We start from the raw sequence: 63,076 nt of genomic DNA, 5'->3' as shown, positions 1-63,076 counted from the left end.
TCATCAATTCAAGTATATTATTTTCCTGTTATTCTCTTTGCCTTTATTTATTTCATTATGCCTAACTAAGTTTTATTTCTTGGTTTGGGCTAAGTCGAGTTGGGTTTGGGTATATAAATCGTAAAGTCAAATGTGGGCATAATAATTGTGCATGCGCGTTCTCGAAGCACTAGGTCTAAATCAAATATATCTTGGTCAAACTTAGAATATTAATCGGCCGGTAATGTTTCGGGCAAGATTGGGTAATAAACAATATGCGGGCAAAAGTGTGGAGATATCATTCCGTATAATATGACTAGTGCGAGCGAGTGGTTGTATGCCTTGGGTATGCTTTTAGCTATTTGGGTCTGCTAAGCGTTAATGCATTCTGGATACCCACACAACTACAGTTTGACATGGGAAACCTACCAGTGCAGATGGGAAAAATAAACAAATTCAACCCAAAATGTAGGGTGCGGATAAGGGCTGGGTGAGTATGTGTTCATGACACCGTGACAATGAGAGGACATCTCATTGATTAAACAGCCTATAACTGTTGGGAACTTAATGAAATACCCTAGTCCTAGTTTTGATGATACCAAAATCCTTAAGTTTTCTTTGTAATAGACTAGAACTTTTTGAACTCAAGTGTTTGAGTTCTTTTTTTAGTTTAGCTAGTGTTCTGAAGACTAAAGACCGGAGGACTGAAGACTGAAGACTGAAGACTGAAGAGCTCGACTAGAGTTGCGTTTAAAGGCAGAGTCAAACACTGATGTTCGACTGATCGAGTTTCTCAACTAAAGGGTCAGTTACGACTGATTCATCAAATGCTGGCTACGTGAAATTAGCGGACTGATACTAAAGTCAAGTATCAGTTGACAATCTTCCTCGGACTGAACCTCCAACGTTTAAAGGAAGTTGCGCACTTCCAAGTACAGCCGCATTAAATGCAGAGATATTAAGGATCGTCATTTTCTCTGCATAGCCTTCCTTTTTGGTGATTACTTTTCAGAGGGACTCTACCTACTACATCTGAGAAGACATTTCTCACCAAATCAAGGAACCTCGAAGATTGAAGCCTCAGCCAAGATTTGAATATCTCACAAAGGATGAATTCTTGAAGACCATCTCCGCCAACAGACATATTCAAGGCCTCTCCTATAAATAGCGCTCGAGGATCACTTCAATCTTCACTGATTCAAAAGCTCAAGCTGAAACACTGCCAAATTTGCATCTCAGTCATTCAAAGCAATTCAACAATTTGAATCGAAGAAGAGAATCAACAAAGCCAAAATTAGAATAATGATTACTCACATTCTCTTAGAACCTTAGGCATATATCTTGTTTCATTCTAAGCCTAAGTTCCGATTACTGAATAGCTTGTTCTTCGTAATCTAGTTGGTACTTCGAACCTCCTTTTCAACTGACCGAAAAGAGTTTTTGAGTAGTGTGGAGATCAGACCAGCGTTCTGACTCCAAGAGATCTTAGTGCCCAGTGCGCGCTAAGTGTGTTTGAGAAATCCAACCCAGTGTGTTGGTGCTGGAACGTGTGTTTTCAGTTCAAGGTTTGCTGTGCACCCGCAAGCACAAGCCCATAGTGTTTGTTAGTGTGATCTACTGACCGTGGACGTAGGAATTGGATTTCGAACCACGTAAAAATTCCTTTGTCGTTTATCGCTTTCAGTTTTATTTTCTTATCTGTGCACAAACGTTCTTAACTTAAATTGACTAATCGCAAAGTGAAACATTAACTTGACAACGTGTTTTTAAAAGGCTTTTTCAAAAGATAAAGTTTTTCGCTGCATGTATTATTAGTCTAACTGATAATTCTTCGGATAGTCAGTAAGATTCATAACACTTCTTTGTTCCATCCAAGACTAAAGCTCTACGATTGTATCAATTAAAGTCTTGACTGTAACTGATATCTTTACTGAAGTTTTTTTCAGTATCAGTCTTCAACCTTTCGTTAACTGGTTCATCAGTCATACTTTTCAGTATCAGTTAACTGTTAAAGGTTGTATTGTGTTTGATTTTGAAAAACAGCCTTTAGGTGTATTCCCCCTCCCCATACACCTATTCTAGACCTTCTAAGACCCAACAATAACCAATGATGCGTGGGCACGACAAATATTCTTTAACCAATGACTGAAAATATAAACCATACCTAATAAGACTATGCCCAGACCAGGTCCCTTTTATTATTGATATTTTCTGTGTTTTATTTCAACTATTTACATACAGTCGCAGTCTACATTCTGTTCCGACCAGAGTCCTAGCTCTTAGACTAAAGTGCAACCCACTTATAATTGTGACACTGTGACACCGAGTACCAAGATACACTGACTCTCTGTGGGATCGATTATATACTTTCTATTAGCAGAACCTGATAGTGGGCATAGGATAATTTACAAATTCATTTACTCGAAGTCTTGACGACGAGCTTCAGCACATGTGCACTTTCATTCTTAGTTAAATCTATCATTATGGTTCAAAGACATGCAAGGGACTTCCTATGCAAGGTAACTTACTTGACCAACTACTCACTAGTACGCCTCAGTAAGTGTAATTAATCAACCAATTGAGTGCTTGACAGACCTGATATTAACTCAGGCAGACCGTAGTACTTCAATCTCTTGTGTCCACAATACTCTTGAGACGCAAAGTGATTACACACACTCTCTAGCCTTGATTTATTGGTGATCTAAGTCTACTAAGTTAATTAGTGACCGGTTAACTAATCAAAATGTATAAGACCATATTTGAATCAAGTAAGCACTTCGGAAACAAAGACATATAGATTTTCACGCCCAAGACAACCTCACGATTTTAAGAGTTTATATTCATACCATCACGCCCAACTCATGTTTACTAACATAGCTATACGTAAAGTAAATAGCAAACATCAAAATAAATTAAGACATTAAGGTTGTGTTTGGTAGCTTAGATAATTCTAAATAGCAAATATATATTGGATTATTTAGGTGTATGGTATCCTAGTTTAGTTAATTAGAAGGCCCGGTATTAGCCAAGGCCCATGTTAAATTTATTGTTCCTCTATAGAAATCACAATCGACCCCAACTCTAAGATACATAATACTGATTTGAACAGTGTTCAATATTATACTAATTGAGTGGACCCAAATACCTCTTACATATAGGGGTGGGACGGTACGGTATACCTTATTAAATCGGCCATACCTTATAGCTTACCTTTACCTCCGGTATGGAAAAAATTCATTCATTTACCTTACCTTTACCTACGGTATACCTTAAGTACGGTATGGAGAATATACAAAACCTTTACCGTACCTTTATTTCGGTATACCTTACCGAATTTCGGTTTACAACTATACTATAATATCAAAATAAATAATTTTATATTATTGTATGACTTATACTATATACTATATTTTATTTATTTTTGTATCATTTGATGATATTTATAAATTCATGTACAATTGTATATATTCACATAATACAGATTATATACATCATTTTATAAATATTTTTCAAAATATAAACATAAAAATATATATTATATATTTTAAAACTATAGATTTTGATACGATATATACCGCGATTTTCGGTATACCAATATATACGGACAACTGCGGTATATCAGAATAAGGTATTGTACCTTATTACCGGTATATACCGAATATTAAGGTATACTATAATAAGGTATGATACCGCATCACCGGTATATACAGTAATATTCGGTATACCAGTAATAAGATATCATACCGTGTTCCGGTATATACCTTTAATACGATATTTATTGATTTTTTCGGTATATACCGCGGTATCGGTATACACCGGTATACCCCGGTATCTGGAAAATCCATACCTTTACCTTGCCGTAAATCTTCGGTACGGTATCATACCTTACCAGAAAAATCGGTATACCTTAAATTCGGTATTTTACGGTACGGAATGACTGGTATACCGAGTTTTCGGTATATTTTTCCAGCCCTACTTACATATCCTCATTTTCTCTTCTGCAACTCGACACAATTGTTGATATTCTTACTGGCCGCCGTCGCCGAAAACCTCCATCCCTCATCCTAGAAACGACGCCGCTCACGATGAAATCAAGAGCCTTCGTCGCGCCGCATCGCCGCATCGAGAGCCTCTATTGCGCCTCCTTAATTTCTCGTGTTAACAAATTCCATCATCTTCACTATATCAGAGATTAAGAATAGATAACTTTTCTTTTTTCTATAAATTTTTCTCTATAATTTCACAACATTTGTAATTTCCCATCATGTTATTTTCCACCGCCTTAATTGCGCCTCCTTTAATTTCACAACATCTGTAATTTTCCATCATCTTTACCGCATCTCTAATTTCACCTTCATCGCATCAATTTCTCTTTCTGTAATTCTTTTCCATTGAATTTCTTGTGGATGAATTTTTTTTTAATTGTAATTTCTTGTGTTATGGAATTTTTTTTTCTCATTCTGTAATTTCTCTGTTTATGTAGTTGAAGATATTTCTTGTGGATTTGATGAAATTTCTCTTTACGTAATGCATCAAATTCTTTTTCTGTAATGGATCGAATTTCTCTATGCTTTTGTAAGTTCTTGTGAATGGAACTATTCTCTTTCTGTAATTTCTATAATTTCTTGTGGATGGAATTTTTTTCCATTGAAGTATATTTTCATTCGTTTTGTAATTTCTACAATTTCTCGTGGATGAATTTTTTTTTTTTCCATTGAAGTGTATTTTTCATTAGATGTTAAAATTGTAAAATAATGTGTTAGTCTTGGTTTTAATCTAGGATACCAAACATCAATTTTATGATATCTAGATTTTATATCTAAAATACCAAACAAAAGAAAATGATAGCAATCACCGCTTATTAATTTAACATATCTTGACTTTATCTATCTAGGTAAATTCTAACTTGGTTATCAAACGAAAGTAAATAAAATGAAAACTTACTATTGAACGAAAATAAAAACACAGCAAAGACCAACGCCGCTGAAAACAAACATACAAATACTAAACTAGCGTCTTGCCTCGCATAGCTTAATAAAAATGAAAAACTATTGCCAAGGGTTTGTGGGCGTTCTCTAAATCTTGTCTTTAATTTGTGCGTATGCAACTGATATTTATAGGAGAGAGTAGAAGTGGGCTGCAAGTCGTGGGCTAACTATTAGGGTTTGATCTTTCTTTTCTTGTAGAACACTTAGTGGTATCTCACTCAGATCCTTCCTGAAACCTTTTCGTAATGGCCTTTGTCAGACATATCCTGCCCCAATCCTTTCCGTATCGGCAACTGATCTTTCCTGATTTTCTTTCTGTTCCAAGGAATGAAATGATTCTCTATTTTCTATGTCCGCGATTTGATAAGATTTGACCACTTTGGCCTGTGCAGTACCATATCCGTTGCAAAATGTAATGCATTTTCATGTACAATATTATGCATTTCTGTATGTAATGTTATGCATTTTTAATTTCTTTGAAAACTTATACATCAAAACATGTGAGCTTCAGAAAATTCAAAAAAAAAGAAAGTTCATGCTCGGATTTTTCCTTGGAAGGCCTTGCATGCCCTCTGCCACGTGTCACAAACTTGGTGCGCCACATGGACAAAATATATGGTCCAGAATTGGTACTTCATACTACCGAAGACTTGGGTACTACAGATGCCTTCCAAGCCAAAGTACATGCAAGGGTAAAATAGGAATAAAATTTTTAAAAATGAAAAAATTAAAATAAAATGTGTATATATATATATATATATATATATATATATATAATTTTAAATTTTGACGGGACCTTGTCAAAAAAATTAATTTTCGACCCAAAAAGTATGATTTTAGTGACACTAAAAGTGTTGCCAAAAAATTGATGACATCTTTAAATGTAAATTTGGCTATATCAACAAATGCATCTAAATAACTTTATTTTATATAAAATATATATAAATAAATTTTTTAACTCACATAAATAATAACTACCCATCATATAATATTACAATTTTATTTAAACATCAAGGCAGTATTAGAATAATTTATGGTAATGTATGAAGTGAATAGGCAACGAATATGTTAAAATAATGCAGATATATAGTTAGTAGTTGGACATATGTAGGTAGCAATAAAGCTGGGAGATGAAGAAAATAATGTAGTATAGTAGTATACGGTTAATTTGCATGCACGAATGCACAAATTAATGTAGAAGAAGTGAGGGGGCGCCATAATTTGATCAATAATTCATCAAATTAAAAGGTACTCACTGTTACACAACTAAATTGCAGGAATGAGTCAAATTAAAGGAGACGCCATTGAATAGGGTTGGAGCTAAGGTATTGAAGAGACAAAAGATAAATGGTGGCAGGTGTGAGAGACGAGTGAGAATTAGTTGGGGAATTGAATTGTAGTGGGGGTGGGGGGGCGGGGGCAAGATGGAATGTGAAGAAATGTAGAAAAGGCGAAGCAAGACATTGAAGTCCCAATGACACACTCCTCATAATCTCATCATTGTCACGTCGCTTTTAAGTATCCATCTCCCAAAAAACCTCCCAGAATTTCACGCCCTCCCTTTTGTTTCCTTTCGATTCAATTCCATTGCCGCTTAGCAATAGCATGGTCAACCTCATTTTCTCTCTCATTAATCTGCAACCTCTCCCTTTGTTTCCTCGTCAAGTCTCCATCTCTCAAGCCCAGAAAACCCTATTTGTCTACATTTCTCGAGCCTAGACAATTCCACTTGCCACTTCAAATTTACCATTATATATATATGCACTTCAATTTGCTGCCGCTACCTAGCTTATAATGTGGATGATGATGGATAGTAATAGCGACGAGTTTAAGGCGGCGGCTGATCCCCTCATAGGGCGGAAGCTCCGGCCGCTGATGCCGCGTCCAATCTATTCAACTCCTTCTTGCTGCTGCCTACGAAACCCTAATATCCTTTCATGGAACCATTCCACAAGTAGGCTCGCGCTTATGATTGATATATATATATATATATATATATATATATAATTTTTGTTTTGGATTAAATTGTTGATGCATGCATGTTGTTGTAGGTGATCATATTCATAAGAGAGAGGCGCCGCTGGTGAGCACGAGGTGGAACCCTACGCCGGAGCAGTTGCAGGCTCTTGAAGAAATGTACAGACGCGGAATCAGAACTCCCACGGCGGAGCAGATTCAGCAGATTGCGGCCAAACTCCGACGCTTCGGCAAGATTGAAGGCAAGAACGTTTTCTACTGGTTTCAAAACCATAAGGCCAGAGAGAGACAGAAGAAACGTCGTCAGCTTGACCAGCTGCTTGCCGCCAAAAATACACCTCGTAATTACTATTTCATTCCACTTTAATTTCAAGCATATCTTATCTTCTCTTTGCCACTGTTACCTTGTTTCATAAACATACCCTAGACATTAGCCTGCAGAGAGATTATCAACTTTTTTATTAGGCGCATGCATTCATTAATTTTCTTGTCTTCTTCTTTCACTACTTTTTTAAACGTGCAGTGGATTAATTAGATATAAATTAAAGAAACAAAATTGATATGGTTTTGCAGGACTGAGCAGGAGATGTTTCGAAAATGAACATCACAGGAAGGTCCCTATGCCCTCGAACTGCAGCACAGCTTCAGAGGTACACATAATTAATTAATTAATTTGTTTTAATAGTACTACAATTAATACTTAATTAAGTAGTTTTGATACAATGTGTGCGGGGTAGGGTAGTGATTGCACGAAACTCAAAAACCTGAGGGCATGGGTCACAACACATAAGCAGAGGCAAAATTATGGGGTAATAATGTGTAGGTCAAAAAATTGAATTTGGTAGGGAAAAGGCTTGTATATAATGGAAAAAAGAATGAAGGTAAAAGCTGCAGTGTATAGTTTCTGTTGGGGGTGTTTGCCACCAAAAGTTGAGAAATCCTCGATTTAGGTGCAAAATTCATTCAGCTTTTCATTAATGTACAAATTTCCAGGATTCTGCATCAATGCATGGCGCAGTGATTGCGGCAGAGTGTGGATGGAATCACAAGGAATTGGGGGTTGCAATTACAACAACACCAACAGCAGCAGGGAATGGATTGGAATTGGAATTGGATTTGGATTTAAACGCAGGAAAAGCTACTGGACAAGAAGAGAACACCAAACCCTATGAAAATCAAACTACTCTTGAGCTCTTCCCCAGCCCTACACCGCCTCCACAACAACTGCCTATTACTTTTACCCCTACCCCTACCCCTACTCACAGCTTCATCGAGTTTCTTCCCATCAAAAACTGAATCTCATTTTCATTCTCGTGTCTTCAACTGTAACATTTGTACTCATTTCTAGCTCTAGATGTACCCATGCATGTTAATTAGCTTTCATTTACTTTGTGTTTGTATCTATCTATCTGCATCACATATTAACATATATATATACCAACTTTAATATGTGTTGTGCAACTTCAAATGTACGTTTCAACTCATAACAGTTAAAACACATATACAATTCTATGAAAAAAGATACGGAAGAGAGAGAGAGATGTAGTAGTAGTAGTACTTAGAGTAGAGTGGTAAGGTGCAGGTGTATCGCAGCCTGCCATGTCTCAACTAGACAAAACGCATGACACCACCTCAAAGACTTGTCCATTTCTTGCACTGCTGCTGCTACTTTTGTTTTTCTTTTTTACCAAATTTGAAATCCTCATCTTTCCTTGTCATGCCCCCTTGTGTGCAGCATTATGTTTGTATTTTGGGTTCACTACTGTTTTCTTTTTTTTCATTGTTTGTGCGTTTTGTGAATGAATAGCGTGCCTAAAATGATCTGATAAAGTCGCCTCGAATGCATTAAAATAGCAACATACTGTATGAAACAAACAAGAAAGTGAGGAACAGGAGATGATGGATAAAACTGGAATAAGTAATGACTATTTGTATTTGAGTGATAAAATCGAATCCAGTAGCAGCACAGTGCAGATGTTACATATATGGATGGAAACTCAACCTATAATAAACCTCTCAGGCAGCATACAGAGGCTCAGCTTCTACCTTTCTTCTTATCCTGGAATTAACAACAAAAAACAGAGTTACAACAAGTAATGGCTAATCACAATAGCTACTTACAAAGTGTTCCGAGCAGCAAACATTATAGAAATCTTTACTCTGTCTTTCTTCTTTAGTAAGAGTTTTTCTAGGCAAAAATGATCAAATCTGATCATTGGTACATGAATGCTAAAGTATTTTGAGACCCACCAATTGTCATCGACCCATTTACATCCATCAGTATCTACCACGTGGAGGCTGTACGCATGTCGAGATGTTGAAGACTTGTTCTCGAAACTGTAAACCAAGCACAAAATATGAGCTACACGACATATTGAAGAAGATAATGAAAAATTATCATTAGGAGTTGGAGGCAGACAATGGACCTCTGATGAATAAGATCCCCATGAATGACTACCAAGGCGCCAGCATTTACTTCAATGGGAACAAAATCTTTCTGGTCATAGGATGGAGAAGGTTTATCAAAGTGAACACCTGCCTCATCCCTAATGAATCTTCTAACAAGGCCAGCTGAGAGAAAGAAACAAGAAAATTTTGATTATTTTACGACAATGTAATGGAGAATTAAGTGAAAGAAGATTACCTTTGTGAGAGCCAGGAATGGCCCAGAGGCACCCATTTGTGACTGTTGCATCTTCTAGAGCAAGCCACAGCCCAGTGCAAGTTGGTGGGTCTGTATATAGAAATGAGTTGTCCTGATGCGGCACTACTTCACCACCAATTCCAGGTTGCTGTGAGCACACAATTCATATACATAGGCTAGTTAGACCATAGATATGTAAAATGCACCAAGAATTGAGATGTCGCGTACAGGAAGGAAGAATCACAAATATGACATGATAACTTACTATATGACATGATAACTTACTAGCCAAGATAGAAATTTTAAGCATTAGAAAGCCCAACGGCAAATATTTCAACAGAGAAGTTGTCAATGTCATAATTGGATTCTTAAGATAATCAGCAACTATAGAGGACATAAGCATATGGAGAACTTGGAAATTTGTAGAAGGAAGCAGCAAATTCACTGTACGAGTTAAAACCAACTTCGAACAAATATATTACAACAAAAGCAAACCTTGAAAATGTACATAGACTGAATGACTACTGGCCTTTTGTAACCTAATGAGCTCAACAAACCCGTTGATTTTTCTGAAGTTGAGAAGCTCTTGAATATAGGATCGATGTCATGTAATGCTGCAAAGGTAAATGGGAACCGAAATAATGCAAGAGATAAAACCAAAAACTCAAACTGTAGAATATTAAGATCTGTTACAAGGAGCAAGACATAAGATTGATGATCAAGCATACCATGCCCAACTTTATTTATAGATAATTGTTTCGGTTGCTTCAAAATCCCATCATCATCAAAAGCTTTTTCTGTCAAAACAAACCGAACAGAACATATTAAGCACAACTACAAAGTTTTAATCAACCAACATGTAATACATCAAGCATAGAATGGTATGCCAAGAACTAGTTGAAACACACAGGATGGGGATTAGACTCAGCTTCTAGTTGTTTCAATTCAAATACTCAGAATGTCGTATAAGATTTTTGAATCTTGGCCAACAGTGACATAAGTCATAGGGGAACCCAAGGTATCAAGCTGAAAGAGATAAAAACAGAGTAACTCAAATCTGCTGACAACAAACACCAACTCAGTAACGCGAGCAACCAACATCAAACCAAACCCAGAAACATAACATCTCTTAAAGCCGTCATTGAGCGTTCGAATACATAAATATAATACTATATGTATAGCACAAATAGATAATCATACTATTAATTCAGAGTCGAAACAGAGACCAACTATAGAACAATTGCCACACATAAGAATTGAGCACAAACCTGTTACTAAATATTTCATCAAGCTAAATAAGAAACAGAAAAGGCTAAACAAAAGTCCTAATGCAACAAAAACCACGAGGGAATTGCTAGAAATCATACCTTCAAAGAAAAAGGAAATCTTCTCAGCACTTTCAAAGAAGTAATCATCGGTCGTCTTTTGCTGAACCAAACGAAAAGAGAAGTAGACTTCATTAAAATAAAATAAGTCAGACTGGTAGAAGACGAATAGAGCAAGATTAAATAAATCTTTACTTGGTTGGTGGTGGAGAAGATGGAAGCTTTGGTGGAACAATCAAATTCATCAAGCAATTGCTCCATTCTTGACCTAAGGGATCTAATCTCATCGGGGCTGGAAAAGGAGTCTAAAACCAGATAACCTTGAGAGTTGAAGAACTCCAGCTGGTTTGGATTCAGGTTTCCGGCAATTCCCATAACTGATTTTGTTTAGGCTCCAATAATTACTGAATTTGTTTTTCTTCGGCGGAGCGTACAAAATTTCAGGTTTTCAACTTATCCAACCAAGAGTATGCGTAATCCCCATCTCCTACGCTGCTAGTGCTACTTTGCAAAGTCACGTTTCCGAAAGAAAAAAAAAAAATCATATGCAAAGTCATCCGCCGTCAGTATCTTGCGTTTTTCCATTATTTTGTTTTTCACCTTCAACTAGGGGCTTGCATTCGATTAATTTTTTGTTAAGATCAAATGAAATCAAATTTATCTTTAGTTTTAAAAAGATTAAATTGAATCAAATGAATTGAATTAATTAAATTTTTAAAATTAAAATCAAATTAAATCGAAGAATCGATTTTTTTTGAAATAATAGAAAAAACAAAAAGACAAAAAAGAAAAACAAAGTTAAATTGTATTTTTAATTATTATCCATATTTTTATTTCAAGAACATGGAATTGTGAAAATGAGCTAAGCTATTAGAATTAGAAAATTAATAATCAACTCTCAAAATTTGCTAAAAACATTTATAATAAAAAAATAGAAGAAATTATTTATAACTAAATTCATTTCCCTTGTATGCTTAAATATTCATATTTCTTATAATTAAATTATCCTTCATAATGTGACATAGTATCAAGGTATTAAATCAAGTGGGAATTATCACATATAGCCATTTTTGTTAAAAACATAAGTTTTATAGCCCTAATTTATACTCCCTCCGTCCCATAAGCTTAGGCTTGTTTTCCTTTTTTGAATGTCCCATTTATATAGGCTTGTTTCCATAAAAAGTAATATTTTTTTGAGGGAAATCTTATTATAGTCATCTTTCATAAAAACATAAGTTTTATAACCTTATTTTATACTCCCTCCGTCCGCCAATATTATGTCACTTTCATGTACAAATTGTACATGAAAGTGACATAATCTTGGCGGACGGAGGGAGTAATAGATAAGTTATATAGCCATTTTAAGTTTAAAAGACTATAACACCCTTTGACATTTTTGTACTCGATGGCACCATCGAGTACTCGATGGCGCCATCGTGTACACCATCGAGTACTCGTGGTGGCATCGTGTACACCATCGAGTACTTCGATTACACGATAGTGTTGTAGAAGATCTTCATTTTTTTCATTACTCGATGGTGTACATGATGGTGCCATCGAGTACACCATCGAGTACTCGAAGTTTCAAAAAAGTCAAAGGGTGTTATAGTCTTTTAAGTCTAAAATGACTATATAACTTATCTATTACTCCCTCCGTCCCATAAGCTTAGGCTGATTGAGATTTTCACAAAGATTAAGAAAAATCATTGGAAATGAAAATATAGAAGTAAATTTCCTAATATGCCCATATTTATTATTTAATGATGTATTAAAGTGGGAGTAAATTGAAAAATTAAATAGGGATATAATAGTAAATGAGTAAAAAAAATAGAGGCAAATCTTTTTATAGTCATGTTTCATAAATATATCAGTTATATAGCCCTACTTTTCAATATACAAGTTACATAACCCTTTTTTGTTTAAAGTACTATTATACCCTTACATATTTTTTCCCATAAAATAGAAATTCAAACAATATATTCCTCTCTCTCTCTCAAAATTGAAATTGCACAGCCATATTAAAAAAAAAATCGCTCGCCCTCTTTGCCGTCCGCCCCGTCGCCGTTGAAGCGCAGCCACGCCCAATCAAAGCTAGCGCAGCCACGAATGCCCAGCCAACCCAGGTCACGCGACCTGTTCTGCCGCCCCCGTCGCCGCCGAACTAGGGCTCAAATCCCAACCCCTAATGTCCAACCCGTCGTCGACCCTTGTCCACCACCGAACTAGGGCTCAAAGCCCAGCCCCTGCTGTTGCAATCCGTCAATCGAGTACTCGATGTAGTATTCGATAGAGTACACCACCAAGTACTTGATCGAGTACTCGCCAGAAATTATTCTCTTGTCTCCTTTTCTCTTCGCTAAATATGTGGTTTGTATTCTTGAGTATAAGGGACAACCAACAAATGGAGCCTGGATTCTTGAGTACAGGTGGTTTGTAGACATGTGATTAAAGTACTCTTTTAGAGGTTTTGTTTGAAAACTAAACTATTTTGATTTTATTTTTAATTGATGTGTGGTTGGCTATAATATTTGATGATTGAATGATAATTTTTAGTTGATTATCATATTTGATGGTTCGATTATAATTCACACAAGCGTATGATTCGTTAATAATTAGATGTAACATAATTATGATTACAAATCTCGAGAAAATAAGCAAAATTGAAAATTGTGCAAGATGTAAACTGAGTACTTGATCATGTACTCGATGGTGTCATCGAGTACATTACCGAGTAATGAAGAATAATACTCCCTCCGTCCTAATATTGTTGGCCACATTCTTTTCGGCACGGAGATTAAGAAATTGAGTGTTATGTTTTAATTGAGTGGTTTATATTTTTAAATGACTTTTTGTTTATCTTAATTGCTTCATTAGCAAATCTCCCAACAACTACCACAAATCTGCCGGCAACTCTTCGGCGGCTGGTGACCGGCGACCGGCGACCGATGAACCACCCCCAAATTCTCCCCCTCACCCAAACCAGACTTCGCCTTCACATCGTCGCATCACCTCTGCCTTCCTCCGCCTTCTTCCTCACCAGAGTTTCGATGCCCAAAAACCAGAAACCCAAAAAAAAAAAAAAACAGAGACAACCCAATCGGAGCCCTAGACCTCCGAATCGCGACCTCCGCCTTCTTCCTCACCAGAGCTTCGACGCCCATCAAAAGCCCTGGCCTCCAAATTCGCCATCCTCCGCCCAGAAACCATAAACCAAAAAACAAAAACCCAATCGGAGCCCTAGACCTCCAAATCGCGACCTCCGCATTCTTCCTCACCAGAGCTTCGACGCCCATCAAAAGCCCTAGCCTCCAAATCCGTCATCCTCCGCCCGAAAACCAGAAACCAAAAAAAAAAAAGAGACAACCAATCGGAGCCCTAGACCTCCAAATCGCGACCTCTGGCGACGGTGACGCTACCAGTAGCGGGTGACGTCTTGCTGAAGCGGGAGGAGATGCCCTGAGGGATGGTGTCGCCGCAGAGGAGCTCGACGCCGGCGAGCCAGACGGCGGCGATGCGGTCGTACTAGAGAGGGGTGGTGATGGTAGGGGGAAGAGGGGCTGAGTGTGTGTGTTTGTGTGTGTGTGTGTTTATTTAGGAGAGTTTACGTTTAGTTAGAAAGTTTAATTAAATTAATCAATTTGACTTAATTAAATTAAACTTTGCCATTTTAGAAAGTAGCCAACAATAGTAGAACAATCCAAAAAGGAAATGTGGCCAACAATATTGGGACGGAGGGACTAATATTTTTTGTAAAAAAAAAATTGGATTAACAAATAAAAATGTTACATCGTTTGTAATCTAAACAACGAAAAAAATCATTATTCGATACGGTACTCGGTAGTCCATCGAGTACATATACTACTCGATGGTGTCATCGAGTACTCTGCGTACTCGATGGTGTACTCGATGGCATTCTCCATCGAGTAGTGAAGAACAATGATTGACGGAACGCTTCATATCATTAAAAATAACGAGAGAAATAACAAAATTGAATATTGTTCTTCACTACTCGTTGGAGTACTCGATCGCGTTCACCATCGAGTACTCGATCGAGTAGTGAAGAACAATGATTGTTTTTTTTTTTTATCAATTATTGTGATTTCAACCCACGTTTCTTATTTGTAACGTCAACGAGAGTATATTTGGCTATTATATAACACGAGGTATGATAATCATTGTCGGTATTACATATTTCAATTGTTCTTCACTACTCGATGGAGTATTCGATGACGTTCACCATCGAGTACTTCATCGAGTAGTGAAGAAGAATGCTGTTTTTTTTTCATGAACCAATCGAGTACACCATCGAGTAATGAAAAACAATAATATTTTGTTTCACGAATCAATAATCATATAACATCGTTTATAATCTAAACCATGAAAAAAAAAATCATCACTATTCTTCATTACTCGATGGTGTACTCAATGACTTTCACCATCGATTGAGTGGATCGAGTACTTGATCAAGTAGTGGTCAAATTTTGTGAAACCACACACCAACAAATTGTTGCTCATAATTCTGAAATAGACTGATTGTTTATTAGGGCCTTGATTATGCCTTGATGACTGGAGGAAAAGTTATGAAGATACATCAATTGTTTGATTGAGCAAAAAAATCCAAGGGTTGTTGCTCTTCATTGATGAAGCAGATGCGTTTTTGTGCGGGTGACTGGAGACAGCGACGCGGACGGCGGCTGGACTTGCGGCGGCGACGCTGCTGCAACGACGTGAACGACCATGGTTGAGTTCGGCGAACGGCGGCGACGCAGACGGACGGCGACTGCTACAATCAACGGTTGTATTCAATGGCGGCGGATGCTGCAATCAACGACGGCTGCATTCACGGCGGCTGGACGACAGCGACGCGGACAGCTGCAATGCGGCACCGACGACGTGAAGATGAAACATGAAGAAAGAAGGTCAAGAAGAAAAGAAATAAGAAAAGAAAGAAATTATAAAATAAAAAATGTGTTATAAATATTAAATAAAAATATATAAAAGTCAAAGGGTATTATAGTCTTTTAAACTTAAAATGGATGTTTAACTTATGTATTATAAAGTGGGGCTATAAAACTCATATTTTTTTTATAAAAAGTTTATGTGATAATTCCCACTAATTTTTTATACCTGTTATAAATCCGCAGTGAACCTTAAATCGAAAATCAATTTTACGAAGGAAAATAAATATATCAACTAAAACAAAATACTAGTCCAATATAAGTTGCTGTAATTATTAGTTAAAAAAAAATTAGGGGGGACACTGGCCCAAGCATAGGTCCGCCGCCATAATAGTAATTAGGTTAAGTGAGTATTTAATTGGAGAATTTATGAATTAAGTTATCTGGCGAGAGTGCTTAGTTAAAAAAGGAAAGAAAAAAATGAGTTTCCACATAAATATAAAAAGGCCGTTCTTTGCTGATGTAGCTCAAGGTAAAAATGATTGTCATTAGTAGAAAGAAACAAACAACAAAAATTTCCTAGAATAGTAAGTGAATAGATAGAAGTATGATGATGTATAGTACTATATCTTTGTTGAAATGAAGTGTTTGTAGGGTATGGTACAGTGAAAGACGAGTAATGTACAATTCAGAAAGCAACAACAAACACGTGAATGGAGCTCAGAATCTAGGTTCAATTTGTGTGTAGTTAGATAGAGGTGTCGACTGGGTAGCTCAAGCCTCGGCTCGGCTGGGTCCTTGCTCAACAACAGGATGCATTTTTCAACCCAGTCCCGCCAAAGAATCCAATCCCTATAGCCACGCCAAAAAATGCCATCCCTCCAAAGACAAGGAAGGAAATCCAAAGAATCGCAATCTCAAATGATAGGACATTGATCAACTATCTGCTTCTGTAGCTCACGTTACTGATGGTGATCTTGCATCTTCGCTCTTGTCTGCTTTGCACATGCAATCTGGACAAGGGAATGAATATATCGAATCACTCGCTCTCTTCAACTGCAACCCTTTTGAGACACTATTTGCTCGCATATTTACCATCTGCTTCTTGAAGTTTTTCCACCTGGGAAAACAACCAACCAAATCTATGAATTTCATCAAATACAGAATAATCAAATATGCAAGGTGGTATACATTTAGACATTCACAAATATAGCAATAAAAGAGAATACACGTTTATATGTTCACAAGTCTAAGACAAGCTTAACAGGAGAAGCAGCCATAACATCAGACACTTGATTACCCGATATTTGGATTGTCAAATAACACTGCCAACTTCCGCTTATCTGGCCTGATTGTCCTGGAATGTCCACCATACAAGTATCTTCGATGCCCGAGCAGTACTTGCAGAAAGTTCCCACCTTGAGTTGGTACAAAAACTTCACTGTGAAGGCACACAGTGTAGTCTATAGCAGCCATTCTGGAAGAGTAATTCTGGAAATATAAGTAATTCGGATTAAGAAACATATATTGATTGAGATTATGACAAGTTCAACAAATGAAGTGATAGCTTTTGAATCAAGACCTTAAATGGAGCTAGTTCCTCAGCAGACGCCAGTGTTTCTTTAGTTTGTAATAATGGAAACATTTCCAGCAGAGGAGCCATATACTTCTCATAGTTATATATCTTCCCGGATGCAAGATAGACAGAAGTGCTTTTCCCAAAGCCCATACCCCTCAGCATAAGACCTACCTGATTCATTAACATCACTAGGAGTCAATGAGCTTTAGACAAAATGCAAAGAACCTTGTTATTCAAAGATAAAGATAAACTTAATGCAGGATGCTCATTACTAAAGCTTACTCACATGGGGGTGGGAGTGGAACTGAAGGGGATTAAAAAAAAATATGTAATACCTCTAAAGGTGTTAAGGGACAACTTCCATTTAATCTGATTGCTCCAGGAATTATGATTCGACCTGGTTTAGTAAATTTTCCTTTCCAACCTCTTTCTCTAGCAGCATCCATGTCTATTTTTTCTTGCTCTCCGCCGTCATATACACAACAAGAGAAAGCGACCATATCCTACAGAAGAAGACGTTCAATACTTCATTTTGAAAGAGTTCAAATACATTGATAGTCCCTGACCCACCTCCTCAAATCGAAGATGCACAGATACATATTTGCCACCATTTTTTGCACTGTGCTTTTTCATTCTTTCCACCAAAATTTTACCAAGAGTTGATATAGGATCTGAAAAATTTAGTGCTTGATAATTTGTCAAGCATCTAAGTCGTTGTACAGCTGGAGGAGCATCAGTGGATAGCCGATTTGCAAAGGGTGACAACCTTATGATCCTGATTAACATGTACAGATGGATTGGGTGCAAATCCAAGAAGTGCAAAAATAAATAACAGATACTGAGGCATAGTCAGGCATGAATGACAAAAAAGAATTGAAGTAACAAGAAAGTATACTAGCAGTGACGCCAGTCTTTAAGCAATAAGAGAGATGCATTTAAAAATGGGAAGATAACAAATTATTCCAAAACAAAAGTTTAAACATTGACATCTAGCCGGTTGTGTGGAGGAGAAACAGAAGTAAACATAACATCAGCATCAGCATCAGCAGCATGGAATTAGATGGATCTAACAATGAATCATGCACCACACATGCCCAGAAATGAATAGGGAAAATCGGAAGATACAAAAACAAATCATATCATTAAAAGTCATAATTGCATTGGACAAATTTAATAACAATGAGAGTGACAGAAATGCCCAGGAAGTTCGGAATGACATTGAGAAACCATTAAGACTCACTTTTCTTCAAGCAGCTTTGGAAGAACTATATCCCTGTAGTAATTTATTGATGACCATGCTTGTATCCTGAAGTTGTATACGTTGCTCAAGTTATGGTCAAACCGCTCCATTATGTATCCTGGAATGGTCTTCACTATTTGAACATCACGTTCCAGCGTCTTTATAAAAAGTTCTTCATCATATATATCATTGAATTTGCTGTGCATTTCGGAACCTGAATCAGTAATCTCTACTTTTTTAAATAAAAACATGTCAAACTAGACTCTTTTTTTTCCGCGAGGCTTAAGTGGAGGCAGCATCTACTTATGTTCTAGTTGGGATAGCTTCACCTAAATATCTCATATTTTGTCTTCTCATATTATGACAATAACTTACAGTACAACAGTATCACAGCCCATATAAAGAGTTTCGTGTTTGTTTCAGTAAACATGCAAATCATTGCTCCTATTTTGTTCACAGATGCAAAACATGGCAGTAGTGATAATATTACTCACCTTGAATCTCTCCAAATACTATGGAAATGGAAATATGGAATTATAAGAGTTGCATTCAGGTAGGCAGCCACAGCCACAGCATTGCATATCTGTAAACACCAGCAACAATGAGAGAGTGATGCTAGCCCAATGAATGTAAAGTATAACAAGACTTTAATCAAAAAACGAAGAATGCTAACAAATAATCTATACCGATGTTCTCTGCTGATTCAAACCACCGTTGGCCTCAACATATATATATCCATTTGACTCGGGTAAGCCTACAAAATAATGTATGTTTCACATTTTTTTAGTGAATGGAGATAACAATGGTATACAAGAGCATATAGAAACATATAAACCCTCTGACTCAGGCTGAAATATATGTCAGTGAAAAACAATCCCGAAGCCGTCTGATCATATGTTGCTAGTCAGCTCTTCTAACAAAATATAGAACAAATCTTTCAAGTTGAAGCCTAAATAGACTAATCACACCTAAAATCTAAAACTTAGAAGAGAACAAATAATTAAGAGCTATGCTTACCTCCTGATGACTTTTTGATGCATGGTCTCCACTCACCGCCTTTATAAGAGTTTTTCCATATGGTGGATATCTACAGGTAAGTTTAAAAAAATCCCATTAATAGCATTGAATAGATGAGGCGTGGTGGAGGGATTTCGACAGATACTTTTTGGAAGCAAGTAAGTTAAAGTATAACAACATCCATTTCAGAAGTAAATAGGGATTCATATTTTTTTCCCAAAGATGCATCTCACCTTGTATCATATGAATTGAGCAAACTCAGCAAAGGGGCACACACATATCGACTACATTTGTACAGCGTACAAACAAAGTAACAGTCTGCTATTCTCTAGAATAAACAGATATGGCCAAGAAAATCAACACATCTTGATTATTTTTGTAAACATCATGGATGAGTAACCAGTTAGCAATCCACTTAAACCACATTTCTGGACTTATTAGATTGGACTAGGAAATGGATGTTACCACGAAACTGTTCCATGTCAATCTAAATACTACAATAGCAAAGCTCATTATTCAAACATCAAGATTCTATGTTCTGTGGTTTCTCATCATTCTTCCATTTCCTAAATCAGGTAACTTGTGTGCTATCAAACTCTTGAGTCTAAGAGTTCTTAAAACGAATTCTTTTTGCAGACTTTCTAGCATATTAGAAGGAGAAGCAAGTGACGCATCCTAGATTCCAAACAGACGCAGAGCACGTAGCTATATATAAAGATAGAAGTAAATGACAGAAAATGGGTGAAATGCTAATAGTGAAACTCGGGAAACGTTATACAACTATAAAAAAACTAATGCTTTTACAATAAATCACAGATCAAAACGACAGTAGCAGAATTATAATGGTCAAGAGCTCAAAATCACTAACACTTTGAGATCACTTTCACCTTGAACAACCGAATAGAACAAGTAATAGAGAAAAGCAACAACAAAAAATTGATAAGAGAAGATGCCAGTTGCAGCACTTACTAACCGCGTCAACAGACGAATTATCAGAGTCCATCTCGGATCGGAGCTTGGCGTAGAGCTGCGGGCTTCTATAAAGGGAGCCGGGAGGATGCCTCAGCTTAGAAACGGGGACAATATCATACGGCACCGTTCCCATGTAGAACAACATGACCGAAAGGTAAAGCAGGGGAGCAAAGAGAAAGAGGCCCTGGCGCTTGAGCAGTAGGGAGAGCAGGAGCCACCCGAGCCGCTGAGCGAGTGATTTAGAAGCTGGCCGGACTGGCTTTCCGGAACGGTGGCGGTAGCGCGGAGAGCGGCTGCGCGGCCGGGGAGACGCCGGCGGCGATCTCGGGCTGCAATTTCCGCTGCTGGGGAATTTGTACGGTTTCATCGCTGTTTTATTGGCATTATTGTAAACAATTCGCGGTGATAGTGAATTTATCCGAAAGGATTCAAAATCGTGAAAGAAACTAGGGTAATCGTGCAGATGGAAGAAGAAGAAGAAGAAGAGTGAGAGAGAGGAACGATGATGCAGAAATTGTTAGACCCTGTTTGGGTAACGGCGTTGATGTCGACGCAACCATCCCAAGCAAGGGAAGTCACGATTCCTTATTTATTCATTTATTTATTTATAATAATTACCCGTAAGACTCGTTAGATATGGGTAACTACGGTATACCCTAATATCTTCTTTGCTAAAATGTAGTGCAAATCTTTTATAAAAGTATGAAAATATTATACTCCCTCCGTCCCGGCCAAGACGCTACATTTACCTTTCGGCACGGGATTTAAGGAGTTGTAGATTAATATTTTAAGTGTGTAATAATAAAGTGATAAAGTAGGAGAGAGAAAGTGATAAAGTAAGAAAGAGAAGGTAATAAAGTGATAAAGTAGGAGAGAGAAAGTGATAAAGTAAGAAAGAGAAGATAATAAAGTGATAAAGTAGGGGAGAGAATGTAATAAAGAAATACTTAATTAGTGTTAATTAAATGCTTAAATTCCCTTATTTTTTCCAAATATGGAAATGTAGCACCTTTGTTGGGACGGCCCAAAAAGGAATATGTAGCATCTTGAGCGGGACGGAGGGAGTATATATAATATATATATATAGGGGGCCGCTCCAATGATCCAATGAGACCCCCTAATTTTAGTGAGATCTAGGACACGGGTGCGTTTATTTCATCAATCCTATGGTTGATATTGTATCTGGAGGGTGATTTTTTTTCGCAGGGTTCGAATCCTGGGGGAGCAGAATATTTTAAATTTTGTTATTCATCAGTATATACTGCATTGTTCATCAGTATATACTGCCATGTTCATCAGTATAAATGTCTTATTCATTACGAATTTTTAAAATTTTATTTTTCATCAGTATATACATCTTGTTCGTTAGATATACGTCTTGTTCATTAGTATTATATGTCTTATTCATTGTACTCATGTTACACGAAAAATAGGGGGTCTCACTGGAGCGCGCCCCTATATATATATATATATATATATATATATATATATATGATTTTATATACCATATTCATGATACAAATTTACAATTCATAATTATAATTTTAATACATAATAATATCAAACATACGATTGTATATTACTATATTTTGATACATTTTACCAAAAAATAATACTCGTCCCATAAGAATGTATACTTTGTGCTATTTTAATTTTTTTTCACTTTTGGGAAGGGAGAGCGGTGGGGTTGTGCTATTTTAATACGTCTTACAAAAATGCGTATTTTCTATCTTTGAACACTACTTCCCCATATAACACTATAATAAAGTAGATCTTTGTCTTCACTCACAACACACTCACATAATATTTATTAAAACTCGTGCTATATAACATGATGCTTTTATTAGATAGAATTGTTTCTTTGGAATGGTCTCAGATGGTGACTCTCTTACCTTGTTACTTGCTCTTTTTTCTTTAACTTTTTTGAGAATGGAGTTGATTTTCCTAGTCAAAAGAACCATGTCTCCATCATCATCGAGTTCCTCCAGATCTTTCTCGTCGTCTTATTTTGTTGGTTCAGATGTTTCAACATTGAGAGCAACGGGCTTGAGAACCTCCTTTTTGTTGTATATGTTCTTTTGTTAATCCATGTTCATCTCATATGTTATGAGAATGCTCATTTATCTATTCATATCTATAATGGCAGTATTGTGAGCTTCTTCGATGAATGAGATTTTAACATTAAACCTTTCAAGTAGACACCTAAGGGCTTTGGACACTAGAATCCTATTAGTTAAGGGTTTTCCTATTTCTCAAGACTTGGTTGCTATATCTAAAATCATACAAAAAAAGACTTTATCGATTCACAGTTCTCCATTCTCAAAATTTCAAACCTTGATATAATCATATATAGACACGATTCATGGACACTCTCATCACCTTCACAGTGACGGCTTGAGAATATCTCACACGCATCTTTGGTCGAAGAGCAATTTTTGACCAGTTTGAATAAGTTCATGTCAACTGAAAATAGAATGACATTGAGAGCCATCTCATTGAAATTAGGAACGAGTTCGAACTTTTCAATAGGCATAGTTCGAACTATCAAGGAATAAATGCCTATGAAATGCAGGATTTGTTATATTTATTGTGGACACAATTAGGATCCAACACTTTGTGTATCAAATGTAAGCTCTTGATGCCAATTAAAAATTATTGCTCCCATAAAGCCAAAGATGTTGGACAAATTGTTTGACCAATAGATCCAACAACTACTTATCATAAGCAGTAAAGCAACGGAAATAAAATGTACATACAACGAAAATAATTTATACTGCAATGTTAATTAATTACAGTTGTGAATCCACTATAAAAATCCTTTTAAAATGAATTACACGATCTACTTAATAGAATCTCTCTTATTAAGTAGATTCGATAAGAAAAGAAATATCTTCTAATCCTATGTATATGCTAGCAACAACTAGAATTAAACTAAAGCTAATATGTGTATCATGAACATACAAAACTTATTAGTTAGTCATAGACTCATGAGTCTCCCAATCAAGGTAAGCTAAACTAGATGTTGGAACAATACAGTTTAACAGTCCTGCTCTTCAATATTTGTTATTATTCTCGTCTAAATTGGTACCGAATGCAATGGTAATGAGCCCATATTTGTACTTGTTTTGTGTCTATTTTAGGTCTAGATCGAATTTTATTTCCTTTGTTTTTGTCAGTGTCTTGTGCCTGCGAGGGCATAGTAAAAAAAGAGCCCTCTTCTTGGGCATAACGTGCAGGTAAGGCATAATGTTGCTGCATTCCACGAAAGAGGCATGAATATTAAGTAAAGGCGTTGTGGAAAGTAAAACAACCAGAATTGAAGACCACAAGTCTGAAGTGAAGGTGGCCAATTGACCTAAACCATTTGTCCATAGCATCGCGCGGGATCCAGTAGCATTGGACGGAAGGTCCAGGGTAAAAGACGGCACACATATAGATGCAGTAGAATTGACATGTAGGCGCTTGATCAGGGCAGAAGGTGATGGTCAACATGAAGAGGCAGATAAGGTTAAACATTTACCCTATCCACAAATATTCGAATCTCCAAGATTAGACCTGAAGATATGAATGAATCGTGGGAATTGAAAACTCCTTGCTCCAGCCGACTCTCTATGGGCTGGGCCTTCTTGAGCCCAAATCGCACCTATAAATACCTAAAGGCTTCTTGCCCGATGGTATCATTCAGTGACAATATTCTATTATGCTGTGATTTGAGATATAGTGAGGGAAGCAAACATCTCTCGTCTGTGGGCATAAGTATTTCATTTTCAGTTTATATTTTGCGCGGCACTTTTGGCTGTAAGTACTCTTTTATTTAAGTAAATTTCTTTTTCGTTTCAGCATATTTTCTTTTTATTTCTTTTGCCTTGTTTATTAATTTATGTCTAGCTAGGTATTTTAACCTAATTTGGATAAGATGAATTTAGCATGAACACTTAAACTCCAGAGGTCTAATTGGTCTTAAGAACTGCATGAATATGTTCCCAATATATTAGGTTTAATTTAAAACGGTCTGGGCAACTTGATTATTTAATTGATCACTAATTGGTTAAGGGTTTTGACCACAAGTAATCAAGGAATTTCAACCTACAAAGAGTACAACTGGTGTTAGAGTCGCGACTTTTGGCTTTGTCTATATAAGAGGTCGAATTGGGTCTTTCTAAATCTTAATGCTTTATGGGCACAACCCTTTCAAGCGAGAGGCCAACATAGGAAGGGCTTATGGGCAGAATAGTTAAATCCATTAACTGATAATTTTTGGGCTTATACATTGAAATGAAAGATTGGGTTGAGAGCTTTAGTGTGTGTGACGCGTGACAATAGGGGCGTTATTGCTTTTGGCCTATAACCAATTGATATATGCATGTGGTGAATATGTTTGCACCTATGACCGAGTGAAATTCATGTTTAATGAGTCAAGTCCAAGTCAGGTTTCATTTGTCTTTTAATCAAGGGTTAAGGTGCAGATAAGCCCTTGAAGTGTACACCCTTAGAGCGATTTACTCCCCATACTAAGTGTGTGTGCAAAATAGCCCCTAAACTATCAAAAACCTAACATTTAAACCCTCGTGACTAAACGGCGTTAGTCAACGTTTGGTCACTTTTTTTTTTTTTTTATTTCAAAATTGCGGGGCCCTCATTGCAATGCTTTACAACGGCTGTAACATTTGGGGCAATTTTAGGGATGGTAGAACCCTAATTCGCGTTTAGGGGTTATAAATTGGTGAGAAATACACCAAATCACGTTGAACTAGTGTAGGGTTTTCCATTATTGTTGGTATTCGAGATCGTACCATGAGTTTCCACTCAGGTAATGCTTCTACCCAGTCACGGGATTGGCGGCAGAGAAGGAACGAGTGTTTGGGTGATTCGACGTATTGTTTTTGCGTTATTGAAGGTGAGAGGTTGAAATCACCGATAAGAACTTCGTGGACTGAAGACAATCCCGGAAGAAGGTTCTATGGGTGCCAAAATTGGAAGGTAATGATTTTTTTTCATACAAAATTTTCTTGATGTGTGAAGTTTTGATTTGAATTAATTTTTGAATGTTTGTAGACCAAAAAATGTCGATTTTTCAAATGGTACGATGAACCTATGGGCGAGAGAGCTATTGAAGTTATAAATGAGTTGAGGATTGAGAACTTGAAGCTTACAGAAATTGCACCAAGATCAGCCACTCCTACTGATTTAGAAGCTGATATTGGTCTTATCTGGGACATGGTTCAAGATTTGAAAGATGATTCCAAAAGAGCAAGAAACACAACTAGATTTCTTGTTAGCATTTTGTTTGTAACTTGGTTGGTGTTAATCTATGTAGTTCTAGCATAGTTGGAGAATTAGTTTGGTGGTTGATGTAAGAATGAACATCTGAAATATTGCTTTATTGTTGTTAGTTTTTGGTTGATGAACATCTGTATTGGCTTCATCGTTGTTAGTTTTTGTTGATGAACTTCTGTAATGGATTTTGGTGTTAATATAGTTGACATTATGTTGCTACCATTTAGTGTTAATATCCAAAATACATCAACTAGAGAGAGTGTATGAATCACAAAGAAGATTGAACAAGTATAACATAAAGCATATCATTAAATTCACAAGTCATGGGCAAAATGCCAGTTTTCAAGTGAGTGATGGCTGCAAAAGCTAATATCCAAACCATTATAACCACTCAAAACAAATGAAAACACATAAAATCAGTTTTAAAGTACTTCTTAACAAGATGACAAAGGTGATATCAACTGTGGGTTGTTGATCCTGCAGTTGACACCACATTTAGTCTCCTAGGAGACCTTCTAAGCACTGGTTCTTGGTGTTGTTCCTGTGTTTTGTCTCTTGGAGCCTTAAAAGGCTTTGTTCCTGTCTTCTTGATCTTCGAGGAAGGACCAACTGATGTGGTTGGTGGACTGCTCTTCCTCTTCTCCATTCTCTTTTGCATTCTGAGCTCTCTCTCATTGGGGATAGCAAATCTGACATTTGGTTCTGATTCTCTTGGAGTCCCCTCATTTATGACTAAAGACTGTGATCCTCCGGGCTGTAACAAACATTGAGAGGAAACACTATGAGTCATTTAGTTCAGTTCTATCAACAATGGAGTCCAGTTGTATCTAATAACTTACATTTAGAATTTGTTTTCCTGTTTCTTCATTGACATATAGTCCGAGTCCTACTGGTGCTTTTCCTTTAGCTTTAGTTGAGGTGGAACACTCTGCTTCTTTGTTCACCTACACATTTTACACAAGTAAATAAAATTTTATGCTACATGAGTATAGTAAATTTTATGCTACATATTAGTTAAGTGAATGCAAATTAGATATCCTGTGATAATACCTTAGTAGGGTTTAGTGGACATGTCATTTTCTTGTGGGTTGCACTCCTACAGAGGCTGCAGTGTTGTTTTTTCCCCACTCTTGACAACTTGTGCTTCTTCTTTGGCTCGTGAGCTGCTCTCACTCTGTTCTTCTTAGGCCGTCCTATCTTCTTTTCCACTTGGGGTGGTTCTATGGCATCTTGAGCTTTCACATTCCAAAACTTCACACCGGGCAGTGGTTGGATCAAGTGTTCATATGTTTTGGCATATGTGTCCCTGTGGTAACACTCACTAATGGAAAGAAGTGGATCCAGTGAGCTTGAAAAAAAAGAAGCGATGGCATGTGAACATGGGATTCCAGTCAAGTCCCAACCCCTACAGGTGCAAGTCTTTGTATCAATAAACACTATGTGTTTATCCAATCCATCAGTCACCTCATACCCATACTCACCATTCCACACCACATTACAGTACACTGAGTCACTCTTATTTGCTTCAAATGTTTTCATTGCAGATGGGGACCAGACACTCTTCCAACTATCCAATCCAGTTTTCCTCTCCCTAATTCTCTTCATGGCAAGCAACCTAATATCCTCTAGCATGCTGATAATAGGTTTGTGTCTTGCATCACTTATGCTAGAATTAAAAGACTCAGAGCAATTGTTATCTACCATGTTTGTAGAGCATCTGGTGCTTTGATATGCCCTGGACCAGTGAGCAGGAGGGTAGTGTAGAAGCTCATCATGGGCCTTCTTGTTTATGCTCCTCAGTTTGGCCATGTTCAGTTTGAACTCTTCATCAAAGCTACTCCATGCTGCAATCCAAAATCTCTTCTTCATCTCCTCTCCTCTCCACTTCTTAGCCCAGTTGGCATATATATGCCTTGCACACCACCGGTGCTCAGCATATGGAATGATGTCTTTCACAGCTTCCATCAAACCCTGTTACATCAAAGATGAATTAGTCATGTGTAATAAAATCTGATGTGGCATCTAAAACTAAGTAATTGAGTACCTTCTGCATATCTGAGATTATGGTGATGTTCTCTCCTCCCTCAAGCTGTAAATCTTGCTTTAGATGTCTCACAAACCATGTCCAGTTACTTTTGTTTTCCTTGTTTACAACAGCCCAAGCTATAGGCAATATCCCATCATTGCCATCCTTTCCCACTGCTGTCAAAAGGCAGCCAAAGGTGACCCCCTTTAGATGGCATCCATCAAGACAAATCAACTTCCTACACCCTCCCAACCAGTTCTGTTTCAATGGCTCCAACATAACAAACAACTTCTTGAAGACTCTTTTGTTGCTCTCTAACTGTTCAACAGACAAACCAAGCTCCATTTTTGTACCGGGCATGACTTCCTTAACCTTTTCAATATATGCACAAAGCCTATTGAATTCTTCCTTGTAGCTGCCCTCAAGGTTAGTTATGATGTCTTTCTTAGCCCTCTTACACTTGTGAAGACTCACATGCAGGTTAAGATGCTCCTTTACATGGCCTTGCATATCTTTACTAGTGATCTTTGGGTTTCTATATACAGCCTTCTTAAAATACTTAGCAAGATAACCTTGACTGGCACTTGGAACTTCCCTCTGCTTGTTACATGTATGATCAACCACTAAGGTCTTCACAACTAACCCTTCTACATCACCATCATTAGACACATGAATAACAAATGGACACTGTGCTTCATTCATACAAACAACTCTTATTCTCTTAGGTTCATTTTTAAGGAACTTCAATTTGTACCCAAACTTCACCCCATATGCATGTATAGCATCCCTAGCATCCTGGGCATTTGCAAAAGTCATGCCCAAAGCAAAACTACCATCCTCCCCATCTTGTACAGACCCAACCATCACACTCTTAGTTTCTTCCTCACTATCTGATGATTCCTGACTAAACACACTGGAATCATCAGAATCTCTCTCATCATGCTCACTCTCTGCCTCTTCTCTCTCATGACTAATCTCAGTCTCTGCCTCATCTCCCTCATGATCATTACCCTCCTCTCCAAGCCTAACCTCCCTCTCTGCCTCTTGTTCAACTACACTACCTGGCTCTGCCCCTTCCACCCCAGTTGGTTCTGCCCCTTCCACCCCAGTTGGTTCTGCCCCTGCCCCATCTACTGCCTCATTATCACTATCATCCGGGAACAAGGCAAATGGAGTGATAGAAGGCATAGGATCTCGGTCATGGTCAGCAAATAGTAGTATCTCCTCTTGGCCAACTAACTCAAAGTAATCTAACACCTTATGACAGTGCCTAGAATCCCTAAGGTGAACTAGCCCAAGCTCTAACTTATAGTCCTCATCACACGCATAAATTTTCTTAGGTTTACTCCCATATATCTTCTCATATTCTTCGTTAATTCGATCAAAAGTCATATTATCAATAGTTTCCTCAAACTCAGCAGAATTATAACCATCGTGAATCAAATCACCAGAAACTTCATCCTTTTTCCATATACCCCAAAAGTTGAAAACAAAGTTAACACGACGCGCCATACTGCACATAATTATATACGACAAGACAAAACATCACAACCACGTTCAAGCCATAATCGATGAATCAGAAACAAAAAAAATTCCCCAAAGAGGTTTGCATGCGGCAAAATACTGGTCAAACAATAAAAACTCTATGCGTACTCACCTGGAAATCCTCTTCTTCTTCGTTGTTTCCTTCTTCTTCCCAGAGCCGGGCTTCTCCTGCTAGTCGGCGATTCAATCTTGAAGTTTGGATGATTTCAGATGAATTCTCTACTTTGGAATACTTGGGCGACGTTTGGGATGAAAGGGGGTTGGAAAAACCCGCGTAACAATTTTATGTGTGGATAATTTTGAAATAAAAAAAAAAAAAAAAAAGTGACCAAACGTTGACTAACGCCGTTTAGTCACGAGGGTTTAAATGTTAGGTTTTTGATAGTTTAGGGGCTATTTTGCACACACACTTAGTATGGGGAGTAAATCGCTCTAAGGGTGTACACTTCAAGGGCTTATCTGCACCTTAACCCTTTAATCAAATCTAATTTATGTTTCAGTTCAGTTTTTGTTATCATTTTGCCCACACGAGTAGTCATGGCAAGCTATCGAAATCAACCCCTTTTATAGTGATATCTTGACTAAAGAAGTTACAATCAGTTCCCTGCTAACTAGTGTAGTTGTGGTGGGCACACGACTATTATTTGCGCGAGCTAAACGACAACTTCGTTAAATGGCCTTCTCCCTATTTATAAACGTATAGTATGCTTGGAGAGCAAGGGTTGGAGGTTGCAGATCGTGAGATCTGTTGCAAACTTGGAGCCAAAGTTTGGTTGGTTAGCAAGTCCTAACCAACTTCCCTAAAATATGCATTAACTTGGTCTTGCCTGATTTTCTTTTCCATCCTCCAATCTTTAATATGCATGAATTTCTCTAATAATTCACTTTAATAATCATTAAATGAATACGATAAAACTTAGAAGGTTTATTCGAAAAATCGAATATAGAGTTAAAAATTAGCTCTAACAGTTTGACTGTAATGTCTTATATTATAGTACTTCACGTGTCCACGAAATATCTTCCTATTTTCATTTGTCCACGAAACATCTTCCCAATTTATTTTTTAAAATAATTCCACTTATTATTACTCTTACAATTTCCACATATTCACACACATTGTCATTAATGGGCCCATATCTTTTCATTTTAATTGGTCCATTAGTTACTGCCACATATTTTTCTAATTTGTGGGATCAATTATCCACTCATCAAATACACAACTAATTTTTATTAAAACTCATGCTGACTATCCTGAGAAAAGCGTTTCATGGACGGAGGGAGTATAAGGTGTCAATCATATCTTATATTTATATATACATTAAATTATCGGCTTTATATATAAATTATGATAGAAGAGTGAAATTTTGGTAATTTAGCATACTACGTACGTCCTGCAAATAACTTCCTAGTAAGGAGGGGCACGTGTTTTAAGATGAAGTTGTTGAGTATATTGAGAGTGGTGAAAATGTGTAAAGTAAGGATAAATGGAGATTTAATTGTGTTGGGTATCTAAAAAAAATTAGGACGGACCGAAAAAGGAAAGTTAGGGTGGTGGCAAAGGTAGCTCCTTTCCTTCTTTGAGGAGTTGGGAGCTAGCTCCCTTCCATTGTAAATTGCCATGTTGGCCCAACTCCCTAAACCCAACTCCTACACCTAGAACCCAACTTCATACGCATAAAGTAAGAAAATTGTGGGCCATGGCTGAAAATTATACTTTTATTTCAGTTTTTTTTTTTTTTTGCATGTTTTAAACTTTTGATTTATTTCATGAAATTGTTGGCAAATTTGTACTCCAATTGCATTTAATTTCATTTTTTTGTTTCAATGTTTTCGTTTCATTTAATTTTTTTTAATGAGCATGCATTTTGTTTTTTTTTCTTTATAATGATATAATTTTTTATTTTATTTTAATGTGTAATTCTTTTATTTATTATGTGTAATTTTTTTGCAAGCAACCGACACTAGCTTGTTTGCTAAATTATTTGTAGTTTTATTAATTATTTTATTTTAGTTTTCTTATCTATATATACTTCAAGTTCTTAGTATTGCATACCATAACTTATATTCTCTTATTTGTGTTTATTTCTTGATCTATTTTTCTTTTAAAATGTCCAACTCACCAAATCAAGATCAAATAAAAGAAATGCTTAAGAATTGGATTCGTAAAATAGCGAAAGATGATATAGAACGAGAGATGATTGCTATTGCTGATGAAGAAGATGCAGAAACAGCTCATAGTTCGTCAAGAAGAGCAGCCCGCCGAAAATATGTTGAGCGAGACCGTGAAAGCGGACATGAGCGTCTTATCAAGGATTATTTTGCCGAGGTTCCCACGTTTGGCGCACATACATTCCGTCGTCGATTTCGAATGAGAAGGGAGTTATTCCTTCGCATTGTTCATGCGTTGGAAAACCACTCAGATGAATTCAAATTGAGGCGAGATGCAACTGGAAGAACCGGCTTATCACCACTCCAAAAGTGCACGACAGCTATCCGTCAATTGGCATATGGGTGTCCAGGTGATTCACTCGATGAATATATACGAATGGGCGACAGAACTGTCTCGAGTTGTCTAGCCAATTTTTGTAAGTGTGTCATTGAGGTATTTGGAGCTCAATACTTGAGAAGTCCCAATCAAGATGACATTCAACGCTTGCTTCAACTTCATGAGCAAAGGCATGGATTCCCTGGAATGTTGGGGAGTCTCGACTACATGCATTGGGAATGGAAGAATTGTCCCGTCGCTTGGAAAGGCCAATATACTCGAGGAGACTATGGTGTCCCGATTGTCATTTTTGAAGCTGTGGCGTCTGCAGACTTGTGGATATGGCATGCATTTTTTGGGCAAGCAAGATCCAATAATGATATAAATGTTCTTCATGGCTCATCCTTGTTCAATGCTGTTTTGCAGGGAAATTCCCCACAAGTTCAGTTCACAGTGAATGGTACGTCATATAATTTTGGATATTATTTAACAGATGGCATTTATCCCGAATGGGCTTCATTTGTTAAGAGTTTTCCATGCCCTATGGATCCAAAAAGAGTTAAATTCAAAGAAAGGCAAGAAGCTGCAAGAAATGATGTGGAGCGCGCGTTTGGAGTGCTCCAATCTCGATGGACAATAATTAGAAATCCTGCCCGTTCCTATCACATCCATGACATGAGAAAAATTATGCTCACATGTATTATCTTACACAACATGATTATTGAGGATGAGGGAGACAAAGCAATCGCCTGGTTTGACGGAGACACGTCTCATTCGGCAACAATAGTCATGGGTTCTAGCCAAGAATTTCAAGCATATCTTAGTAAATTACAACAAGTTACGAGATCGGGCAACACATCACCAACTTAGAGCTGATTTGGTTGAGCATAGTTGGACAATTTAATTATGTACTTTGAACGTTAATTGTGTATTTTCAACGTTAGTTATGTTTTTTCAATTTTAATTATGTAATTTCAATTATTTTATGTCATTTCAAAATCTATTGTACCAATCCAGACAATATCATGTGATACTTCTGCAAAAGCTATTAAATGAATTTCAGGCAATACCATGTGATACCTCTGCAAAAACGTTTCACTAGTCAAGCCAATATCATGTTTTAATTCTGCAAAAGCTTTGCACTACAAGCCAATATCATGTGTTAATTCTGCAAAAGCTTTGCACTACAAGCTAATATCATGTGTTAATTCCGCAAAAGCTTTGCACTAGTCAAGCTAATATCATGTCATACTTCTGCAAAAGCTTTGCACTAGTCAAGCTAATATCATGTCATACTTCTGCAAAAGCTTTTGAATCAAATTCAAACAATACCATGTGACACCTCTGTAAAAGCTTTGCACTAGTCCAGTCAATTAATGTGGTTCTTCTGCAAAAGATATTGTAATAGACCATTATTTGACTCAAAAATTTATGAATGTGATATTAATAATTCATGGTCTATAAATTCCCCATGCACCACATCTATCTCTATCAAACTTTTCATTCTTCCATCTCAATATGCAAGGAAATTCAAGTTCTCAAAATTCAAGCTCCCAAAATTCTGACTCTTCTCCTATACAAAACCGACAATATAATATGTATCTTATTCCACCAAATTTTTCTATTGGTTCAAATGCGATACCTCCGTATTTCATGCCCCAATATGGAATGCCACCTCAATCTCAATTTTTTTCTTCCCCAACAACACAACATGCATCTAACGAGCAATCGTTTGGTTCTCTACCTTTCAACCCTCAACAATTTGGTTATCTCTCTTTCAACTCTCAAACCTTCACATCTCAACCTTTCGCTTCTCAACCCTTTGCCTCTCAAATTCCATCACATTATACACAAATTAACCTCACCGATGACGATGATGTCGTCGAAATTCCCACAAGCACAAAAAAATCAAAGAGAAAATGGTCAGCTTCAGAGGAGATTTGTCTTGCACAAGCTTGGGGAACCATCAGCAATTCCTCTATAGTTAGAAATGCACAAAAAATAAAGAATTTTGGGAGAAGACCGTCGAATATTACAACGCAGCAAGGCCAGATGGCTCAGAACCTCGAAAATGGGAAGCTATTAAATCTCATTACTATCATATAATACCTGATGTTAATATTTTTTCAGATTGGTACAATAACTTTTATGAAAATCGGGCTAGCGGCCAAAGTGACGAGGATGTTCTAGACGCTACACAAGAAAAGTGGCGAAACGTAAATCCAAAAAAGGAGTTCAAGTACCAGCACGTATGGAAGATAATGAGAGATTTAGAAAAATGGGCTCCATAACAAATGGCTCGTCATGCCAGTAAGAAAGCTAAGACATCCGAGTCGGAAAGTCACACGTCAACAGAAGGCGTGCCTGAAGTTCGCAGACGTCCAATGGGGCAACAACGAGCAAAGAAACTTGATAAATCAAAAGGAAAAGGTAAAGTGGTTGAAGAATCAAATAATAAGTGGGAAAAAATGTTGGAAATTAAAACAAAAGAATTTGAACACGCAGATGGAGAGCTTATGTTGAAAGAATTTGAAACAATTCGAATGGACACTAGTGGAATGACAGATGAAGAACTCCACATTCATTCCATGAGTGTGGCAAGTATTAAAGCAAAGCGTAATTGGTGATTTTGTTATTTTTACTTTTGTCTATGTAATTTCCGTTTGAATTATGTATTTTCAATTATTAAAATTCTCCTTTAATTTCTAATTTTAAGTTGTGTTGATGAATAATATGCGTAAATATATGCTACTCATTAAATTAAATTAAATTAAATTAAATTAAATATATAATTATCTTGCATAATTTAAATGAAATACACATTTAAATTGATGATAATACATACACACACACACACACACACACACATATATATATATATATATATATATATATATATATATATATATATTCGAATTATACCTAGTGTTGTTTGAAAAAACGAGAAAGAAAAGCAAAGCTGAGAGCACGAGAATCTGGTTGCTGTTGTATTGCAAGTGAAGTAAGCGTAAGTCTACAAGGTACACGCTCATGGCTATTTATAGATTACACGTTAAGGGTAAAATGGCAATTTCATTGCTGGAACATGCGTCTTGCGTGGTCGGGGGCATAATAGTAATTTTGCCCTCAAGCGGGAGGTTTTCCCGCTTTTTTGGTGATTCCTTTGGCGAAGACCAATTCTCTAGTGAGAATGACTTCTCTGGTGCAGACCGTTCCTCTGACAAGGCCCATCCCTCTGACTTCTCTGCGGAAGCCCGTTTCTCTGATGAAGCCCGCTCCTCTAGCTTATACCACTTCTCTGCTCTGCACATATTACTCCTCATCAATATATACTCCCTCCATCCCTGAAATAAGTTTCTCTTTTTCCTTTTTGGGACGTCCCCAAATAAGTTCTTCTTTCTTTCTTTCTATTTTTGGACAACTACCCCACCACTAATAATACTTTATTTTATTCTTACTTTTCACTTTTTCATCACTTCCAATACTAATTATAACACTTTTTGACATTTTCACCACTCTCAATACTAATTACAGTATAACATATTTTTCTCCACTATCAATGCACTTTACCATTTTTTCTTAAAATCCGTGCCGTCCCCAAAGAGGAACTTATTTTGGGGACGGAGGGAGTATAATATATTAAGAGATATTGTAGGATTCATAAAGGAGTTGCTTTTGTAGGTTTATTGTTGCAGAGGTAAGTTTATAAAAGTTGGTAGGTTTAAACTTTTGATGTGGCACATAAAGAGCTGCTTTTTTGTTCAAACCAATGCCACCACCCTTAGGAACTTATTTGAGGGACAATGAGAATAATAATTTATAATACGAATGTAAAATTATGATAGTTTAATCTACTATCAAATTAATAAATGATATAATTAGAATTTGTATTATGTATCTTATAGAACCCGAAAATCACCAAAAAGGTGGTATAAAGAACCCCAAAAATCTATATAATACATAATGGACTCTTGTTTTACAAAAAAAAACCTCGTATTTTAAAGCAAATCATAGTATAAGCATTGGTGGAGCTACGTAAGGGCTAGGGTGGACTTTAAAAAAATATTTTTCTATTATAAATAATAATAATAAGTCAGCCCACTCCCAATGAAAAAAAAAATACATTTTTATTTCATTGTTGTCTGCTATTCATTTTGTGTTGCAAATTATTCTGATGAGAGTTAATTTTGTATCAATTCTTCTATTTGTTGGTATTCTGTGTATTTTATTTAATTTTATAAACATAGATGATTGATTAATGAATGGATAAATGACAGTTTGGTCGTGTACATTGAGAAAGAGATTTTTTCAACAATTGATAATGAGAATATATTGCAATATTTTTCAATTAATCAATGAATACATGTCGAAGTCAATTATTATTGCTTTCTCAAACGAAAAGCTCCCCAAGTAATTATTCTTAAGTTATTTGTAATGTATTGGAACTATATAATTTATGAAAATATTGTTTATTATTATTGTACTTATTTTTTAAGTAAAAATATCTCAAATGTACGAAATATCCAAAAAAAAAAAAAAACGGGACTACCGCCCCCGAACCCGTAGAAGTTCAGCACCCCACAATATAAATTCATGGCTCCACCACTGAGTATAAGAATGTTAATATACATCACTTTAAAAGTGGATATATTTGAATTAACACTTATAATTAAGCATTTGAGCTGTGGTGAGCGTGACGACGAAGGCTAAAAGATCATACATACAGCTTTTATTAACAGCCCTTTCCGTTAACAAGTTGGCAAACACATGGTTCACATATGACTTGCGCCATTTATCAGCTACAAGTAACATACCAATATTTGTTTTTCTCGCTTTATTGGAGGGGAGGATGTTTTAGCCCGGATCCTCCTATGGATGCTCTGCGTTTTTTTCTTTGCTTTCTATTTCTACATAAATTTATTGGAAAATGTGAAGTACGACACCCATTTCTTGCACAAGGTAGTAAAGTAAAGAATATGCATTGCGTCTCTTCTACACCAAATCCTTTTCCCAATCGGATTACTCAATAATTATTCAAATTAATCTACTTATCAAAACCCATTGTGTTTTAATATGATTAGGGGTGTGTCGTACACATGAAGTGTTTCAAAAATTGTGAATCGTATAATTTTCTGCAATGGTGCTATTTTTTTCTTTTTTGCTGTTCCCTCTAAATAGGGGGTCTGCCTTTTCGAAAAAAAGAATCCAACCATAAGCACAAACAATGGCGAACGCAGGTAGAGTCGAGGGAAGGCAATTGCCACCCCTTGATTATTAATATGAAATATTTGTATTATCTCTCATTAATTATTTATTTACGAATATATTCTTAATATTATTGAATAAATAAGATTCTAATTCTTTTTCTTTCTCAAATTCCATCCGCTCTCAGTCCTTCAATTCTCACTTCTGTCTTTCAGTTCCAGCGCGCTTGTGCCGGTCGCTCCTCCACTCATCCAATTGCAATTTGCAATCATAGGTAAATTATTAAATTTATAGATTGGTATAAGAAAATAATTAAAGAAGAATAGAGTGTTTGTAGAACAGACGAACAGTCAAGTTTATTTGCTTTTTTTTTCCGTCATCGTCTCTTTGTCTTTTGGTTGTTTGAAGTTTATTTATTTATATAATCATATTGATTTGTTAATTGTTATTCCTTTGGATTTTTATGCATAACTATATCGATGTTGAAGTATTATAAAAAATCAATAAAAATCCGTCTTTGCCTGATGTGATTTCCAACGAGAGTGTACTAGTCTTGCCCCAAACGACCAGGAACTCAACTCCATCCGGACCATCTTAGAGTTTGAAAGAAAACACATATTATTGATGAAAATTCAGTCTTGCCATAACTTCTTTCGGACCCAGGAAAGCAACCAAAAATCACAACATATCATCCTAATATTCTTGAAAGAGTTCGGAGGAAGTATTATCTAGCTGGTGTTTGTCAACCAAATCTTGAGAACTTTCCTCAACGTGATTTTGATGGCATAATGCGCAAATTCAACTGCTCATGGTACAATGAATTTAGGTGGTTGGATTATAGTATAGAGAAAGATGCAACATTCTGTCTTTACTGTTATATCTTCAAGAATGAATTGGGTCAGGGAGGTGGTGATGCTTTTAGAGTTACAAGTTTTAAGGATTGGAAGAATAAACAGGTACTCCCTCAGTCCCAATGAAAGTGGTGCGCTTCTTTTCGCCACGGAATTTAAGGAGAATAAAATTATAGTGTAAAAGTGTGTGGGGCCATATTGTTTGTAGTGTAAAATTATTATCAAAAAAGAAAATGCTCCACTTTCATTGGCACGTGTTGGGAACCTTGTGGAATATCCTAACCCTTGTTTTGATGATACCAAAATTCATAGGACTTAAATGTAATAGACTAGAATCGTTTTGAACTCAAGTGTTAGAGTTCGTTTCTAGTATAGTTGCGGTGTCGAAGACTGAAGACTGAAGAATGAAGACTGAAGACTGGAGTTACCAACTGAAGTATCAGTTGAAGAATCAGTTGAAGACTGATTATTTAATGCGCGCCATGGACTGATACTAAAGTCAAGTATCAGTTGAACATTCCTCCTAGGACTGATCTTCCAATGTTCAGAGAAAGCCACGTACGCTCAAGTACAGCCGCATTAAATGCAGAGATATCTTCATATCTTATCTCTGCAGAGGTCATTCCTATCTGGTGGCTACTTTTCAGAGATGTCACATCTCCTGTCCTTCAAAGAGAGCCGTTTCCACACAGACAAGGAACCTCGAAGATTGAAGCCTCAGCCCAAATTCGAATTGCTCTCCAACGGAAGAAATCTTGAAGACGATTTACGCCAACGGATCTATTCAAGAGTCCTCCTACAAATAGCGCTCGAGGATCACTTCAATCTTCACCGATTCAACGACATAAGCTGAAGCTCTGCCGAAATAGCTGCTCAGCCTAAAGCTTAACCGCTCAAAGCTTGAATCGAAGAAGAGAATTCCAAAGCCAAAATCAGTCACTGCTGATTACATACATTCTCTCAGACCCTAGGCATATATTCTGTGTACCCAGAAGTCAAAAGGTCAAACTTGCTTCAAAGAACTTGTTCTTTGTAAGTATAGTTGGCACTCGTTTAAACCTCTCCCCCATAAGAATGTTTGAGTGACTCGGAGATTCAGGAAGGTACTCTGAACTCTGAAAGGGAAGTCTGAGCACGAGGTGTGCTTAGCAGGGAAACCCTACGCGAGTTGTGTAGGTGCTGAAATCCTATACGAGGTGTGTAGGTGGGGAAACCCTACGCGAGGTGTGTAGGTGCTGAAGAGAGTTTATCTTCAGTTTACGGTTTGCAGTGCACCAGGCAAGCACTTGCGGAGTGGATTGTTGGTCTGATCAACCAGTCGTGGATGTAGGAAAGAGTTTTTCCGAACCACGTAAAAGTCTCTGTGTTATTTACAGCTTTCAGTTTTACATTCTTAACTGTGCTATTTCAATTGATAAAACTGAACACTGACTAACAGCTAGAGAAACCCTAATCCAACTATCTGCTCCACCGAGGCTATTCGAAACTAAGTTTAATTTCCGTTGCGTATGATATCAATCTGACTCACTATCCTCTGATAGTAAGGAAGAGAGATATCATCTTTATCTTTGCAAACACGACTGAAGCCCTTACGTGGATCAATTAAGTTTCAGTGACTTAACTGATAACTCTTTACTGAAGAGCTTTCAGTATCAGTCGTCAACCCTGTTGGTCAAAACTAATTTCGGTTAAACAGGTGTCTGGTTTGCATGAAAAGTTTCTTTTCTATCTCTGACTGAGATCCCTCTGATTGAGGTTGGTAGATAGATTAAAAGTAGCCTATAGGTGTATTCCCCCCCCCCCCATACACCTATTCGAGACCCCCCCGGACCTAACAATTGGTATCAGAGCAGGTTGTTCGCAAGAACTATCTATCTCTGACTAGTTCCTACTTGAACTAGATCCTCTTGGGGGTGACGTTGTTTTTTATCAAAAATTTCTTCTCGAGATTTCTCTTGTATCTGCTTGGTTGTGTCTTTTTCTTGTTTCCTGTGTGCTTCTCCTGCTTTCTCTAACCATGTACAGGAACAAGAAGGATTCCTCCAGCGATTATGTTCATACATATTTTCGAGGAATCAGCGGATTTGAGTTAGGATCATTGGACTCCGATGAAGAAGAAAAATTCATCTTTCCAGAAGAGAACATTAGTCCAACTCACTCACAACCAGAAGATTCAAGCAGATATGATCAAATGCGACTAGAGTATCAACACCTAAGATCGAGATTTGAAGATCTCCTTAGGGAGCACAGACAAATCCTCAAAGAGATTGATCGTGTGCAGGATGCTCGAAGGATCGTCAGGCTCCACTTCGTTTCAGATGAAGACGAAGCAAACAAAAGAGATGTGCAGGAGCACAGACTGATCAACAGACTGAAACTTCTTCAGTCTCAGAAACAAGAACTTCTTCAACGTCTCAAGGAAACAGAGACAGAATTCAAAGCGACGTCAGAAGTTTTTGAAAGAGTAATTCGTGAGGAATCACTACTGCACAGAAGAAAGATGGAACGAGAAAGAAGCCTGCAACAACAGCCAACGGACTCAAAATCCAAGGAGAATCAGTCATAAAACTCAGGGGGAACTTACACTTCAATCAATGACAAAACTTGTGTCAATCACTGTGTAAGCCTCCCTCAACTTTTCATTTGTATATATGACTATTTCCCTTTAATACTCTTGGTTGTATTGTGCTTAAATTTGACGTGTCTAAATGCCTTTCTCCTCATATTTTTTACACGTGCACATTTGCGTTAAGAACGGCTGTCACACGATCACACGAACCCGCCCTTTTTACTAACAAGCGGAGTGATCCACGTGGCACGATTCCATTTGCACGGATTTCAAACGTTTATTGAAACCGCCTCTTGCACGTCCTCTCACACCTTCTTCAAAAACGTTTCATCTTCAACCAAAGATTTACTCAATCTCAGAGAAATCTTTGTGTACAAAATTTCTGAGTGTGCCTTTTTGTGCAAGACTAACAGCAAGAATCCACAGTTCCTTCTCTGTGAGAATCTATCTTCAAGACTTTTGCAGAAAACCTCTCAGAAAATCCATATAAGAAAATCAGCATCACAACAAGTTGTGTGTTACGAATCTGTAGCAACACTGGAATCACTCCATCAGTTTGCTGATTTCAAAAAGATCGATGAGATCTTAGGACGACATGGATGGATGAAGTTCGTCCAATGCTCACCAAGTTTCCTTCTCGACAAAACGATCATCCAAGAGTTCTACGACAACATCAAGACCGATGAATCGACTGGAGAACTCATAACAGATATTTCGGTGTTTACAAGTGAAGATTTCTCAGAATCAACCAAGATGTCCATCAACATATCTGAAGCAGTAAGAGATATGTTCAATCTCCCAACTAATGGACCAGCCCCATTCTTCAACGACGAAGAAGCCACTGAGCACATGAGGGAAGCACTGACAAACAATGCACCTGCCGAACGCGTCATCACAAATGTACTGAGCATTTCAAGAATTCATACTCATCTCAGACCCATTGCGAAGATGATCAAGAGATGCTGGTTTGGCACTCTTGGATCCCATGGTCACCTTTCAAGACCACACAAACTTGTGTTGATCGCCCTGATGCAGAAAGGCCCATTCAACTGGGAAAAGGCCTACATTCAGATCCTCGCTGAAGAAAAGAAGGAGTCTCACTCCACCAGACATCTGCGTCAAGGAACAAGAGTCTCAGCACTCATCCTCCATAGTGCTAAGGGGACTACTTGCTTCTGGAAGAACACTACTCAAGTGTCTTCCACCATCAATCTGTTTGAAAAACAGAAAAGGTCACTCAAAGGAAATTTCAGCATCTCGACTGAAATTCCTTTCCTTTCTTCCGAGCCACGATACAAGACTCGAAGATCAACCAAAAGAAAGTTCGAAAGCGTGTCATCTCCAGTCAAGATCTCATTGGACACCCCTCAGAAATCCCACAATGAGAAACCTGAAGAAGATGCTCCAAAATCTTCTGAAAAGGTTTCAATGCCGAGCACAGAAACTCCTCAACAACATACTCCATCTGTCACTCCAGCAAATGAAGAAAAACAACCATCAGAGGAGATTCGAGCAACTTTTGACAGAAAAACAGAATCTGAAGAAATTCCTCTTAGAGGTTTCTTCCATTACTGTCTTGAAGGGTTCAACAAGAAGGCAAAGTTTGATGAAGTCACTAACGACAATGCTGCATCCTCATCCTCAATCTTTGTCAATCAAAAGGCCCTTCTCAAAAGCTTCGTGACACAACTGTCCGAACACTGTGTCACAACCCTTTTTCCCACAGTTTTAGCCTCCCTGAATCCAGAAGAGTTTCATGCACTCGTCAGCTATTTCTTCTACATCTTCATCAAAACCCTACCCAAATCACAATACAAAGAGATTGATGAAGTCCTCACTGAGGGTGAGATAGAAGCTTTGGAGAACAGCATTCTTGATAAGTTCAGAGTCACAAATGTTTGGGATGGCATCCACGACTGGGCACCCAACTTCAGACTGTACCTAACTTCAAGAGGTCTTCTCAAAGAAGACAATGATGAGAACCTTGAAGTCCATCATGAAATTCCTCCTCATCAGTCGGCTTCAGCCAAAGCAACAGAAGAAGAAAAGCAAGCTGAAGAACAAGAGCCTACTGAAACTACCACTGATGAAAGAGTCCAGATGCTGGAAGAAAGGATGCTCATTCAAGAAGAAGTTTCATATGAGCTAAGAGTCAAGATCGCGATTCTGGAATCAACTGTTACTCATCTTCAACAACAACTGGACATCCAGGACAAAGTCAGCAATGTCTCCGCGCCTGATGACAAGGACACACGAGAAAAGGACAGGAAAGGAAAAGGGAAGCTGACTGAAGAACCAAAAGGAAGTCCTCCAAGGAAGCCAAGCAAACAACTCCGCATCAACTAAGGACTAAGAAAGAACAAGGAATGTCATCTAAACAGAAACTCATTTTTTTTTGTATATGATGTTCTTAGTTTGTCTTAGCTAGCCCTTCCTTGTTGTTATCTTCTGCATTCTTGGTTCATATTGATTTGTATTTTGTTCATATTGAATCATGCTTATCCAGTTTTCGTTCTTTGCCAATTTTACAATCAATGAATATAGGTTATCTTATTTAGGGGGAACACTGATCAAGCTTTCTCTGTACTTGACTGTTTGTCCTTACTATTTGTTGGGAACTTGTTCGTATCATTTACTTGGACTAAGTAATAATAGGGTCTAGGTGTGATTTTGGTTAACTGGTGAAATTGCGCTCTTCTTTAGTCTCTCAATTTCCAAAATCTCCTTTTATGCATATCTTTTTCAAATCATTGCAGGCACTATTCGCCGCCTATTTACGGCAAGTGATTATGACAAATATTCTATATCAGTGCATATCTCCTTTTTCTAGGCATTTTATTGTCAGACAATTACTACGGACGTCAAAATTTATTATAATTGGTTTAGCGCGCTTATTTCAAACCGCGCCCACGTCTTTTCGATTACCCTAGGAAACTGTTCATCTCCCACGATCACACTTTCTCCATTACTACTGCTATTCCACCTTCTCCATCACTTTTGCTCTTTCTCTCTAACTCTCTAAATCCACAGCAATCTACTGTGAGATCGCTTTCTGCAAAATTTCTCTTCACAGATATTCCATTCAAGATGGCCAATACTAACATGAAGAAGACTGACAACGAGAAGGAAGCTTCAATGAAGAAAGAAGTCAGATATGAACAGACAGTGCATGAGGAATCATTTGAAAAGAAGCCGGATTTTACGAAGGTCTCTGAAATACTTCGCCAGAATGGTTGGAAGAAGTTTGTCACAAGTGAACCAAATTACTTACTCGATGAAGCTGTCAGAGAATTCTACAAAAATCTCAAATTCATCAAGTCCGGAGTACTAATCTCAAAGGTCAGCATCATCGATGGAGCAAAATGCTTTGAAGAGACTCTCAACGTCTCTGAAATTGTCAGGGAATTGTTCAATCTCCCAAATAACGGTCTTCTACTCTCTTCACTGACTGATGATGAAGCAAATGAAACCCTCAAGTCTGCACTGAAGGATAAATCTGAATCAACAAAGAGTCAGATCACTCTATCTCATCTTCATCCAGAATTTGCCACGTTGGGCAAAATTATCCAGAAGTGCTGGATAGGTGCTATAGGAACTCCAGACAAAGCCTCGCAACCGTAGAAGAATGTCATGGCTGCTCTTATGAAGAAGGAGTGCTTCAACTGGGAAGAAGCTTACCTGAAGCTTCTTTATAATGAAGCCCACAACACACGACCGGCAACGATGGTCCGACAGGGGAATAGGGTATCCCAGATCATCATCGAGGGGACAAAGACGCACAAGTATGTGCAATGGCCTAAGATGATCAAATTCACAGACAGCCTACGTCTCTTCAAAATTGCCAGAAGAGAAACCAAACCTTCCTCGAAGTCAAAGGTAATCGACATATCTTCTCATCCATCATCTGATTCTGAAGCCCCTGATTCACCTCATTCAAATCCTTGCACAAATGTACCACGACGTGTTCGTACAATCCTCCCAAAGAAACCATTTATACCAACTGAGATGCCTTGGAAATACTCTCCAAGATCAAAAGGGAAAGCAGTTATGGAAACTACACCAGAACCAGCCTCCACCTTCATCTTCAAAGGTACTCAAGAAGCTGTGGAACTTCAATCTGAAGTTCAACAAATTGCCACCAATCGCCTACAACGCATAATTGGTGATGTTGATACGTCTCTAGAAGTCTACCGGGATCTTCATAGACTTCTCACGTTTACTCTTCTGAAGACAGCGCCATGTCCAAAAATCAAAAGTCTCTACTGCCCTGAAGCTGAAGACTCATTTGAGATGGAAAAGGCTACTCTTATCAGTCTCTTTCAAATTGAATATGTTTGGGACGTAATTCATGACTTTGACAGTTTTGCCATGAATTACTTGAACTCGTCCAAACAATTCAGAGTCCTTCTGCCACCAAACGACGATGCCGGGACATCAAAGGTGTTGGATGAGCCTCTCGTCATAGAGGAAGTGATTGAAGCTCACAACTCTCCTATTAATGAAAATTCACAACCGGAGGAAGCTGCTGTTGAATCTGCCTTTAATGATCAACCAATGACTGACTCAATCAGTCAACCAGAGCTACCATCCACTCATTCGACATTGACTGCTGAAACGGACCTGACGAGCATCACTGCAGTTGATGTTCCTTCTCCAGTAGAAGAGGAGAAATCAGCAGACAATGCTGATCCAGAAAGAGTTGACGACATCTTGAAGTCTCTGCCGATCTCATCAACACCCTTCAACGCTGATGAGGCAATTCCACCTGAAGGTCAAAACGTCAGTCAAGAACAAGAGATTCCGCAATCTATTGAAGAAAGAACAGATTGCCCTGCCGCATCCAATCAAGCTAAGGCCTCCACATCCAAGACTGATGAAGAGCGTCAGCAAGAGCAGAACTTTCCTGACGAATCAGATATTCCAATAGAACATGTCGAGCTTCCTCGACCAGAAGGACCTGTTCTATTTGATTCAGATGAAGAAACTGATGTGCGTCTTACCCTCTGGAAACAAAATCGGCCACGCAGACATCTATTAAGGATTGCTGATAATGAAGAAAGACCAATGGATGTACTGCTGAACCAGCTTGCTGATCAACGACTTGAAATCGACTCGCTTAAGCACGAGCTCGAACGACAGCAAATCTATGGTGAAAAGTTTGTGAAAAAGCTCAAAGAAGTCGGAGAACAGGCAGCCGCTGACATGATCCATCATGTCGGGTTAATCAATGAGATCCAGCTGAAGATAAAGGCACAGAAAGATTCTCTGCTCAATTACAAACTTGAAATGATTGATACAAAGATTGGCTTTCCCAAAGTTCAGAAGGGGCACGAGGAACTCTACACTCTCTTTCTCGAAGCAGAGATTGAAAGGAAAACACACTATATACGTCTAACTACACAGCTCGAGAAAATGGAACTTGAGTTCCTCAAGACGTTCATGCCAAGAACCGAGGTCCAGGAACTCGTTGCAACGACGGTACAGCCTATAATGGAACGACTTGCAAAGGTGGAAAGGGAACTCCAACAAACCAAAGAATCTCCTGACGCCGCTCTCGTTCAGAAAATGCTCACTGATCTTCAAGAACTACAGAGCCGACTTCCTCCAGCTGATGCCAAAAAGGGGGAAGAGGATATATTGAGACGTATGCAAAACGAAGCGGACATGTTTCCCGCTGTTTTCAACAGGATGGAAAACAGGGCCGAGGAAATCACGGCAAGAGTTGCCCCCACTTTCGCCTCAGTTGAAGCTAGCAGAAAGAGAGGCAGAGAAAGCTCTTCAAGTGAATCAGAACTGAAGAAGAAGAAAAATCTCTAATTCATCTCTACTCTGAAGGAAAGTCAAAAGCTTGAGCATTATCTCAAGAGTGGACTGATTAAAAGTTTGAGCGACCAGATAAATGGATACCATCAAAGCTGAATGACTGGTGGGAACAACTCAAGGAACGCTACACCAAATGGATGGTGTTTGCGAATATTCAAGGCGAAAAGGAGCACAGGAATGAAGCCTGGAAGTACTTCCTGATGCATTTACAAGAACAAGAACCTGTTCATCAAATGCTGGAAGCTCATAAGGCTTATGGACAAAGCATACCTGACCCTCAAAAGAAAGTAGCAGCTCCACCAAGGTTCAGGAATGGTGTTGACAGAGAGAAGATCAAGAAAGAAGTCAGAACCGTCTGCAGAATCTGGAACTTCCATCCAGACTCTAAAGAAGCCAAAAAGGTATGGGAAATAGTATTCAAACTCTACAATCAAGTACCTTAAGCAAGATGGCAATACTCTGTAATGTTCTTTTTATGTTCCCAAGATGTAATCTTAGACTGATACTTTATCAGTCTCTTGTTTATAAAAAGAACAACTTCTTATTGATCGCACCCTGAAGACAATGACTCTTTGTCCAGGCTCTGATTTATGGTTTTTCTGTCTTCTTTAAGTTCTGTGTTTAGAACTGTTTTCGTTCTTGCCCTGAGTACAAGTTGTTTAGGTTCTATTGTTAAGGGGGAACTGTTTTCACCCCTCGTCTAGAACTTGTACTGAGAGCTCAGTCTTTTTATTGTCTAGAACTGCTGTGTGGTTTTGGCATCATCAAAAAGGGAGAAATTGTTGGGAACCTTGTGGAATATCCTAACCCTTGTTTTGATGATACCAAAATTCATAGGACTTAAATGTAATAGACTAGAATCGTTTTGAACTCAAGTGTTAGAGTTCGTTTCTAGTATAGTTGCGGTGTCGAAGACTGAAGACTGAAGAATGAAGACTGAAGACTGAAGACTGGAGTTACCAACTGAAGTATCAGTTGAAGAATCAGTTGAAGACTGATTATTTAATGTGCGCCATGGACTGATACTAAAGTCAAGTATCAGTTGAACATTCCTCCTAGGACTGATCTTCCAATGTTCAGAGAAAGCCACGTACGCTCAAGTACAGCCGCATTAAATGCAGAGATATCTTCATATCTTATCTCTGCAGAGGTCATTCCTATCTGGTGGCTACTTTTCAGAGATGTCACATCTCCTGTCCTTCAAAGAGAGCCGTTTCCACACAGACAAGGAACCTCGAAGATTGAAGCCTCAGCCCAAATTCGAATTGCTCTCCAACGGAAGAAATCTTGAAGACGATTTACGCCAACGGATCTATTCAAGAGTCCTCCTACAAATAGCGCTCGAGGATCACTTCAATCTTCACCGATTCAACGACATAAGCTGAAGCTCTGCCGAAATAGCTACTCAGCCTAAAGCTTAACCGCTCAAAGCTTGAATCGAAGAAGAGAATTCCAAAGCCAAAATCAGTCACTGCTGATTACATACATTCTCTTAGACCCTAGGCATATATTCTGTGTACCCAGAAGCCAAAAGGTCAAACTTGCTTCAAAGAACTTGTTCTTTGTAAGTATAGTTGGCACTCGTTTAAACTTCTCCCCCATAAGAGTGTTTGAGTGACTCGGAGATTCAGGAAGGTACTCTGAACTCTGAAAGGGAAGTCTGAGCACGAGGTGTGCTTAGCAGGGAAACCCTACGCGAGTTGTGTAGGTGCTGAAATCCTATACGAGGTGTGTAGGTGGGGAAACCCTACGCGAGGTGTGTAGGTGCTGAAGAGAGTTTATCTTCAGTTTACGGTTTGCAGTGCACCAGGCAAGCACTTGCGGAGTGGATTGTTGGTCTGATCAACCAGCCGTGGATGTAGGAAAGAGTTTTTCCGAACCACGTAAAAGTCTCTGTGTTATTTACAGCTTTCAGTTTTACATTCTTAACTGTGCTATTTCAATTGATAAAACTGAACACTGACTAACAGCTAGAGAAACCCTAATCCAACTATCTGCTCCACCGAGGCTATTCGAAACTAAGTTTAATTTCCGTTGCGTATGATATCAATCTGACTCACTATCCTCTGATAGTAAGGAAGAGAGATATCATCTTTATCTTTGCAAACACGACTGAAGCCCTTACGTGGATCAATTAAGTTTCAGTGACTTAACTGATAACTCTTTACTGAAGAGCTTTCAGTATCAGTCGTCAACCCTGTTGGTCAAAACTAATTTCGGTTAAACAGGTGTCTGGTTTGCATGAAAAGTTTCTTTTCTATCTCTGACTGAGATCCCTCTGATTGAGGTTGGTAGATAGATTAAAAATAGCCTATAGGTGTATTCCCCCCCCCCATACACCTATTCGAGACCCCCCGGACCTAACAGCACGGCTAAAAAAGAAATACGCACAGCTTTCGTTGGGAGGGAGGGAGTATTAAATAACCAAATAAAAGTTAACATTACAAAAATGAAGATTCTATTCCTATACTCTATTTTATTCAGCTTCCTATTTAAGATAATAATATAAAATGAGTTTACTATTTTATTTATAACTCATATCCCCAAAAAATGCTTAATAAATGGTCAGATAAATAAATATATAAAATAAACAAAATATTTTCATTCAATAAAAGCATTTTTTTTTTGGCACAAGAAATTAAATACAAGGATAAAAAACATGACAAAAACAAAATTTCATATATCTTCTAATTTCTTCTACAGATTTTGTTTTACGGTGATAGTATAGCGTCATATTTATGATCATTGAACTGTTGATTGGAAATTAGATCGATTGGTAGTATGAGAATTTTTAGTTTGTATTTGTGATATTTTAGTGATAGGAGTTCTTTTTTAAAAAATAAATAAAAATTGATTGATTTATTTCAAGTGATTGTCTAGTTGGGTGAATTGGTAAGATTGGTTGTTGGTATTTCTTTTAGGGACCGTTTGATTTGTAGTTTAAGATTGATTATGATTAAAATTATCTTGAGAAATTAGTGTGGATTAGTGTGGATTTATATTATTTCATGGGTGTTTGATATCATGGCTACTTAATCCTATATTGTGTTTGATATCCATAGGATTATGTTGGATTATATTATCTAATACCAAAACTATCCTCATATAATTTTAAAAATATCATGTGTGTCCACCATTACTTGGACATTTGCATCGATATGCGTGATGAAGGGTAGCAGATTTTTTATCCAACTTCGCAGTATTAAAGTTATCCGAAGGGGGAGGCCGGATTATTAGTATGAGTTATTCCCACAAAATAGCATGTAGAAGTGGATTAAGTAGGAGTTGACCACATTAATAGAACATGATATCAAACATCACACTAACCTATATTAATTTAATTTATCCTACCTATAAATCCATATCAAACGGGCCCTTAGAATTTTGAGTGTCTTTTCATTTTAGACTATTAATTAATGAAGAATAAATGAATAATCCATCTGGAGCTACGACTCCATTCTGTCACATGCATCGCTATCCTATTGAATAACAAACACTTTTTAAGACGTTTCTTTTACCTCCTGGATTACTGCAAATTAATTTTATAATTTTTTTTAATTTATTCTGTTTCTGTATGTGTCTGGAGAAGTGCATGTGGAGATGAAATCCTTCACTGAACTGATCAAGATTGTGAAGAATTACAGTAAAGATTTGTCTTCCATGAAGAGAGCACGCTGCTCAGAGGTGGCTGATTCTTACACAAACAAGTGGATTAGTTGTTTTGAGAGAGTAACTCTACTTGTTAGGTATTTAATTTAAAGGTTATGGATTATAACTGAAAAATTAAATTTATAATCATTTTATTTTTATTTGAAAAAAAGAATATAATAAATAAAATGGAGGGTAAGAATAGAATTATTAATACAAAAATATGAAGAATATAATAGAATGAGTAGCACCAATTAGGAATGTCAATCGGGTCAACCCATTAAATTTTGGGCTAGTCCTATCGGATTAGGGGTTATTTGGGTTCGGGTTAATCGGGTTGAAAATTTTTCCGAGTTAGAAATTTTTAACCATAACCCTAAATGTTCGAGTCAGTCGGGCTCAAAAATTTATTTTAAAAAAATAACTAATATATTTCTTTTGACATTATTATACTTGCAATAATAAATAAATACATGCATAAATAAATAACATTTCAACATCGACTTACATACTAATATGCAAGTTTTAAAGATATAAAGATGCAACATATTTATTAAATAAATATCATTTTTTAATTTTTACATCTAAATATTTTATGTTAAGTATTGGATTAAAAATACAAAAAAGTGAAATAATGATTATAACATTCTAATAATGAATTTCTGATGTTGAACCAAAATACATTTCACAAACTTTTGAAAAAAAAAATCTTATTTTACTAATTTTCATAAACAAAGTAATGAAATTGAAAATCAAATAACAAGAAAATTTTCATATAATCAAGCAAACACATTATTTTTTAGTCAACCCTATAGAGTTTCGGGTCAATTTCGAGTCGACCCTATCGGATGTCGAGCTATTCGGTTATGGACTATTCGGGTTGTAATATTTATTGAGGCTAAAAATATTTAGCCCTAACTCTCTTAGATTGGCGGATTAATCGGACTAGCCCACGAATTTCGAACTAAATTGACATTCCTACCAACAATAAGGTTTAGTGAGCCCAAAAGACTAAGGACATGTTTGGTATATAAGGCCAGATAGCAAATTCATGTGTTACGCTCGGCTCGTCACAAGTATACTATTCACGTTTAGTAAAGGTATCCTTCTTCACGTTTAATAAAGGTATCCTTCCTCCACCATTTACACTATTGAACAGTAATCTCTACTATTTCTTCGGATTCCAAATTATCCTTTTTTAATCTTTGAAATCGAAATTTGAATACGAACACAGAGTCCAAGTATTACAAGAAAAAGGCAGTGATTCAATCACTACTTCCATATCTTCGAATTGGTTCAATTACTGAAGGCCTCACAAGCTGAGAAGAATGGCAGCGATTCAAACACAGCAACGCTGTTGCTGTCACGGCATCAACAACTTGCGTTGTTGGTTGCCGAAAACTTCAATTTTAGAATGATGGAGGAACCATAATTTGTCATGATTTATCCGAAGTATTGTAACGAGCTATACATATGAAAAACATAAATAAGAAAATTCTCACATACAAAGAGTCGGTGTACATTTTGATGCTTCTCAATGCTCAAAATAATACCATGACTTCAGCCATCATCGCATTCTCTCGCAACCAAAACCCGTCCCTCATGCTCATGTAAACATATGAAAATTGTCGTCGTTTTAATTTAAAATTAAACATTAACTAATTAATACTCCTAATTTATTGTTAATTGAAGTAAGATTTAATTTATATTAATTCATTAATGTTTTTTACAGATTCATAATATAACACTCCGCACAAGAGTTGAGATAGCATAGCAGAATCACGATAAAAACAGCAGTGAAAAGAAAATAGTCCGTTGATTATTGGAATTCAAGAAAGAGTAACAACAATGTCAATAATCATCAGTTAAACTCAAGATCCAACATTTGCAAATGCAATTAATTAAATTAATCATGCAGAGTGCCCAAGATATCTTCATCCCTGTACAAATGGTACCTGCTTCCCAAACACACCAATTAGCAAGAGATAGAGAGAGGATAGAAACACACCAATTAGCAAGAGATAGAGAGAGGATAGAGAGTAAGAGAGTATTGAAAAATGAGATCTCACTCTTTTTCGCCTAATTTGATTTGCGTCCCACCATACTCAGGTAACAGAACCTCGTCGCCTTCCTTCACGGCTATGGGAATACGATTACCGGCGACGTCGCGGCCCCCTGGTCCGACTGCAATCACTTTGCCAGAGTTCAGCTGCAGAGAATCACACCATTAATTATTAATCCACGATTCAGAATAAGAGGAGAAAAACATGAGGAAATATGATTGTGCCTTGGACGATTTCTCCGGGAGGAGAATCCCAGCTGCGGTTTTGGAAGGGGGCACTAATTTCTCCACCAGCACTCTGTTCAGGGTTGGGATTAAGCGTTTCGCCATTTCGATTGATGAAATTCAACAAGAAGCTGCAGAGAGTTGATTTGGAAAATGGTGATGAAATATGAGAGACAGAGTAGAAGGTTCTAGGCTTCGGGTGTTTCAATCTCTAGGGTTTTTCTAAGGGTTTTACCAATTTTAGAATGGGCAACTTATCTCAGCTTGGGCCGTCTGATGTTGAAGTAAACAATCTGGCAACTCTAAATCAAAGCCCAGAGTCATGAGCCGAGTATAGACATAACATGCCCCAAAGCCCAGTGTTTTCATACTTTGTTTTAGAGATAACGGCTAGATTTAGAGGGTGTTTTTGCTAAACTTATAAGCACTTCAAAGCACCTAATAAGTTTCTTCAAAATATTTGGCAAACTAAACTTTTAAATAACTTATAAAATCTAAAAATATATTTTTTTTAAATAAGTTTTTCAACTCCAACTTATCTTCTTATAATTTTACATGCAATAATCATTTTACAAATATTATTCAATTATAATTTGTTATTTTCATTATATACCATTTCAAATTCATTTCTTCGATTTTCTCTCTCTAACAAATATTTTCTATCTTTAACAAAATATTCTTTCTCCAACTTATAAGCTCGAATATTCAAACACTTTAACAACTTATAAATTCTTAAGAAACTATATCTTATAAGCGGTTGAAACTTATAAATTCTTTAAAATAAGTTTAGTTAAACAACCTCTAAGACATTTATAAAATGTCAAGACTTAATTCGTTGAACTTTTTGAAAATTCATTATATGAGCTGTCCCCTATATAGTCAATTTTATTGTCGAATTCTTGATGATTCAATAATTTAGTCAGTAATTAGTGTGACGAAACTAGAGCTTTCTAATAAATTGAATTGGAATTATGAAAGTGGTGAGAAATAATTAGCAAGCATTATCATATACTCGCTTGTCTTTGTATATTTATTTTTATGAAATTAGAGGCGACTGATTTGAGTGATTAACAAGCATTATCAAATACTCGCTTGTCTTTGTATATTTATTTTATGAAATTTGATGCGACTGATTTGAGTGATTAACAAACATGATCAAATACTCGCTTGTCTTTGTATATTTAGTTCTATGAAATTAGATGTGATGTGAGTTATTTCAAATAAACACTTGTTAGTTCTTGTGATATGTTCCAACACCCACATTAAGTCACTACTATAAACTAGTATTATTCCCGTGCGATGCACGGTGATACTTATTTAATTAAAATAGTAAAAAATTTATATTTTTAGAATATTATATTTAGAAAATAAAATTTTATAAATTACTTATATTTATATATAAAATAGCTCTAATAAGGATAGCAGCATTAAAATGAAGATGAAACCATTTTATAGTTTGTGGCTTATCAAATAATTGACTAAGATCTTGACAAAACCTTTTTATCTAATGATTATTATCATTTAAATTTACTGAAATTGCATACATTTTATTTTGAAAGAACTATGAAAATGTGATAAATTATATCAATAGAAAAAATTATAACTAACAAATATCTGTATAATCTAGAGTAGACGAAATGAATAAAAAAATTAGAAATAAAAAATTATATCCATAAATAGTAAGGTGATTTTTGGCTGAAAAATATAACTATTTTTGAAAGTGGTTGTGCTTCTATATATATACATATAATATAGAAAATTATCTATATAGTTTCTAAAAATTACAATAAAAAAAATTAATTCTAAAAATAGTAAAGTGATTTTGGCGGGAAAATATAACTTACTATTTATGTTAATGGCTGAGCTTTTATACATATATAGATATAGATATAGATATAGATATAGATATTCTCTAAATCACTTAGTATAGCATAGCATAATCCATAAAAGTTCTACTTTTTTCCCCTCTAAAACTCTATTTTTTGGGTAATATTCGGACTTCACTTTACAATACAATTGCAACCACCAAAAGAATCATTTAAATTGCATGATGGATTCTTGAAGCGGGTATATATAGGGATAAGTTAAAATATAAGTGCATGATGGATTCTCGAAACAACTATATATAAGGATAAGTTAAAATAAAAATTAATTTTAAATATAAGTTAAAAATTATCTTTTCACCGTCAAATTATGAAAATTTATGATGAATTTATTACTTTGTTGAATAAATTTATGATTGTAGATTCGAATATCTACTACAAAAAAAGTTTCCACTAGTAACATGAGGTTTGGTAGCTATTATGTGTGTCACAAAAATTAGTGGCTTTTGATGGTGTAGGCTTGTAGCTAATCATTGATGATGTGCCACTAATTTTTGTAATACATATAATAGCTATCAAGCCTCATGTTCACTAGCGGAAACTTTTTTTGAAATGATCATAAAAAGTGAAAATTTAAAATTTTGAATTCATATATTTCCACAGCAAATTTATACATCACATAAAATTCATACATTTATATTTTGTATTTTAAAAATGATTTGTGTGTAGTCTAATAAAAATTTATCACACTTTTTATTTTATTTTATTGTCATATTAAAATAGATCTCTCAAGCAACCACATCATCACGATAGAAAGAGGATACTTTAATTCCATCGTCTTTTCAAAAGACTATGGACAACCCCCTTTTAACTTGTTTTAGTTTTAAATTAAATACAGAAGTTATTTATGAAAATATACCAATAATCTTTATAAATATATACACACGGATATTTTCTCCCCACTCATATGTGCGGCAATCATTGTATAGGTTGTTGCCACGCTACAACTATAGGACCAATCCCTCAAATCAAACCAATTAAAAAGCAAATAAAAGAAGTTAAAAACTTTTTACTTTATCCAAAAAAAAAACTTTTACTTTTGGACGGTCCAAGAATATGCAATAAGAGTGGTGCACAAATAAGCCGTACCACCTGCGTAACGACAACCAGAATATGATTTTCCAAAGCAAATTCAAAGATGGAAATCATTTCCAATAACTTTTGAGGAAATTTTACAAAAATTTTCGCACCAAGTCAAATATTTTGTACCTGCAGCTCAGTTTTCACATAATCATATGGTTGCCAATTAAATGAGGACGTACTATATGTTTGGCCAACTTGTTTATAAGTAGACCTAATTGGCCATAGTGCCCGTGTCCATCAATTCATATCTTACCTATTTTTAGTAATTATTTATATATTTTTAATTAATGAGTCCCAATAAATAATAGGGTTATTAGCCTCTAAATACACGAACTTTTTATATTTTCTGAAATTTAACATGACTTTTATTTTTAGCCCACAAATACACGAACTTAACATTTTTTCTGATTTTTGACATCTACAAGAAAAAATTCTAAAATACTATTAACGTGAAGGCCGGTATACCATGTCATTCACTCTCTAATCCAAATAATGAATCAAATTACTCTATTCAAGTGCATATTTCGTAGTTTACGTCATGTATTCCGGCCTCCATCTCCACAATAAATAGAGTTTTTTAATGTCGATGTCAAAAATCAGAAAAAATGTTAAGTTTGTGTATTTGTGGGCTAAAAATAAAAGTCATGTTAAATTTCAGAAAATATAAAAAGTTCGTGTATTTACAGGCTAATAACCCTAAATAATACTCCCTCCTATTCATAATATAGGTCGTTTTGTAGAATTCATTTTTTGTAAATTATTTGACGTTCTGAAATAAACTTCCAAAGTTAGCCTTGTTAAATAGAGTAATTACTCTTTGGGTTGGGATTGTGTGGCTGATTTGGAAATATAGAAACGAGAGCAGGTTTGAGGGTAGGGTATGGGATGCTAAGAAGCTCGTTTTGGATTTGAAGGGTAGATTATGGAGTTGGAACAAAATAAACCAATTGGTGGATGTCAATGTTCCCTTCTCCTCTTGGTGCTCTTGTGAACATAAACTCGCTTTTCTGTAATACTCTTGGTACCTCTGGCACCTTGGGTTCTCTCTTTTCTTTGCCAATAAAGTTTCTCTTTCACTGATCAAAAAAAAATAGAGTAATTTATTAACTTTGATTTATTGATAACAAGAAGACCAAAGGCGTACAGTGGAAGAACTTTAGCTGAGATAGTGTATCTTGTTAAGCATTAATTAAGGTTAATTTTGATAAAAAAAAATTATTAATATTTGTGCAAAAGCTTAGAACGACCTATATTATGAATAGGAGGGAGTACACTTTTTCTCCACTTAACTAATAAGCAATATATTTTGTGGGTCTCTTTTTTTACTCAACTAATAAATAAATATTTTTTTTTAAATTCATATTTTTTTCCTTAGGTCATGAATTAGTGGACGAAAAAAGTATTACTGAACATAATGAGATCATGGGCTATCAAATAATATGGTTTCAAATCATTTTGTCTGGCGTCACATTGTATCAATAAAAAAATCATCCACATTGGCCTTAATATAGTCACATGCAACGGCATGGAGCATGAGAACAAATGTCAAGGATTTAAATTTGGTTAGTGAAAGTAGTGTTGAGAATACTGTAGCACACAATCAATATTGATATATATAAAATAATTAAGATGAAATTAATTAAAATAATAATGCTATCTTAAATGACTAGGTGAGAAAAGAGTTGGAACACTTTCTCCGTAAGACTATAAGTTCATAATTAATGCTCCCTCAGCTGCATGCAGACTACAACATTTGTCCAAATACAACAACTAATTAAGATGAACTCAAGATGTTTCACCACATGTCGATATTCCGAGCGAACTACACAATACTCGAGACCAGTAGCTAAAGCCTCCCCCCTCCAAAATTTGATTTTTAAAAGAATATATATTGTTAATTTGTGATTCGAATTCTATTGTTAAGTAGAATGTATGTGAATGTAATTGTTGATTTATGGTCAATTTGTGAGGTACAATTTGTCTTCAGTTTGTGCAATCTACTCAATTTGTGTTGGTTTGATATAGTTAATTTGAAAAAAAATGTAATATGTGAATTGATTAATGTCAATTTCTATAATTATAGGAAATGAAATGATATTTTTTCAAAAAATGTGGACCGTACAAAATGCATTAAGTATGAATAACGTAAAGGTGTACCGTACTTTTATAGGAAATGGAATGAAAAAATATTGTTGGTTATTATTATTATTATTATTATTATTATTATTATTATTATTATGCCTATTTTAAAGTAAGAAAAAAAAAAGCAAATTGTACGGAATGCCAAACAAAATTGATTCGGAGGACCCTAATGGAATTTTCTAACTCTGCCATTGCCCGAGACGGAATAGGATGTAAATAATTCTTGACTAACTATATGATCAAATTAATCAAGTTGCAATTTTTGTACTTGTTCAAGTTCAAGAATCACCCAACAATGAACTTTTTCAAGCTGATATCTTCCGTCTTGAATTTTGTCTCCAATGAGTTTCACAACTCATTTGAAGTCTTGGCAATAGAATAAACACTATAGAGAATTTTATCTAGCCCATTCAGAACATAGTTGTGACACAGAAAGTAGTTACGATTCTACATATACAACGCAGTGCTTCGTTGCTCATCACTCTCACTTCCTCCATAGTTTGAGGTGACTCATTCAGAAATCGAGCCAAATTGATAGTAATAAGGTAGAAAACTATTTTAGACTGCCAACACTTAAAATCAGAAATTGAATTTTTTTTCGACATAAACATGAGCCTTCGGAATGTTGCTAACATGGATGTTCAGAACATGGCAAACATTACTGCTACTTGTCGTCATTTCCATTATAATTATTATCTTACAATTTTTAGTGAAAATGATGTTAAAAATAATGTAGCAAACAGTCAATATTGACAAAAAATAAAATAACTAAGATGAAATTGAAATAATAACGTTGTCTTAATGACGAGCCCATGAAAGAGTTGAACTCTCTCCAGTCTCCATTAAGACAATAATGCTTTGCTACAGGTGCATGCGGTCTACAACACTTATCCACAAGATATATCGACTAGGATGAATTCAAGATGTTACACCACATGTCGATGTTCTGACTAACTACATAATATTCGGGTATGGATATGATGTAAAATGATCCTACACTCAACTATATATATGATCAAATTAATTATTCTAAATTAATTCGATTGGATATTTGGATGCCAATCTTCAAAATGCAACCCTAAATCTATTTAATTATAGCAATACATGTTCCATTTCGTGAAGAGAACTGTGCCTTTTCGTGAAGAGGTGCATGTCTTTTCATGAATCTGTGCACATATTTTCGCGAATAAGCATGAGTTAATTCATTGCTCATTCGTTTGAAATTAGACCAAATTTGCAACAAAATTCACTAACGTATTGTAATTCATGCAAGCCCCTCGCATATATATGAATTGAAATTTACCGCACTTTATGTTATACTTTTAATTTTGTTTATTTTCTTATATATTTTTCCTTCAATTTCAACTTTACATGTTTTAATTTAATTTTGTGATTATTAATAACTAGGGTTTATTCCATCTAATTAGGGTATATAATTATATGTTATAATTTAATTTCACTTTTATTAGTTAATAATAGATTGATAAATTCAAATCCATGGTATAGACTTTTTAAATTTTTATTTTTTATAAATAAAATTTAAGTATAATTCATAGTATTATAATATATTTTATTTTTATAAAAAAATATTATTAAAATGATATATATAAGAATGTAACACAGTGGCACACATAAAAATTATGGGACACTAGATCGCATTCCCCTTTTAATAAGTATGGTGTGTTTCTTATACGTGATTTGTGATATGTTAAAGTCAATGTTGACTTCAACAAATGTTGGATTGAATGTTGATAACATTTGGAAACCATTCAATATTTCAGAGTCAACCTTAAAGCTGAACTATGACTCTCAATTGATAATTATATGTATTTAATCATTATCTTCCTTTCACGTTTTTATATTCTTTGGTTGTGAAATAAAGTATTCTATGCAGTTGACCACGTTCTTAATAAGTGGACAGATGATTAATCATGGTCCAAAGTAATGGGCTTTTTTAGGAACTATGACCTCTCAACCAACATCTACCACTGGTCGACCGACAGTTTTGGAGGAGGTATTGCAACGGTTATAGGAAGCTTTTGGAATAAATGGAAAGTGATGCAAACTAACCACGACATGGCAACTTATAAAAGCTACAAGGTGGTCCTCTCATGCATAAGTTTAGAAGTGTGATTTCACCGAGTTAACATTCACCGCCCAACTCGTCATTTATCCTGTTGCAAATGTGACACCAGTTTTTCAAGTCTTACTTCGATAAAGGAGTCTTAGGAAACCAATGTATAAAGGTTTTCTTTGTATTGACGGGAGGTCAAGGGCTAAGATTGAAGATGAAGAACATTGGAGCAAAACTGGTTGTTTATTTGTCCAATTAATATTATATTTATAAATTGTTAAGTTTTCTGTGTTGTATCAACATTCTAGGTGCAGTTAATATGTGTTTTAATATTAGGCAGTCAATCTAATATTGTACCTTGTAATTAATGTTGATGAGTATAGTGAATTTGGCCATGAGACATTCACGAGTTATTTAAATTATCTATGAAAAAATAAACGGTGTGTTCTTTTATTTTCAGTTGTATGTTGACTCGAATGTGATCAAACATTCTATTTACTAATATTTCAATTAACATTATAAAATACTTATTTATGATAATTTGGGACATTAAATTCTCTCGTAATATATTTGTGTATAGTAGATGCAAACAACATACTTTCATATCCGATGGGAAGGGGTTTCTTTGTATATAAAAAAGTACTGTGAAGAATTTTCTCATTTTTAATGTACTTATTTCTCAACGTGGAATTATTCGATGGCTCGGAGATTGTCAAGATTGTAAAGTTAGAAAATTTAATAAATTCAGCAACCAAATATTGAAAATGATGAAGCCTGCCCATTGCCTGCAATTAGTTGAGCAAAATGAAATAGTAATGACACGATAAAGTTTGAGCTAAGGACGTACACTTTTACCTAGACTCCTGCCCACTTACACATATCAAATTAAAATGGGTCTGTCTATGCTGCGTCGATCGCGAATAAGGACGCTGCACATGGGCCTTCTTATGCTTACACGTGGTTTTGCATACGTCAATCAAATTTGAGATGGGTTTAAATCCGGTTCGAGTGGGCACACGCGACTGAAAAAAAAGTGTTTCATTTCTTTTTCTTTCACCAACTTAACACCCAAATTGTCAGACTTCAATCATTCTTGTGTGTCCGTAATTTAATTAATTTAATCAAAGGTATAAATATATTTTTTTATTGTTAAGTGTGATTTAAATCATTCATATTTTTTATCTTCTTGAATAATTTTTGTGTGTCCGTTAATTAATTTAATCAAAGGTATATATATATAGAAGCGCTCCAACGAAACCCTTATTTTTTAATGAATAAAACATATATATACTAATGAACAAGATATTATATACTGATGAATAACAAAATTTAAAAAATTGATAATGAATAAGACATATATACTGATAAATAACGAAATTTTAAAAACTGATAATGAATAAGATATATATACTGATGAACAAGGCAATATATACTGATGAATAATGAAATTTAAAATATTTCGCTCCCTCCAGGATTCGAACTCTGAGAAAGAAATTCGCCCTCTAAGTACAATATTAGTCATAAGAGTGATAAAATAAACGCACGAGATCGTGTCACTAAAAATAAGGGGTCTCATTGGATCACTCCCCTATATATATATATATATATATATATATATATATATATATATATATAAATATATATATATATATAGGGTGCGGTTATAGTGAGAACCACAATTATCGTGAGAACATAAGAACCAATAAAATTACTGCATTTGCTATACAAATTGATGCATCCGCTATTAAATTTAATGCATCCGAAAAAAATAATTTTTTTGCTCCCTTCAGGATTCGAACCCAACACATGCATCCATCCACCAAGATGATGCATCCACCGTAGATCTTAATTATCGAATGGCTTAAAATGGTTCTCCGTTCTTATTTTATTAGTGGTTCTTATTTGAACCTCTCCCTATATATATATATATATATATATATATATATATATATATAGGGTAGGGATCCATAGAGAATTATATTTTTCGAGAGAATAAAAAATAACGAATAAGTTTATAAATTTTACGAATAGATCAGCATAAATATTGAACAGATGTATTCAGTAAATATGGTAAAAATAGTGAAAATCTCGCCCCTATCAGGATTCGAACCATGGCCAAAAATCTTATTCATACGATATATTGATTTATTCATCGAAATTACAGATTTATTCGAACGCATTCTCTATTCTCAAAATATTTAGCATTCTCCATGGATCTTCTCCCTATATATATATATATATATATATATATATATATATATATATATATATATATATATATATATATAAATGTTATGCTACATACCTTATGTGAGCTTCTTATATGAGCACCGCTCACGTTTAGCATTCATTAGCGTTATCTTTTATGTTTTAGACATTTATTTTTATTTTAATACTTCATAAATTGTTATTGAAATCATTAATTTTATAAATTATATAAAAATCAAAGTTCGATTTGTTCATATTCCCTTTACTAAAATCGGAATTTTATTTAAAAAAAGAAAAAGGAAAAGCCTAGAAACCATTGAGAGCACAGAAAATCTCACTAAGGACCGAGCCTCGTTAAAACCCCTTTAAAGAAAAAACCCAAAGGGAAAAACCTTATAGGGGAAAAATAGTACTCGTCTAACGCCAAACAAACCGCGAAACCAGAAATAAAAAAGCCAAAAAGGAAGGAGAGACTTTCGGAAACTCCGGCCTAACCATCGTCCCCAAGCCTCCCCGGACACCTTCCTGACCCCGAAGAGAAAAGCCGACAACGAAAAAACACAAAACAAAACAAGACACCTGCAAGAAAGAGACAAGTCTCGCTTCTCCCATAATTAATAAAAAGCACAAATCGAACTTTGATTTCTATGTAATTTATAAAAGGGTCAAAATTTAAAATACCCACCTTCATAATATATCTATCAAAAATACCCACTTTCACAAAACATAAATCAACCATATCCAACTCACAATTAATGACACAACTACCCTTTAACCAATCCTCTAAAAATTCATCCTAAAACAGTTTATAGATTAATCAGGCCCAACATGCTTCCGTAACACTTCAAAATAATTCTTAAATTAAACCAACATTATACCTTTGTCGACTGGTCTTCTTCAGGAGTCAGTCTTGTTGCGTTTTACGGCTCGTCTGCCCACCCGGCACGCACCAACCACACACTCGCAAGAGATGGTTGCAACCCTTCTCCTTCACTAAGTGCCGACTCAATACTATGTTGGAAAAATAAAGAAAATATTTTTACTCAACCGGAATAGTTGGACAAAAACTAAGCGTTTATAGAGGAATTATATAAAAATTAATTTATTTCATAAAATACTCCCCAAGGGAGGAGACTAACTTGTTTAGCTACCTATAGTAGCTAATACTTGTGTACATAAAAATAAAAAGAAAACTAAAACTAAAACGAAAAACTTTGAAAACAAAATTACAAAGATAATTTTTCTAGAGAGAGGAAGTGGTGTGTGAAAATATGTTGTGATTTTCTGATGTCTTCTTCTCTCCAGAGCTTGAGTTTATATAGAGGTTTGATCCCCTCTATTATTGCTTGGT

General features: G+C 36.1%; 7 protein-coding genes across 10 annotated transcripts; 3 read left to right on the top strand and 4 right to left on the bottom strand.

Moving 5' to 3' along the window:
- The first annotated feature begins 6,455 nt into the window (after positions 1-6,455).
- On the top strand, positions 6,456-8,390 carry LOC130986507 (WUSCHEL-related homeobox 6-like). Its single transcript, XM_057909940.1, has 4 exons — positions 6,456-6,921; positions 7,019-7,285; positions 7,518-7,594; positions 7,938-8,390. The coding sequence occupies exons 1-4, from the start codon at positions 6,762-6,764 to the stop codon at positions 8,238-8,240; spliced, it is 807 nt and encodes a 268-aa protein (XP_057765923.1). The 5' UTR covers positions 6,456-6,761; the 3' UTR covers positions 8,241-8,390.
- A 458-nt stretch (positions 8,391-8,848) lies between these two features.
- LOC130986506 (phytanoyl-CoA dioxygenase) lies at positions 8,849-11,425 on the bottom strand. Of its 2 annotated transcripts, XM_057909939.1 has the most exons (8): positions 11,109-11,423; positions 10,956-11,016; positions 10,317-10,385; positions 10,084-10,202; positions 9,589-9,736; positions 9,371-9,515; positions 9,195-9,281; positions 8,849-9,003 (listed from the first exon to the last, which is right to left on the bottom strand). In XM_057909939.1, the coding sequence occupies exons 1-8, from the start codon at positions 11,286-11,288 to the stop codon at positions 8,961-8,963; spliced, it is 852 nt and encodes a 283-aa protein (XP_057765922.1). In that variant the 5' UTR covers positions 11,289-11,423; the 3' UTR covers positions 8,849-8,960. The 2 variants fall into 2 exon arrangements, with proteins under 2 accessions (XP_057765922.1, XP_057765921.1); XM_057909938.1 differs by having other exon boundaries at positions 8,849-9,281; positions 11,109-11,425.
- Positions 11,426-16,410: 4,985 nt separating this feature from the next.
- Positions 16,411-21,219, bottom strand: LOC130986505 (protein ESMERALDA 1-like). Of its 3 annotated transcripts, XM_057909934.1 has the most exons (10): positions 20,621-21,219; positions 19,648-19,717; positions 19,317-19,384; positions 19,125-19,213; positions 18,631-18,828; positions 17,961-18,165; positions 17,726-17,893; positions 17,394-17,561; positions 17,112-17,302; positions 16,411-16,931 (listed from the first exon to the last, which is right to left on the bottom strand). In XM_057909934.1, the coding sequence occupies exons 1-10, from the start codon at positions 20,984-20,986 to the stop codon at positions 16,769-16,771; spliced, it is 1,686 nt and encodes a 561-aa protein (XP_057765917.1). In that variant the 5' UTR covers positions 20,987-21,219; the 3' UTR covers positions 16,411-16,768. The 3 variants fall into 3 exon arrangements, with proteins under 3 accessions (XP_057765917.1, XP_057765919.1, XP_057765920.1); XM_057909936.1 differs by lacking the exon at positions 18,631-18,828 and having other exon boundaries at positions 20,621-21,217; XM_057909937.1 differs by lacking the exon at positions 16,411-16,931 and having other exon boundaries at positions 17,114-17,288; positions 20,621-21,204.
- A 3,848-nt stretch (positions 21,220-25,067) lies between these two features.
- Positions 25,068-26,102, top strand: LOC130986504 (uncharacterized). Its single transcript, XM_057909933.1, has 2 exons — positions 25,068-25,599; positions 25,675-26,102. The coding sequence occupies exons 1-2, from the start codon at positions 25,414-25,416 to the stop codon at positions 25,945-25,947; spliced, it is 459 nt and encodes a 152-aa protein (XP_057765916.1). The 5' UTR covers positions 25,068-25,413; the 3' UTR covers positions 25,948-26,102.
- Positions 26,103-26,183: 81 nt separating this feature from the next.
- Positions 26,184-28,423, bottom strand: LOC130986503 (uncharacterized). The gene is made up of 3 exons (XM_057909932.1): positions 26,947-28,423; positions 26,736-26,840; positions 26,184-26,650 (listed from the first exon to the last, which is right to left on the bottom strand). The coding sequence occupies exons 1-3, from the start codon at positions 27,859-27,861 to the stop codon at positions 26,354-26,356; spliced, it is 1,317 nt and encodes a 438-aa protein (XP_057765915.1). The 5' UTR covers positions 27,862-28,423; the 3' UTR covers positions 26,184-26,353.
- Positions 28,424-31,820: 3,397 nt separating this feature from the next.
- LOC131025598 (uncharacterized) lies at positions 31,821-32,822 on the top strand. The gene has a single exon (XM_057955397.1). It carries the CDS (start codon positions 31,836-31,838, stop codon positions 32,820-32,822), a length of 987 nt encoding a protein of 328 aa, XP_057811380.1. The 5' UTR covers positions 31,821-31,835.
- A 19,023-nt stretch (positions 32,823-51,845) lies between these two features.
- On the bottom strand, positions 51,846-52,646 carry LOC130986501 (10 kDa chaperonin, mitochondrial-like). Its single transcript, XM_057909931.1, has 3 exons — positions 52,336-52,646; positions 52,118-52,257; positions 51,846-52,003 (listed from the first exon to the last, which is right to left on the bottom strand). The coding sequence occupies exons 1-3, from the start codon at positions 52,438-52,440 to the stop codon at positions 51,955-51,957; spliced, it is 294 nt and encodes a 97-aa protein (XP_057765914.1). The 5' UTR covers positions 52,441-52,646; the 3' UTR covers positions 51,846-51,954.
- Between the last annotated feature and the right edge of the window lie 10,430 nt (positions 52,647-63,076).

Source organism: Salvia miltiorrhiza, chromosome 5 (assembly GCF_028751815.1).
Source record: "Salvia miltiorrhiza cultivar Shanhuang (shh) chromosome 5, IMPLAD_Smil_shh, whole genome shotgun sequence".
Taxonomy (NCBI): Eukaryota; Viridiplantae; Streptophyta; class Magnoliopsida; order Lamiales; family Lamiaceae; genus Salvia; species Salvia miltiorrhiza.
This window is presented reverse-complemented; position numbering and strand designations above follow the sequence as displayed.

Coding starts and splice junctions, on each gene's coding strand:
- LOC130986504 (XM_057909933.1), top strand. CDS start 25,414: ATGAGTTTCCACTCAGGTAATGCTTCTACCCAGTCACGGGATTGGCGG. Junction 25,600..25,674: donor ATGGGTGCCAAAATTGGAAG/GTAATGATTTTT, acceptor GAATGTTTGTAG/ACCAAAAAATGTCGATTTTT.
- LOC130986507 (XM_057909940.1), top strand. CDS start 6,762: ATGTGGATGATGATGGATAGTAATAGCGACGAGTTTAAGGCGGCGGCT. Junction 6,922..7,018: donor TTCATGGAACCATTCCACAA/GTAGGCTCGCGC, acceptor ATGTTGTTGTAG/GTGATCATATTCATAAGAGA. Junction 7,286..7,517: donor TGCCGCCAAAAATACACCTC/GTAATTACTATT, acceptor ATGGTTTTGCAG/GACTGAGCAGGAGATGTTTC.
- LOC130986501 (XM_057909931.1), bottom strand. CDS start 52,440: ATGGCGAAACGCTTAATCCCAACCCTGAACAGAGTGCTGGTGGAGAAA. Junction 52,258..52,335: donor TCCCGGAGAAATCGTCCAAG/GCACAATCATAT, acceptor GATTCTCTGCAG/CTGAACTCTGGCAAAGTGAT. Junction 52,004..52,117: donor ATCAAATTAGGCGAAAAAGA/GTGAGATCTCAT, acceptor TTTGGGAAGCAG/GTACCATTTGTACAGGGATG.
- LOC131025598 (XM_057955397.1), top strand. CDS start 31,836: ATGAGAAGGGAGTTATTCCTTCGCATTGTTCATGCGTTGGAAAACCAC.
- LOC130986505 (XM_057909934.1), bottom strand. CDS start 20,986: ATGAAACCGTACAAATTCCCCAGCAGCGGAAATTGCAGCCCGAGATCG. Junction 19,385..19,647: donor CATCAAAAAGTCATCAGGAG/GTAAGCATAGCT, acceptor ATTATTTTGTAG/GCTTACCCGAGTCAAATGGA. Junction 17,562..17,725: donor GTCCCTTAACACCTTTAGAG/GTATTACATATT, acceptor TTAATGAATCAG/GTAGGTCTTATGCTGAGGGG.
- LOC130986506 (XM_057909938.1), bottom strand. CDS start 11,288: ATGGGAATTGCCGGAAACCTGAATCCAAACCAGCTGGAGTTCTTCAAC. Junction 11,017..11,108: donor TCTTCTCCACCACCAACCAA/GTAAAGATTTAT, acceptor CGTTTGGTTCAG/CAAAAGACGACCGATGATTA. Junction 10,203..10,316: donor TATAAATAAAGTTGGGCATG/GTATGCTTGATC, acceptor TTACCTTTGCAG/CATTACATGACATCGATCCT.
- LOC130986503 (XM_057909932.1), bottom strand. CDS start 27,861: ATGGAAGCTGTGAAAGACATCATTCCATATGCTGAGCACCGGTGGTGT. Junction 26,841..26,946: donor GTCCACTAAACCCTACTAAG/GTATTATCACAG, acceptor TAAAATGTGTAG/GTGAACAAAGAAGCAGAGTG. Junction 26,651..26,735: donor CAGGAAAACAAATTCTAAAT/GTAAGTTATTAG, acceptor TGTTTGTTACAG/CCCGGAGGATCACAGTCTTT.